Genomic DNA, 72,089 nt, shown 5'->3' with positions numbered 1-72,089 from the left:
TGAGTGTGTGTGTGAGTGTGTGTGAGCCAACACTCTGCCACACCCTGCCAAGACGGAAGGAGACAGAAACCTGCCAGAGAGCCTGAGGCCTGCCAGAGAGCCGAGAGCCTGCCAGAGAGCCGGGAGCCTCCAGAGAGCCGGGAGCCTGCCAGAGAGCCGAGAGCCTGCCAGAGAGCCGGGAGCCTGCCAGAGAGCCGGGAGCCTGCCAGAGAGCCTGAGGCCTGCCAGAGAGCCGAGAGCCTGCCAGAGAGCCGGGAGCCTGCCAGAAAGCCGGGAGCCTGCCAGAGAGCTGAGAGCCTGCCAGCGAGCCTGAGGCCTGCCAGAGAGCCGAGAGCCTGCCAGAAAGCCGGGAGCCTGCCAGAGAGCCGAGAGCCTGCCAGGGAGCCTGCCAGAGAGCCAGGAGCCTGCCAGAGAGCCGGGAGCCTGCCAGCGAGCCGGGAGCCTGCCAGAGAGCCTGAGGCCTACCAGAGAGCCGAGAGCCTGCCAGAGAGCCCGGAGCCTGCCAGAGAGCCAAGAGCCTGCCAGAGAGCCTGAAGCCTGCAGTCATGTCTTCGGGGAGCCCTCCTCCTCCTCCTCATCAACGCACGGAGGTAAATATGAACATAAGTTCTCTTGCTCCATCGTTGTTGAGTGTGTGTGTGTGTGTGTGTGTGTGTGTGTGTGAGTGCGTGAGTGTGTGTGAGTGCGTGAGTGTGTGTGTATCTATAATGTATTTTTTTATCTTTCATCGTAGGAAGCTGATGAAGCTGACTTCCCAGTAGAAGAGGTGCTCCCCGAAGAAGAGGGAAGGGGTGGAGAAACACACGGAGAGGGCTCACAATTGGTATGTATCTGTCATGTATTGCGGAAACACACCCTACACTACACACAAAACATAACACAAGATACTTACAACAAAACACATAGAAACTGATACTTTCAAACCTCACACAAAACATACAAAACTTATTATAGATATCACATGGCAAACAACACATAGAATGGCTACCAACAAGCGCATAATTTTTTTCATTTCTCTTCTAGAGTTCGGAATCTGGTGCCCAAGCAAGAGGTCCTTCCAGTGGCTTCCAGGGTCGTCGGCGTGAATCTCGTGAAAGGCCGTCGCCGTGTAGGTTTTTTGTTTTATTTTCTGGGGGGAGGTTAGCGCAGTTTCAAATTTGGTGTTAATTTTTCTTTTTTTCCCCTCTTTTCAAACAGGTTTCACGGCGTGCTCAAGATTCTGACGGTGAGGAGGTCGGTCTTGATATTGACCTCCTCATCGATCTTGTCCGAGACAGGGAGCCGCTGTGGAACATGGCTGACCACCGCCATGCTGATCTGTCAGTGACCCGTCGACTCTGGGAGCAAATCTGCCGCGAACTGATACCGAGGTGGGAGGACCTTGATGTTCGGGCACAGATTCAAGAACGTAAGTATCCTCAGTTCAGTTTTGGTGATGCATTCTAATATGCTGTTTCTAACCAAGTTGTCTTTCTCTTTTTCTAACAGGTGAGCAGATTGTGAAAAGGTGGCGGTCGATCAGGGATCGCTTTAAGAAGGAGTTCAACAAAGAGATGCGGGCCCCGAGTGGATCTGGAGGACGCAGGAGCACGTACAAATATGCAAGGGCCCTGTCGTTCCTCAGGTCAACGATGGTCACCCGAAGGTAAATATTACCCACCACATGCACAAATGTTTTACATGTCTAAACCTCTTTTGCTCTTTCAGCCAGAGCCATGCAATGACAGTATATTAATTGTTTGTTTTTCTCTTTTTTTCCACAGTACCGTCGGGAGCACTCGGGAGCCTGCAGCACAGTTGAACCCTTCAGGGGCGGTCCCTCAGGAGGCCGCCACCAAGGGACACTTTGACAGTGAGGAACCCTCTGCATCTTCCCACTCTGCACCTTCCCACACATCGGATCCCTCTGTCCCATCCACGAGCGCTGGAGCATCCTGGCCGGTTCCATTGCATGTATCTGCTGGTAAGGATATATCGTTTCCTGTACCCCACCCCTCTGCTGCAGCCACCTCTAGTACACCTGTAGCATCGGGGCGGTTTCGGCAGAGGGGTCAGGTACATAGTTATGCTCCCGAGTTCTTGCACCTGAACGCATCGTTCCAGAACTGTCTGAAAGTTTTGTCCGAGCAAATGGCTGCAGGTTTCAATTTCATAAATAAAAGTATGCTCGAGATGCATACACTTCTGGTAATGATGCGTTCAGAGGCAAGACAGTCACCGAACAACACTTTTTTCAGTCGGTGCTTGAGCAAATGGAGACGCTATCTACTTCTCAGCAGATGCAAGTAATGGAATCCTGCCAGTCTACTCTAGCGCTCATTGCCTCTAGAGCAGATAGTCTTTCCAACCATACTCCAACTGCCCCCCCTTCCTCCACTGTCCATCTCTACAGCCAGTACCATCCTCCTGACCCGTACCGCCAAACTGACCGTGCATCCCACCCACCTAACCATAATCCACATCGTGCCCCGTCCCAACAGACACAACACTTACAGCGTTCCCGTGCCCCTTCCCACCAGCCACACTACCAGCCCCGTGCCCCTTCCCACCATCCACACTACCATCCTCCCGCCCGTGCCCCTTCCCACCCATATGATGATCCCGACCCATACAACTTCCCATCTACTTCATCCTCGCCTCCTCTCCCTGCCCACTTCCAACAGCCTCTATCACCCTCTTCCCAAACATCTTCTCCACACATCACTCCTTCTGCCTCACAAAACATTACCTACACCCCTCCATCCTACCAAATTCCTAACCCAAATCCCACTTTCTTGTCCACCCGCTCAATAGCTTTCTCCACTCCTTCACCTCTAATTATAGAACATTCCTCACCACCACTACATTCCTCTCTCCACACTCCCACTGTCGAAGTGTCCCTATCCGACAGTCCCTCCGACAGTATCTCCACTCTGACGTATGAAAACCTTTAGTTGCCTGTATGTGTTTTTGGTTCTTTAATAATGTTAATAAAATTTTTGTGTTGAAAACTCTCTTGTATTTATTCATTAGGGACAAATAACACTTTTGTTAAACAAGGTTTATTGGTAACAGATAAAGTACTTTGGGTACAACCCAAACAGATGCACATCTTGGTTAAAAATTAAAATCAAACAGGTACCCAACAGTGCTAAAAGGAAAACCCAAACAGGTACACAACATGGGTAAAAGGTAAAAACCAAACAGGTACACAACATGGGTAAAAGGTAAAAACAACAGGTACACAACATGGGTAAAGGTTAGTTATTACTAGGTACATACAAAGTGTTTAAACTCTCTCATCCTGCCAGTGTATTCTTCCTTGGGGTGAAATAAAATATTCTGCAAAGTGATCCCATATTCTGGAAACTGTGGCAGAACTTCTGTATGTTTGGTTGCTATAATCCGTCATGGTGGTTTCGGAAGAGTGGTCCTCAATGGAAAACTGTTCCTTGAATATAACATAATTGTATAGGACAACACACGCTTTCACCGCCTCATCCACAGTGTCTGTCTTCAAGTTAATGGATGTGAGAACTCTCCATTTGGCGGTTAGGATCCCAAATGCACACTCCACCATTCTCCTTGCACGTGTGAGTCTGTAGTTGAAAATTCTTTTAGTATTGGTTAAACCACGGCTGGAGTAAGGTTTCAAAAGATGCTCGGAAAGCTGAAAAGCTTCATCCCCAACACATACAAATGGCATTGGTGGCTCAGAGGTTTGAGGCAGTGGTCTTGGGGGGGGGAAATTGAAAGGTTTGTCCATATAAATGCTGCCCCATAGAAGACAGTTTGAAAACTTGAGAATCATTAGAACGGCCATACGCCCCAATGTCCACCGCTACAAATTTGTTTCCGCATCAGCAATGGCCATCAGCACTATGGAAAAGTACTTCTTGTAGTTGAAATACTGAGATCCAGAACCAGCCAGTTTCACGATACGGATGTGTTTCCCGTCCACCGCACCCAGGCAATTGGGAAACTGGCACACTTGCAGGAATCTGTCAGCTACTTCCAACCATGTCTGCATTGTGGGATGTGGAATGTATTCTTCATGCAGAGAGTCCCACAGTGCACGGCAAGTGAGCCTCACTATTCCAGATATGGTTGAAATGCCCAGTCTGAACTGAAAATGTAGCGAAGACAGGGATTCACCAGTTGCCAGGAATCTGTGGACAAAAGCAAGGCTGAAATTAATGTAAATTCAAAATATCAACGAAAGTGCCCTACAAGAGTTGATTCAAAAAGAATGCTTACCGATGAGTGACCATCAGACGCTCGGCCGGGGTGATGGAGAATCGGCAATAGGTATCACTCCTTCTTATCAGATGTTCAACCCGCTCCACCAATATATCAAAGTTCTCCGCTTTCATCCGAACATAGCTGAAAAACTTGTCAGTGTCACCTCGAAGCTCCATATACAAAGTGGAAAAGACTCCCCAGGTCATTCTCTGTGCCGTGATGGGGTGGATCCACAAACGGCGGCGTCGCAGACGCATGACATGCAGTCTCTCTCGCTCCTTCTCAATAATAATTGCTTTCAATCGATTTGCCTCTGCGATGAAATCCACGTTGTTCTGCAGAATCTTTGCAATAATGCCGTCCATCTTGCTCTGTATCTTGCTCCTCTCCAACCCATCACAGATGTTAGGAACACTGCATATATATAGTTTTAAGCCGGCCAATCACAGTTTTTAGCCTTTTAGGGGGCGTTTTTAAATACCGGATCCGTCTCATCCGGTTGTCGTCCGGTTTTCAGACAAAAAAACGGATCCGGTGGTGCGGCGCGACGCCGGAATCGGCATCCGGCAAAAAACCTGATGTGTGAAAGGAGCCTTAGCCGTATAAGAAAAAAGAAAAAACACAGCGCGCTCCAAGTGTGGGGATTTTTTTTTTTTTTTAAAGCAAAAAACATCATAAAAGTCTATACAAACTGTCATAAAATGCAAAAGGTACAAAGTACGCGGGCAAAAAACGTGACACCAGTTTATTGACTTGTATTAAAAATCACGATGTGCTTTAAATCCTTCAATTCTAACATTCCATGATTCTATGTAAGGCAGGTTTCACACGTCCATTTATTTCTGGTACTGGAGATATCTGTGTCTGTTCGACGTGTGCCAGCTATGTGCCGCATCAATAGAACATGGACAGCCGCCAGGGTAGAAGTGCTACAGTAAGCACTGTTTCTCGGCGGCAGGTGCTGAAGCCGGCTCTCATCATTCTCCCCCACTCTGCCGGTGAGCAGAGGAGAATGATGAGTGTTATAGTAAAGTCTGAACAACAGCAGGAGGGGGCTTTTGGGACTGTTACCCCCATCATCCGACACCTGCTGCCGCTAATAACAGTGACAGTAGGTGCAGATGATCGGGGTATTCCACAGCCGCCGGCTGCGATCTAAGGAAATAAATGAATGAAAAACCGACGTGGGTTCACCCCTATTTTCTTGAACCAACCAGACAAAACTCACAGCTGGGGGCTGCAACCCTCAGCTGTCAGCTTTGGCAAGGTTGGTTATCAAGAATAGAGGGGTCCCCATGCTGTTTAATTATATAATTTAAAAAAACGGCGTGTGGTCCCCCCCATTTTTGACAACCAGCCTTGCTAAAGCTCACAGCTGGGGGCTGATATTCTCAGGCTGATAAGGGACCATTGATAAAGTCATATGTGGATGTCTGTCATTTTTTGTGTGTTTCAACAGTGTTAACACTAAAGACGCATGTGCATTTCTTGCCTTCAGATTTTCCACATGTAATGCAATTGTATGAAGGAAATCAGCACCTAAAACTCAGAAATTCAGACGTTGCGATTTTCAAAAACGCACCGCAGGTCAATTTAAGGCTGCTTTCACACATCAGGTTTTTTGTTTCAGGTGAATTCCGGCTCTTCCGCCAAAAAACGGAACTGAAAACCGGAGAAAACGGATCCGGCTTTCCCCCCGTTGAAGTGTATTGGCGCCGGATGGCCCAGCGTTCCTTCCGGTGTGATCCCGGATCCGGCGTCGACTCGATTCCGGCGTCTGGAAAAAACGTCTACTGTAACGTTTTTTGTCTCCGGCGAAAAGGCCGGATCCGGCCTATCCGGCTTTTTGCAACAATGCATGTCTATGGACGCCGGAAAGCGCCGGATCCGGGAAAAGTCGGATCCGGCGGCCGTTTCTGGCTTTTTACACTGAGCATGCTCGAAAACCTAAGGTCAGCCCCCTGGACTATATATAAAGCAGGGCCATGAGGCCTTCATCCATTTCCAGCCGAAAAGCAGAAGAGCCAACACCCTGCCAAGACGGAAGGAGCCAGAAACCTGCCAGAGAGCCGGGAGCCTGCCAGAGAGCTGGGAGCCTGCTAGAGAGCCGAGAGCCTGCCAGAGAGCCGAGAGCCTGCCAGCGAGCTGGGAGCCTGCCAGAGAGCCTGAGGTCTGCCAGAGAGCCTGCGACCTGCCAGAGAGCCGGGAGCCTGCCAGAGAGCCTGAGGCCTGCCAGAAAGCCGAGAGCCTGCCAGAGAGCCGGGAGCCTGCCAGCGAGCCTGAGGCCTGCCAGAGAGCCGAGAGCCTGCCAGAGAGCCTGAGGCCTGCCAGAGAGCCAAGAGCCTGCCAGAGAGCCTGAAGCCTGCAGTCATGTCTTCGGGGAGCCCTCCTCCTCCTCCTCGTCAACGCACGGAGGTAAATATGAACATAAGTTCTCTTGCTCCATCGTTGTTGAGTGTGTGTGTGTGTGTGTGTGTGTGTGTGTGTGTGTGAGTGCGTGAGTGTGTGTGAGTGTGTGTGTATCTATAATGTTTTTTTTTATCTTTCATCGTAGGAAGCTGATGAAGCTGACTCCCCAGTAGAAGAGGTGCTCCCCGAAGAAGAGGGAAGGGGTGGAGAAACACACGGAGAGGGCTCACAATTGGTATGTATCTGTCATGTATTGCGGAAACACACCCTACACTACACACAAAACATAACACGAGATACTTACAACAAAACACATAGAAACTGATACTTTCAAACCTCACACAAAACATACAAAACTTATTATAGATATCACATGGCAAACAACACATAGAATGGCTACCAACAAGCGCATCATTTTTTTCATTTCTCTTCTAGAGTTCGGAATCTGGTGCCCAAGCAAGAGGTCCTTCCAGTGGCTCCCAGGGTCGTCGGCGTGAATCTCGTGGAAGGCCGTCGCCGTGTAGGTTTTTTGTTTTATTTTTTGGGGGGAGGTTAGCGCAGTTTCAAATTTGGTGTTAATTTTTCTTTTTTTCCCCTCTTTTCAAACAGGTTTCACGGCGTGCTCAAGATTCTGACGGTGAGGAGGTCGGTCTTGATATTGACCTCCTCATCGATCTTGTCCGAGACAGGGAGCTGCAGTGGAACATGGCTGACCGCCGCCATGCTGATCTGTCAGTGACCCGTCGACTCTGGGAGCAAATCTGCCACGATACCGAGGTGGGAGGACCTTGATGTTCGGGCACAGATTCAAGAACGTAAGTATCCTCAGTTCAGTTTTGGTGATGCATTCTAAAATGCTGTTTCTAACCAAGTTGTCTTTCTCCTTTTCTAACAGGTGAGCAGATTGTGAAAAGGTGGCGGTCGATCAGGGATCGCTTTAAGAAGGAGTTCAACAAAGAGATGCGGGCCCCGAGTGGATCTGGAGGACGCAGGAGCACGTACAAATATGCAAGGGCCCTGTCGTTCCTCAGGTCAACGATGGTCACCCGAAGGTAAATATTACCCACCACATGCACAAATGTTTTACATGTCTAAACCTCTTTTGCTCTTTCAGCCAGGGCCATGCAATGACAGTATATTAATTGTTTGTTTTTCTCTTTTTTTCCACAGTACCGTCGGGAGCACTCGGGAGCCTGCAGCACAGTTGAACCCTTCAGGGGCGGTCCCTCAGGAGGCCGCCACCAAGGGACACTTTGACAGTGAGGAACCCTCTGCATCTTCCCACTCTGCACCTTCCCACACATCGGATCCCTCTGTCCCATCCACGAGCGCTGGAGCATCCTGGCCGGTTCCATTGCATGTATCTGCTGGTAAGGATATATCGTTTCCTGTACCCCACCCCTCTGCTGCAGCCACCTCTAGTACACCTGTAGCATCGGGGCGGTTTCGGCAGAGGGGTCAGGTACATAGTTATGCTCCCGAGTTCTTGCACCTGAACACATCGTTCCAGAACTGTCTGAAAGTTTTGTCCGAGCAAATGGCTGCAGGTTTCAATTTCATAAATAAAAGTATGCTCGAGATGCATACACTTCTGGTAACGATGCGTTCAGAGGCAAGACAGTCACCGAACAACACTTTTTTTCAGTCGGTGCTTGAGCAAATGGAGACGCTATCTACTTCTCAGCAGATGCAAGTAATGGAATCCTGCCAGTCTACTCTAGCGCTCATTGCCTCTAGAGCAGATAGTCTTTCCAACCATCCTCCAACTGCCCCCCCTTCCTCCACTGTCCATCTCTACAGCCAGTACCATCCTCCTGACCCGTACCGCCAAACTGACCGTGCCCCATCCCACCCACCTCACCATCATCCACATCGTGCCCCGTCCCAACAGACACACTTACAGCGTTCCCGTGCCCCTTCCCACCAGCCACACTACCATCCTCCCGCCCGTGCCCCTTCCCACCCATATGATGATCCCGACCCATACAACTTTCCATCTACTTCATCCTCGCCTCCTCTCCCTGCCCACTTCCAACAGCCTCTATCACCCTCTTCCCAAACATCTTCTCCACACATCACTCCTTCTGCCTCACAAAACATTACCTACACCCCTCCATCCTACCAAATTCCTAACCCAAATCCCACTTTCTTGTCCACCCGCTCAATAGCTTTCTCCACTCCTTCACCCCTAACTATAGAACATTCCTCACCACCACTACATTCCTCTCTCCACACTCCCACTGTCGAAGTGTCCCTATCCGACAGTCCCTCCGACAGTATCTCCACCCCGACATATGAAAACCTTTAGTTGCCTGTATGTTTTTTTGGTTCTTTAATAATGTTAATAAAATTTTTGGGTTGAAAACTCTCTTGTATTTATTCATTAGGGACAAATAACACTTTTGTTAAACAAGGTTTATTGGTAACAGCTAAAGTACTTTGGGTACAACCCAAACAGATGCACATCTTGGTTAAAAATTAAAATCAAACAGGTACCCAACAGTGCTAAAAGGAAAACCCAAACAGGTACACAACATGGGTAAAAGGTAAAAACCAAACAGGTACACAACATGGGTAAAAGGTAAAAACCTAACTGGTACACAACATGGGTAAAGGTAAAAACAACAGGTACACAACATGGGTAAAGGTTACAGTTATTACTAGGTACATACAACGTGTTTAAACTCTCTCATCCTGCCAGTGTATTCTTCCTTGGGGTGAAATAAAATATTCTGCAAAGTGATCCCATATTCTGGAAACTGTGGCAGAACTTCTGTGTTTGGTTGCTATAATCCGTCAAGGTGGTTTCGGAAGAGTGGTCCTCAATGGAAAGCTGTTCCTTGGATATAACATAATTGTGTAGGACAACACACGCTTTCACCACCTCATCCACAGTGTCTGTCTTCAAGTTAATGGATGTGAGTAGAACTCTCCATTTGGCGGTTAGGATCCCAAATGCACACTCCACCATTCTCCTTGCACGTGTGAGTCTGTAGTTGAAAATTCTTTTAGTATTGGTTAAACCACGGCTGGAGTAAGGTTTCAAAAGATGCTCGGAAAGCTGAAAAGCTTCATCCCCAACACATACAAATGGCATTGGTGGCTCAGAGGTTTGAGGCAGTGGTCTTGGGGGGGAAATTGAAAGGTTTGTCCATATAAATGCCGCCCCATAGAAGACAGTTTGAAAACTTGAGAATCATTAGAGTGGCCATACGCCCCAATGTCCACCGCTACAAATTTGTAATCCGCATCAGCAATGGCCATCAGCACTATGGAAAAGTACTTCTTGTAGTTGAAATACTGAGATCCAGAACCAGCCGGTTTCACGATACGGATGTGTTTCCCGTCCACCGCACCCAAGCAATTGGGAAACTGGCACACTTGCAGGAATCTGTCAGCTACTTCCAACCATGTCTGCATTGTGGGATGTGGAATGTATTCTTCATGCAGAGTCCCACAGTGCACGGCAAGTGAGCCTCACTATTCCAGATATGGTTGAAATGCCCAGTCTGAACTGAAAATGTAGCGAAGACAGGGATTCACCAGTTGCTAGGAATCTGTGGACAAAAGCAAGGCTGAAATTAATGTAAATTCAAAATATCAACGAAAGTGCCCTACAAGAGTTGATTCAAAAAGAATGCTTACCGAAGAGTGACCATCAGACGCTCGGCCGGGGTGATGGAGAATCGGCAATAGGTATCACTCCTTCTTATCAGATGTTCAACCCGCTCCACCAATATATCAAAGTTCTCCGCTTTCATCCGAACATAGCTGAAAAATTTGTCAGGGTCACCTCGAAGCTCCATATACAAAGTGGAAAAGACTCCCCGGGTCATTCTCTGTGCCGTGATGGGGTGGATCCACAAACGGCGGCGTCGCAGACGCATGACATGCAGTCTCTCTTGCTCCTTCTCAATAATAATTGCTTTCAATCGATTCGCCTCTGGGATGAAATCCACGTTGTTCTGCAGAATCTTTGCAATAATGCCGTCCATCTTGCTCTGTATCTTGCTCCTCTCCAACCCGTCACAGATGTTAGGAACACTGCATATATATAGTTTTAAGCCGGCCAATCACAGTTTTTAGCCTTTTAGGGGGCGTTTTTAAATGCCGGATCCGGAAAAAAACGGAAAGAAAACCGGACGAACCGGATCCGGTTTTTCGCCGGATCCGGTGTCCGGATCCGGCGAAATACCGGATCCGTCTCATCCGGTTGTCGTCCGGTTTTCAGACAAAAAAATGGATCCGGTGGTGCGGCGCGACGCCGGAATCGGCATCCGGCAAAAAACCTGATGTGTGAAAGCAGCCTTAGCCGTATAAGAAAAAAGAAAAAACAGCGCACTCCAAGTGTGGGGATTTTTTTTTTTTTTTAAAGCAAAAAACATCATAAAAGTCTATACAAAATGTCATAAAATGCAAAAGGTACAAAGAACGCGGGCAAAAAACGTGACACCAGTTTATTGACTTGTATTAAAAATCACGATGTGCTTTAAATCCTTCAATTCTAACATTCCATGATTCTATGTAAGGCAGGTTTCACACGTCCGTTTATTTCTGGTACTGGAGATATCTGTGTCTGTTCTACGTGTGCCAGCCATGTGCCGCATCAATAGAACATGGACAGCCGCCAGGGTAGAAGCGCTACAGTAAGCACTGTTTCTCGGCGGCAGGTGCTGAAGCCGGCTCTCATCATTCTCCCCTACTCTGCCGGCGAGCAGAGGAGAATGATGAGTGTTATAGTAAAGTCTGAACGACAGCAGGAGGGGGCTTTTGGGACTGTTACCCCCATCATCCGACACCTGCTGCCGCTAATAACAGTGACAGTAGGTGCAGATGATCGGGGTATTCCACAGCCGCCGGCTGCGATCTAAGGAAATAAATGAATGAAAAACCGACGTGGGTTCACCCCTATTTTCTTGAACCAACCAGACAAACCTCACAGCTGGGGGCTGCAACCCTCAGCTGTCAGCTTCGGCAAGGTTGGTTATCAAGAATAGAGGAGTCCCCATGCTGTTTAATTATATAATTTAAAAAAACGGCGTGTGGTCCCCCCCATTTTTGACAACCAGCCTTGCTAAAGCTCACAGCTGGGGGCTGATATTCTCAGGCTGGTAAGGGGCCATTGATATAGGCCCCCCAACCTAAAAACAGTAGCCTGCAGCTGCCCAGAAATGGCACATCTATTAGATGCACCTTTTCTGGCGCTTTGCCTGCCCCTTCCCACTTGCCCTGTAGTGGTGGCAAGTGGGGTAATATTTGTGGGGTTGATGTCAGCTTTCAGGTGACATCAAACCCACGGCTTAGTAATGGAGGGGCGTCTAGAAGACACCCATCTTTTACTAATCCTATAGTTGTATTGGTTGTAAAGACACGGCCAGAATAAAATCCTTTATGTGAAAAAATTACACAGACTCCTTTAATGTTCTAAATTAAACCATACTTACTGACACACCTAATTCCCTGACGCCCTTGATCTCCTGTAATAAAAGTAAAATAATACATCAACAATATACCATACCTGTCCGTCGTTGTGTCCTACGCTGTAATCCATGTCTGGGGGCTTAATAGTTTTCAACCTGGATGGTGCTAAGATGCGACTGTCCCAGCTGAAAACCACTGGTGAATGAGATGCTGTGATGCTGCCATCATTCACGAGCGGTGACATCCTTGAGGCCGGGCTGAACTGAAGTGACCTCAGGACCGTGGGAAAATGCCGGTGATGTCACCCTTGGTGAATGCTGCTGCGCTCTCATTCACCAGTGGTTTTCAGCCGGGACGGTCGCATCTGCCGGCGATTCTGCTGCTTCATGTGACTTCACGTCATTAGAGCAGCAGCTCTTCCTCTTCTGTTGTCGGGATGTGACTGCTGACATAATGCTGATTGACTGCCGGCTCCCCGCTGCCTAACTGCAGGGAGCCAGCTGTCAATCAGAATTATGTTTGCAGTCACACCGCATTGACAGAGCAGAGCGGAAGAAAAGTCGCTGCTCTGTAGACGTGACATCACTGGAAGATACAGAATTCACGGCAGGAGCGATCCGTGACCCCCATGAGCCGCCAGAGATCGGAGCTGGGCCTAGCAGACAGGTAGTTAGTAACTACCTCCTGGCAAGTTCTTAGGCCCATAAGCAAAATATAAACTAGTCACGGATAATTCTTCTAAAAATGAAAACCCAAAACCTCCAGCAAAGCAGTGCATGGGAAATCTTGTGCACGACTATACACATATGATAGCAGATTGATGCCACCTTTAGGCTGATATGCATGGGGGTCTTTAGACCTAGTGTCAATCACCCATTTATGGGGAGGGTGTAGGGGCTTGCGGACTGTAATATCTATAAAAGCAATGTAGCGCTACAACTAATCCATATAAAGGGAACCTGAGGGTATGTGCATACGCTGCGGATTTTGCTGCGGATCCGCAGCGGATCCACAGCAGTTTTCCCAAAGTTTACAGTACCATGTAAACCTATGGGGAAAAAAAACCGCTGTGCACATGCTGCGGAAAAATCCGCGCAGAAACGCAGAGGATTATTTTCCGCAGCAGGTCACTTCTTTCTGCGGATTCTGCAGCGGTTTTCAACCAGCACCAATAGGAAAGTGCAGTTGAAAACCCGCAGAGGAATCCGCAGAAGAAACCGTGAGAAAATCCACAGCAGAATCCGCAACGTGTGCACATAGCCAATATGTATCAGCAGATTTAGGGTATAACTTGGACAGCAATGCCAGCACATGGGCTATGGCAGGAATCAGTAACATCTGTCCCTCCAGCTACTGCGCAACTACATCTCCCAGCATTCCCTGACAAACATAGGCTGCCAGGGCATGCTGGGAGTTGTAGTTCCACAGAAGCTGCAGGCTGCTGATCCCTGACCTAAGGTGCATACAGAGGTCCTGGCTGATTGCAGAGCACAGATCAGACATGTGGGCTTTCATTACGCCCAATCTTTGGTTTCTGTGGCATATAAGGCGACCAGCCATACTCCAATCGGTAAGAAAATCCTTTGTAATGTTACACCTGATGTGCGACCGGATAGAAGCGACAGCAGCAGCCATCAGGTGATACCAGGGGCGGGATGGCAGCGGAGGACGGGACATCATCGTCATCCCTGCAGGACGCCTGCATCTCCGACCGTAGCACCGAGTGTCCGCACTCCGGAAGTGCTCCTTCCCCGGGCACCGGAAGCCACGAGCTGGGGGTGGTCACCATGGTGATGGACGCGCTGCTGGGAGCTTGATCGTGTGTCAGGACCGGGGCTGCCATGGGGGAAAGCGGCGACAATTCCTACTGCATCAGGCCCAGCTTCCAGCATAAGTAAGTGCCCGTGTGTACAGGCCTGGGGGCGCCTGCGGGATGTCTGATCGGCCTGCATGTATCCTGTGTAGCATCCGTCTATAGGTCAGTAGAAGTACAGCCCCGCACTACACATCTGACCCTACAGAACTAACGGTCCAGGTGTCAGCAGTGTCTGGTCAGTGTCACGTATGGAAACCCCACCACACCGGCCATCACCGGGTGCACACGACCACTGCTGCCGCTGTCCGGGATGGGCATGGCCCCATAGACTTGTATTCAGCATTTAGATCCCTGGCTGGGATCCAAGCCGTCCTGTGCACAGCCCCTTAGATTAGAGTGCGGGTCGTGTCCTGACGGATCGTGTGAGTGAGAATCGGATGTCGGAGTCAGGCCCATTACAGGACAATGACGAGGTCTCATCAGCTGACAGAACGCCCATCGGGTGACGGGATTGTTCATGCATTCAAAATCCTCTTTTGCGGCAGATCTTGGCGCTGTGGAATCAGGAGATGTGCTGCCGAATCAGGAGATGTGCTGCCGAGAGCAGTGATACTCTACACACACAGCAGAATCGTTGTAGCAATTGTTCTGTGGACAATGATTGGCTTGTACATAGCAGATCAGTTTTTAATGGCGGCTGTCAGCAAATAGGAATGGGGCTACACGGAAGCATCTTTTACTTCAAAAACGATGCGGTACCCTGGTGTCCAAGAGCTAGTGCACGTACCTCAGTGTGTACGGGGCCTATCTATGGGAAGCATGGACGGCTGAATGAGGCATGTGCACATACCTCAGTGTGTACGGGGCCTATGAGAAGCATGGACGGCTGAATGAGGCATGTGCACGTACCTCAGTGTGTACGGGGCCTATGAGAAGCATGGACGGCTGAATGAGGCAAGTGCACATACCTCAGTGTGTACGGGGCCTATGAGAAGCATGGACGGCTGAATGAGGCATGTGCACGTACCTCAGTGTGTACGGGGCCTATGAGAAGCATGGACAGCTGAATGAGGCAAGTGCACATACCTCAGTGTGTACGGGGCCTATGAGAAGCATGGACGGCTGAATGAGGCATGTGCACGTACCTCAGTGTGTACGGGGCCTATGAGAAGCATGGACGGCTGAATGAGGCATGTGCACGTACCTCAGTGTGTACGGGGCCTATGAGAAGCATGGACGGCTGAATGAGGCATGTGCACATACCTCAGTGTGTACGGGGCCTATCCATGGGAAGCATGGACGGCTGAATGAGGCATGTGCACATACCTCAGTGTGTACGGGGCCTATCTATGGGAAGCATGGAAGGCTGAATGAGGCATGTGCACATACCTCAGTGTGTACGGGGCCTATGAGAAGCATGGACGGCTGAATGAGGCAAGTGCACGTACCTCAGTGTGTACGGGGCCTATGAGAAGCATGGACGGCTGAATGAGGCATGTGCACATACCTCAGTGTGTACGGGGCCTATGAGAAGCATGGATGGCTGAATGAGGCAAGTGCACGTACCTCAGTGTGTACGGGGCCTATGAGAAGCATGGACGGCTGAATGAGGCATGTGCACATACCTCAGTGTGTACGGGGCCTATGAGAAGCATGGACGGCTGAATGAGGCAAGTGCACGTACCTCAGTGTGTACGGGGCCTATGAGAAGCATGGACGGCTGAATGAGGCAAGTGCACATACCTCAGTGTGTACGGGGCCTATGCGAAGCATGGACGGCTGAATGAGGCATGTGCACATACCTCAGTGTGTACGGGGCCTATGAGAAGCATGGACGGCTGAATGAGGCATGTGCACGTACCTCAGTGTGTACGGGGCCTATGAGAAGCATGGACGGCTGAATGAGGCAAGTGCACATACCTCAGTGTGTACGGGGCCTATGAGAAGCATGGACGGCTGAATGAGGCATGTGCACGTACCTCAGTGTGTACGGGGCCTATGAGAAGCATGGACGGCTGAATGAGGCATGTGCACGTACCTCAGTGTGTACGGGGCCTATAAGAAGCATGGACGGCTGAATGAGGCATGTGCACATACCTCAGTGTGTACGGGGCCTATCCATGGGAAGCATGGACGGCTGAATGAGGCATGTGCACATACCTCAGTGTGTACGGGGCCTATCTATGGGAAGCATGGAAGGCTGAATGAGGCATGTGCACATACCTCAGTGTGTACGGGGCCTATGAGAAGCATGGACGGCTGAATGAGGCAAGTGCACGTACCTCAGTGTGTACGGGGCCTATGAGAAGCATGGACGGCTGAATGAGGCATGTGCACATACCTCAGTGTGTACGGGGCCTATGAGAAGCATGGACGGCTGAATGAGGCAAGTGCACGTACCTCAGTGTGTACGGGGCCTATGAGAAGCATGGACGGCTGAATGAGGCATGTGCACATACCTCAGTGTGTACGGGGCCTATGAGAAGCATGGACGGCTGAATGAGGCAAGTGCACGTACCTCAGTGTGTACGGGGCCTATGAGAAGCATGGACGGCTGAATGAGGCAAGTGCACATACCTCAGTGTGTACGGGGCCTATGAGAAGCATGGACGGCTGAATGAGGCATGTGCACGTACCTCAGTGTGTACGGGGCCTATGAGAAGCATGGACGGCTGAATGAGGCATGTGCACATACCTCAGTGTGTACGGGGCCTATGAGAAGCATGGACGGCTGAATGAGGCAAGTGCACGTACCTCAGTGTGTACGGGGCCTATGAGAAGCATGGACGGCTGAATGAGGCATGTGCACATACCTCAGTGTGTACGGGGCCTATGAGAAGCATGGACGGCTGAATGAGGCAAGTGCACATACCTCAGTGTGTACGGGGCCTATGAGAAGCATGGACGGCTGAATGAGGCATGTGCACGTACCTCAGTGTGTACGGGGCCTATGAGAAGCATGGACGGCTGAATGAGGCATGTGCACGTACCTCAGTGTGTACGGGGCCTATGAGAAGCATGGACGGCTGAATGAGGCATGTGCACATACCTCAGTGTGTACGGGGCCTATCCATGGGAAGCATGGACGGCTGAATGAGGCATGTGCACATTCCTCAGTGTACATCATAAAGAAACAAGGAAGTTTTATGCCAATAAAACCAAATATATTTTATTAATCAAAAAAAACAATTACAAGTTGTATGTCAATCAATGGGAATACATATGCAGAATATGCTGTCTGCACCAGAAATACACCACCATATACCTATAAATAATCCAGTCATCAAATAATGCCTATACAAAGAAGTTTAGAGAGACCATAAACTAATACATAGTCACCTTGTAAAAAATATGCACATACAGTATAAAAGGAGTAAGCCAAGTGGACAAATGAATAGTATAAACTCTTAGTAAAAAAGTGCAATATATATATATATATGTATAGGTATGGGTGTATTACCTATAGATACACCACTGATTACACATACCGTACTATATAAAGTAGCCACATGCCCACTGTTTTATAATACTACCCCCCAGGACGAAGCATCACGCGACACGCGCGTCGGGGACTCATACTGCGCTGCATCTATAGGTAATACACCCATGCCTTTGTTTATGCCTTTTATTATGCACTAGAGACACTTTTTTGCCAAATGTTGCACATATGTGGTTCTTTTCCATTGAGCTATGTGCCTTATGTTTTAGCTGTAAGGAACTTGAGATGTCATACTATTTTACTTGGCACACATATACTTAGTTGTTCCTGGTTGCTTTTAATACATTTACGTGTTATATAGGTACACTTCATACCTTGGTTGTCCACTGGGGCATATATATATATATATATATATATATATTGCACTTTTTTACTAAGAGTTTATACTATTCATTTGTCCACTTGGCTTACTCCTTTTATACTGTATGTGCATATTTTTTACAAGGTGACTATGTATTAGTTTATGGTCTCTCTAAACTTCTTTGTATAGGCATTATTTGATCACTGGATTATTTATAGGTATATGGTGGTTTATTTCTGGTGCAGACAGCATATTCTGCATATGTATTCCCATTGATTGACATACAACTTTTAATTGTTTTTTTTTTTATTAATAAAATATATTTGGTTTTATTGGCATAAAGCTTCCTTGTTTCTTTATGATGTAGTGTGTATTTATGGAAGTGCTCTAAATTAGGCCTGGTATAAGTAAGACATTCCTCAGTGTGTACGGGGCCTATCCATGGGAAACGTGGACGGCTGAATGAGGCATGTGCACATATCTCGGTGTGTACTGGGCCTATCCATGGGAAGCATGGACGGCTGAATGAGGCATGTGTACCTACCTCAGTGTGACCGGGGCCATCCATGGGAAGCATGGACGGCTGAATGAGGCATGTGCACATACCTCAGTGTGTACGGGGCCATCCATGGGAAGCATGGACGGCTGAATGAGGCATGTGCACATACCTCAGTGTGTATGGGGCCTATCCATGGGAAGCGTGGACGGCTGAATGAGGCATGTGCACATACCGCAGTGTGTACAGGGCCATCCATGGGAAGCATGGACGGCTGAGTGAGGCATGTGCACATACCTCAGTGTGTACGGGGCCTATCCATGGGAAGCGTGGACGGCTGAATGAGGCATGTGCACATACCTCAGTGTGTACGGGGCCTATCCATGGGAAGCGTGGACGGCTGAATGAGGCATGTGCACATACCGCAGTGTGTACAGGGCCATCCATGGGAAGCATGGACGGCTGAGTGAGGCATGTGCACATACCTCAGTGTGTACGGGGGCATATCCATGGGAAGCATGGACGTCTGAATGAGGCATGTGCACATACCTCAGTGTGTACGGGGGCCTATCCATTGGAAGCATGGACGGCTGAATGAGGCATGTGCACGTACCTCAGTGTGACCGGGGCCATCCATGGGAAGCATGGACGGCTGAATGAGGCATGTGCACGTACCTCAGTGTTTACAGGGCCTTCCATGGGAAGCATGGACGGCTGAATGAGGCATGTGCACGTACCTCAGTGTGACCGGGGCCATCCATGGGAAGCATGGACGGCTGAATGAGGCATGTGCACGTACCTCAGTGTGTACAGGGCCATCCATGGGAAGCATGGACGGCTGAATGAGGCATGTGCACGTACCTCAGTGTGTACGGGGCCTATGGGAAGCATGGACGGCTGAATGAGGCATGTGCACGTACCTCAGTGTGTACGGGGCCATCCATGGGAAGCATGGACGGCTGAATGAGGCATGTGCACGTACCTCAGTGTGTACGGGGCCTATCCATGGGAAGCATGGATGGCTGAATGAGGCCTTAGCTTTATTAGAGATTTTGTCAGAATTCCTACAGGTGTGCCTCGCATCTGTGCCAGGATTCATTCACTAGTGCCAGTTCGCAGCTTTTTGTGCACCATCTGCAATATGAAGATCACAGCAGATTGAGAGCGATGGACAGACCATCAGTATGGGAATAGCTCTTCAAGATTATGTGCACACGGCCTCTGTTATGTACCTGCAAGTCTTTCAAGCAGAAGACGTTTCAGAAAAATCTACGTTTTTGCTTGAGCAGTTCCTTCTTTTTTTTGCTAATATCTATAGATAGATAGATAGATAGATATAGATCAGTAAGGTCACTTCCCAGCTTTGGAAGCCTGCAGTGGCTACCAAAAGTGAGCGAGGACTGTACATATGCACAGAAAGTCATGCTTACATTGCTGTGCATTATGTTCTTTCTGTTTTGATATTTTTAACACTTTTTCAGGTGGGTTTTAGAGGAAATCTGCTAGAACAGGAGTCAATATTTTACATACCCCATGGTCACGTGTTATAATTCCAATATTTTGATGCTTATTTTGCACAGTGTATTTGATGTGTAAAAATATCCAGTGTTTCTACTACAAGTAAGGTGAGTGACATTTCTGAAATGCCATGCACATGTTGCTTTTTTTCCTTGTGTATTTTAAAGGGGTTGTCCAGTCTTAGGCTATGTGCACACATTGTGGATTTGGCCCAGCAGATACGCAGCAGTTTTCCATGCGGTGTACAGTACCGTGTAAACCTATAGAAAACAAAATCCGCAGTGCACATGCTGCGGAAAATACCGCGCTGAAACGCTGCATTGTATTTTCAGCAGCATGTCAATTCTTTGTGCAGATTCCGCAGCGTTTTACACCTGCTCATCAATAGGAATCCGCAGGTGGTAAAACGCAGGTGAAATCCGCACAAAAAACACTGGAAATCCGCGGATTTTTCAGAAACGGTGCGGAAAAAAACGCACACGAATCCGCAACGTGAATCCTCACATTGCGCCCACTGCATGCTGGGAGAATTCTCCAGTGTCATGTAACTGCACCTATGAGGTGAATACTTCGGGCCACATTCCAACTAGACTGTGTGTTGTCTCACGCAATACACTTTCACTGAGGAGGCTGCACCCTTCTAGTCGGAATGTGGCTGGGTGTATGCATATCACAGCACCGGCACTGGAGTATCCAGTGCGCGGGATGTGAGGACTGACAAGTCTGCAGTCATATAGAGTGACTAGTAATGTAATGCCGGACATCCCTTTAACCAATAAAACATTTTTATCAGATCTGCAGCATGTCAATTTCTCTACCATTCAAATTAGTTTAAAAACAAAATACCGTAAGTAAAAACACGTCAAAAACGCTTCTTTTACCCAGTGTTTTTCCTGCCAACACTGTGGTTTATGATACAGAAAAATCCTCTGCAATTATGCCACATGTGAACATACCCCAAGACTCATGAGGAGTAGTTGGTCAGTTTTTGATGTGGCAGATTTTCTGCATCTATGAGCTAAATTAGGCTACTTTTTTAATTGCAGTTTTGACCCTGCGTTTTTTGTTTCTTCTTGGTATGTCATGTTTTAAATAAAGCTGCTTTGTTTGTTATAATTCGTGGTATTTGGCTTTGACAGAACTTTATTAATACAGTTATGTGTAGATTATATGTTTTTCCCACAGCAGAAATGCACTAAAACCATGTGTTTTTGTTTTTATTTTTTTTGTTTTTTTTAACCTGCTAATGCAAGTCTATGGGGAAAATTTGCTCACAAAACTCAGCATACTCACAAGAGAAATTGATATTGTGGGGTTAAAAACACCTCAATTCAGTTTACAGAGCGCACAAAATAGCACAGTGGGCCTGAGATTTCTATAACTCCCATCCACTTTGCTAAAACTTTAACAACAAAAATATGCAGCGTATAAAACTCATTGTGTGAACATGACCCAAGAGTCTAACCAGTGCCGGGATTAGTTTAGTGAGGAGCGATTGGATAAGACTCCCTTGACATGATGTTGAGGGCTAGTAAAGATAATGTTCACATGTTTAGTATTTGGTGCGTTTTTTTTACCTCAGTATTTGTAAGCCAAAACCAGGAGTGGAACAATCCGAGGAAAAGTATAACAGAAACCCGTCACCGCTTCTGTATTCATCACCCACTCCTGGTTTTGGCTTACAGATACTGTGGTAAAATACTGACCAAATACGCAACGTGTTAATGTGGCCTAAAGAAATTACCACAGGTAACAATGCTCTTCCACTGGTATTAGCTGGTAATGTGTCAGGGTACTTTCTAACGATCAGGAATAGCAGCGTTTTGGTTATAGCTCACCTGCACCGTGTTCTAGGTTACAAGCACAGTGGATGAGATTTATAGATAGCCCACGCCCACTGTGCTTCTACTTAACGCTGCGTAACCTCACCCGCGGTGCGGGTTTATGAGCGGCAGCATGTCAGTTTCTGTTGCGGAGATGCTAGTGCCACAATAGAATGATAGTCCCCCCCCGCAAGTCAAAAAAGAATACAGGGGGGGTCTCATGGCTGCACAGATCTTTAGAGATTTGGATTATTATTATGGCCCTATTGGTTTTAAGGGTTAATTTTATGGCCATGTCAGTTGGCCTAGGTATGCTATTTTTAGAAGAACCAGTTCCAGCTGGTGTCTTTGGCGCCTTTTTAACGGCTTTCCATTGGAGAATTTGGTTGTTGGGCAGATTATTTATACTATATAAAGACCCAGTTTTTATGGACAGCTGTCAGTCCGCCGTTGCGGTGAAGAAGAGAAGATCCTCTGCGATGGAAGCCCTGGTGCAGCAGCTGATCGCCAGAGCCAGCTCGGAGGGCGGGGTAGATTGGCTGAAGAGCTGCCTGGCTATAGAACCTGAACCGGTAGCTACTGATGCCGTCTCCCCCCCTCCTTTACCGGCGTCTGATGAAGAGTCTTCATTGCAAGTCGCTCCTGCTTCACCGACCTTCAGCGGAGTTCCGGGTCCTGCAGCGCCATCGTCTTCAGCGTCGCGGTCCTCAGTACAGCCACGCCGGCGTGCTCAAGCTCCGGCCAGGAGATCTTCCCGCTCGAGGAAGACGAGATCGCGCAGTCCAGCGCGAGATCTTCAGCCGCGTCAGAGACCAGCGACAGCCGCGTCATCCAGGAGCGCCGGCATATCAGGGGCGAGGTGCAGCCGTAAAAGCGCTGCTGAAACCCCTCTGTCAGGCGCTCCGCCAGGGATGGCCTCACCTTCTATCAAGATTCCTGCTCCTGCGCCTGATCTTCTATCAACACAAGCAGATGTCTGCTGCCAGCCTTCTCCAGCCGGAATGCAGCGGCGCTCGCCCAGCATGGAGGGCTGGAGCGCTGGCTGCCAACCAGATCGCAGCGTTCAAGACAGCGGTAGCGGTGAGAACATTTGTGTGCCCCTGTCTGTTTCACACCTTCAGATTAAGGACATGATTAGGGATGTGATGTCAGAAACGCTGGGTGAGGTTTTTAAATCCTCTTCTCATTCAGCTGTCAATCTTAGCAATTCAAATATCACGTTTCCCTCTTCATGTCCTCAAAATTATTTCAAAGAAGCTCTCACTTGTGAGCTTTCTCCTTTAGGGTTTCATTTAAGCCCTGCAGTTAAAGAAATCATTTGGAGCAATCAATATATTGATTTATTCTCGCTCCTTCCTCGCAGGGAACAGCCTAGCAAATCTGAAAGGCGTGATGATAAATCTGATGTTGATGACCCTAAACGTGGTCATATTAAATCTTTTAATAATTGGTTGCAAGCCTTTTCCATCTACTCGGCTGTTCTCGGCGAAAAGTCCCCTGGGTTATGTAGTAAATTGTTTCAACATATCGACATAGTTTTAGAGGCATACCGCAACTTTGGCGGTTTTGCCTGGCTAAACTATGATGAATCCTTTAGACAAAAGTTGGCTGTTCATCCTGGCCTCTCCTGGGGTATAAAAGATGTCGGATTATGGATAAATTTAATGCTGCCTCAGAGACAGGCATCTTTGAAACAAGCTCCATCAGTCGTCCCTAAGAAAGGTGTCTGCTTTGCTTTCAATGATTCCGGCTGTAAGTGGAACAATAATTGTCGTTTTCGGCATGAGTGTTCGTTTTGTGGAAACGCACACTCTATGTCGAGATGTTTTAAAAAACAGTCCGCGCAGCAGACACTTTCCAGGGACTCTGTTTCAAAGGGCTCAGACACCAGTGAAGCTGGAAAGTCTGGTTTATTGGCTAAACAAATACCCAGACTTTCTGAGCAGTAGATTGATTTTTGACGGGTTTTTGAACGGTTTTTTTGTCCCGTCGTTTCAAGGGATCGGATGTCATATTGTAAGAAACCTTCCTTCCCTGGCGGATAATCCGGATGTAGCCAGGGATAAAATTTTTAGCGAATTAAAACTGGGAAGGGTTGCAGGTCCGTTTACCTCCCCTCCTTTTAAAAATTTTCGAATTTCCCCATTAGGCTTAGTTCCCAAAAAAGATTCTGGGTCCTTCCGTTTAATTCATCATTTATCTTATCCCCCTGGCTCATCTTTAAATGATGAAGTGAATAAAGATGTTTGCTCTGTTAGCTATGCGTCATTTGATTCTGCCATTGAAATGCTTAGGTCTGTCGGCGCTAATGCACTCATGTCTAAATCAGACATTAAGTCAGCGTTTCGCCTGCTTCCTATAGATCCCAAGGGTTTCAATTCTTTGGGGTTTTGTTTTCAGAATTTTTTCTTTTTTGACAAGTGCCTTCCCATGGGTTTTTCTTTATCTTGTTTTTATTTTGAGACTTTTTCGTCATTTTTACATTGGGTTCTGGAATTTAATTCCCCCAATGTCAAAATTTTGCATTATTTGGACGATTTTCTTTTTATAGGTCCCCCTGATTCCACGCTTGCCTTGGACACGCTTAATAGATTTTTAAGAATGTGTGATTATTTTGGGGTCCCTATTGCCAACGAAAAAACTGTTTTTCCTTGTACTTCCATTGAATTTCTTGGAATAACTTTGGACTCCGTTAAGATGGAATCCAGACTCCCGATTGATAAAATTACCAAACTAGCTGATGCTCTTAATAATTGTCTGTGTAGAAAAAAGCTGACTTTAAAAGAACTCCAGTCTTTATTGGGTCTACTTAATTTTGCTCTCCGCATAATTCCTTTTGGGAGAGTTTTTTCTAGGCGGTTATATGATGCGACTACAGGTGTAACATCTCCTTCTTTTCATATTAGAATTTCTTCAGAAATGAAGGAGGATGTTAAAGTTTGGCTTAGATTCCTTTCTGAATTTAATGGACATTCGTCTTGGCAATCCGCTTTTGTCTCTGCTGATTCTATCCCATTTTCCTTTGCAGCTGACTCCACCTTTGGCGGTGGTGTTTTTTTGTCATCCCACTGGTGCTCCGTTCGGTGGCCGCCCCAGTGGATGGAAGGTCATATTACAAACATTGAGATGGTTTTTGAACTTTTTGTAATTTTTTTAGGGCTTTATCTATGGGGCCCTTTAGTTAAAAATTCTAGAATTGTCGTTTTGTCCTTAAACCCAGGGGTGATTTTCTCTATTAATACCCTATCTTCAAAGAATAAATGGGCTTCGGCTATCATTAGGCAGTTAGTTTTCATTTGCTTGAAATGCAATATTTGGATTAAGGCTAACCGGGGTTTAAGCAAATGGTCAGTTTCTGCAGGTTTCCTGGCTAGGCATGAGCAGTCAATTTTTCGTTCGCAGGTACCCGTCGCAGACTTGGAACCGACTCCCTACCCTCAGTCGATTTGGGATTTAATCTTGATCTGATTCCTCACTATATTAAGAACTCGCTTTCTGGCAGATCATGGGCTGATTATTCGGCCGCATGGCATAAATGGGTGAATTTTTGTATATTGAACAACCTAGATTATAGCTCATCTAGCGCTTTTTCGGGCCTCAGGTTTGCTGAATCTCTGGCCAAGCTAGGCCTTTCCTATGCAGCAATAGCCAAGTCCCTTGCGGGGGTGTCATTTTTTCTTAAATTAAGGGGTAGCCCCCCTTTAACCGGTTTCTTTCCTTTAAAACAATTTTTAAAGGGTCTGAAGAGATCTAATTTTAAGGCAGACTCTAGACGCCCGATCACTTTTTCGTTTTTGCAGGATTTATGTTTAGTTCTTTCAAAGGTTTGTAGTTCTCTTGAGGAAAGCTCGCTGTTTCATGCAATTTTTACATTGACATATTTTGGAGCATTAAGGGTTGGTGAAGTGGTGTCAGCTAGGAAAACAGAGCCTTCTGGCTTGCTATTCGCTGACGTCAGTATTGAGGGTTCGTTTTTGATCTTATTTATTAGAAAATCAAAGACTGACCAATTAGGCAGGGGGTCTAGGCTGAGAGTTAACTCTTTTTATGTACCTGCAATCTGCCCAGTTTCTAGCTTAAAGCGCTGGCTCCTGATAAGGCCTGGGAGCGGAGGCTCTTTATTTATTCATATGGACGGATCTCCGGTCACAATATTTCAATTTAATGCCGTTTTAAAGAAATGCTTATGTTTTTTGAATTGTCAACATTTACGGATTACTTCCCACTCATTTCGTATAGGTGCTGCTACTGAGGCATCCCGAGCGGGTTTGGATGATGTATTAATTCAGAAATTGGGTAGATGGGATTCTAGAAGATTCAAATTGTATGTTCGCCACGAGCTCTATGACTACTAATTCTTCATTTACCTTTCAGGTCCTATCATAGTCTGGATTATGGGACACTCATTCATTTTTTGGGCAGAGAAGAGAGCCAGGCAGAGAGTGTATTCTGAGAATCTTTCTTTTAATACTACTGACGTTCAAATTTATTGGCATAGTGTTCGGGGCATGTGTTGGTCCAATTTTTGTTATCAGTTTAAGAAAAATATTAAACTTTTCCCTTTTCCAGACATAGTCATTTTTCATCTCGCAGGTAATGACCTTGGTAGGATTAAAACTCTTGATTTGTTAGCTCTCATGAGATCGGACATTTGCAACCTTAAACAGTTATTCCCTTCGGTTGGTTTTATTTTTTCGGAGATAATACCTAGATTTTTGTGGTCTGACAGTAAGCTGTCATTTTTGGATAAAATTCGCAAAAGAGTTAATAGGAATATGTGTAAATTTTTACCTTTAATTGGTGGTTTTTCCTTCAGACACGAGGAGCTGGAGGGTTTTTTGCCTGGACTATTTAGGAATGATTTGGTCCATTTATCGGACATCGGGTTAGACATTTTTAATTTGAATTTACAGACAATGGTAGAAAAGTGGCTGTGTGGTTTGGGGGGGGCCTCGCCTCTTTGAGGCTTGGCCTTTTGGGAAAATCGCCCATTTGTTTGGGCGGATTGGATTTGGTTTATTGGAATCTGGATATTTATATGAGTTTATTTAATTAAAGTTATGTGTTTTATTGGATAACCCTAAATAAACATCACGGCCATTTTTCTTCCACTAATTCTTTGTGTCATGTTTTTATTCTTTTATAAGTAATAGATCTTGTGTTGCCATAATAGTCCCCCCCCGCAAGTCAAAAAAGAATATAGGGGGGGTCTCATGGCTGCACAGATCTTTAGAGATTTGGATTATTATTATGGCCCTATTGGTTTTAAGGGTTAATTTTATGGCCATGTCAGTTGGCCTAGGTATGCTATTTTTAGAAGAACCAGTTCCAGCTGGTGTCTTTGGCGCCTTTTTAACGGCTTTCCATTGGAGAATTTGGTTGTTGGGCAGATTATTTATACTATATAAAGACCCAGTTTTTATGGACAGCTGTCAGTCCGCCGTTGCGGTGAAGAAGAGAAGATCCCACCCACCCCCCCTTTTTTTTTATGTCCTTGTCGTGGTGTTTTATTGGCGGGAAAATCGCCCATTTGTTTGGGCGGATTGGATTTGGTTTATTGGAATCTGGATATTTATATGAGTTTATTTAATTAAAGTTATGTGTTTTATTGGATAACCCTAAATAAACATCACGGCCATTTTTCTTCCACTAATTCTTTGTGTCATGTTTTTATTCTTTTATAAGTAATAGATCTTGTGTTGCCATGTATTGGATGCAGTAAATCCTCACGAGTCACTGAACACACGCAGACCTGTGTGATTAGAGCGCAATGTTTTGGACGCAGCGAGCATATGTTGTCTGAAGCGCTGCTACTTCCTGGTCGTGGTCACATAGCCTCACATGTAATAAACAGGTAAAGCACAATACAGAAGAGAGCAGGAAACCATTACTTTGTGTTTGTCGTACACCAAACGCATTTACATCCACATCTCAGGAGGACAAGGTGCAATAACACATTACATTTACTCTATGCATCTTATAACCCACAATATAAACATGTTAGAACCCACACAGATGGAAACAAGCCGGAGAATTTTGTTTTCTGACCACTGTTTGTGAAAATGCTAAGCCTTCATGACGTGTAAAAATTAGTTATATAAAGCATTTGCAAAAAGAACAGAAACCAAATGTTCTAGACCCAAAAAGCAATTCAATAAATAGTTATCAAAATGCAGTTTGCACAAACTTTTCTAGTCCAACGGCCACATTTTAAAGGGGTTGTTCAGCCTTAGGTTACAACTCTCCAGTCACTCTATGTGACTGCAAACTTGGGACTCCTCACATTGCGCATGCTGTGAGGATTCTACGGTGCCGGGAGCGGATAGTCATGTGACCACAAGTATGTGATTTGCATATTTCTGGCCACATTCCAACTAGGCTTGTTCGGCCTCAATCAATACTACATGTATGCAAATAACATTTTTGTAGTCACGCTCCTAGCACCAAAAGCGGGAAATACTCAAAACACATGTTGTTCAATGTGAGGATTCACAAAGCCGGACAACCCCTTTAAAGGGGTTGTCCTTTCTAAAATAGTAAGTCTGCAGTCACTTTGTGTGACTACAGACTTATGAATCTCCCCAGCGCATGCACTGTGCACTGCGAAGATTCTTCGGTTACTGAGCTGGGACCAGCGGGTACACATGCGTTAGACATACTCCCGCCCATGGCCCCATACACCTGTATTGAGCCAGACTGCACCGCATCTAGTGACGTGGCTGTTTAGTGAGCACGGATTCACTCAACACAATTCTATGGAGCAAGGCCACACCTTCTAGATGGCTTCTGCCCAGGAGTATGTACACTGCTCAAATAAATAAAGGGAAAACTAAAATCCTACATCCTAGATATCACTGAATAAAATATTCCAGTTGTAAATCTTTATTCATTACATAGTGGAATGTGTTGAACAGTAAAACCTAAAAATGATCAACCTAAATCACAACTAATATCCCACAGAGGTCTGGAGTTGGAATGATGCTCAAAATCAAAGTGAAAAATGAAGTTACAGGCTAATCCAACTTCAGTGGAAATACCTCAAGATAAGGAAATGATGCTCAGTAGTGTGTGTGGCCTCCACGTGCCTGTATGATCTCCCTACAATGCCTGGGCATGCTCCTGATGAGGCGTTGGATGGTCTCCTGAGGGATCTCCTCCCAGACCTGGACTAAAACATCCGCCAACTATTGGACAGTCTGTGGTGCAACGTGACATTGGTGGATGGTGAGAAACATGATGTCCCAGATGTGTTCAATCGGATTCAGGCTGGGGAATGGGTGGGCCAGTCCATAGCTTCAATGCCTTCATTTTGTAGGAACTGCTGACACACTCCAGCCACATGAGGTCTGGCATTGTCCTGCATTAGGAGGAACCCAGGGCCAACTGCACCAGCATATGGTCTCACGAGGGGGTCTGAGGATCTCATCTCGGTACCTAATGGCAGTCAGGCTACCTCTGGCGAGCACATGGAGAGCTGTGCCGCCCTCAGAAAAAATGCCACTCCACACCATTACTGACCCACTGCCAATCCGGTCATGCTGAAGGATGTTGCAGGCAGCAGATCGTTCTCCATGGTGTCTCCAGACTCTGTCACGTCTGTCACATGTGCTCAGTGTGAACCTGCTTTCATCTGTGAAGAGCACAGGGTGCCAGTGGCGAATTTGCCAATCCTGGTGTTCTGTGGCAACTGCCAAGTGTCCTGCACGGTGATGGGCTGTGAGCACAATCACCATCTGTGGACGTTGGGCACTCAGACCATCCTCATGGAATCGGTTTCTAACTGTTTGTGCCGACACATGCACATTTGTGGCCTGCTGGAGGTCATTTTGCAGGGCTCTGGCAGTGCTCCTCCTCTTCCTCCTTGCACAAAGGCTGGGGGTAGCGTCCCTGCTGCTGGGCTGTTGCCCCCCTACGGCCCCCTTTACGTCTCCTGGTGTACTAGACTGTATCCTGGTAGCGCCTCTAGACACTACGCTGACAAGACACAGCAAACCTTCTTGCCACATCTCGAGTTGATGTGCCATCCTGCAGGAACTGTACTACCTGAGCCACTTGTGTGGGTTGTAGAGTCCGTCTCATGCTACCACGAAAGCATTGGTTCTGAGATGTGGTCTGTGGTCCCCACCTGCAGAACCACTTCTTTATTGAGTGTGTCTTGATAATTGCCAATAATAATCGTCTAAGGGTCACTTCCGTCTGTTTGTCTGTCATGGAAATGCCGCGTCACTGTGCTATATACTTTGTGGCCTGTGTTATATACTACGTCTCTGTGCTATATCCTATGTAGGGTGGGCTGTGCTATATACTGCGTGGGCTGTGTTTTATACTGCGTGGGCTGTGTTTTATACTGCGTGGGCTGTGTTTTATACTGCGTGGGCTGTGTTTTATACTGCGTGGGCTGTGTTTTATACTGCGTGGGCTGTGTTTTATACTGCGTGGGCTGTGTTTTATACTGCGTGGGCTGTGATACTGCGTGGGCTGTGTTTCATACTGCGTGGACTGTGTTTTATACTGCGTGGGCTGTGTTTTATACTGCGTGGGCTGTGTTTTATACTGCGTGGGCTGTGTTTTATACTGCGTGGGCTGTGCTATATACTACTATACATATTCTAGAATACCCGATGCGTTAGAATCGGGCCACCCTCTAGTTGCCAATAATTTCCATCTGTTGTCTATTCCATTTGCAGAACAGCATGTGAAATTGATGTCAAACAGTGTTGCTTCCTAAGTGGCCAGTTTGTTTTCACAGAAGTTTGATTTAGCCTATGTGCACATGCTATGGATTTTGCTGCGGATCCGCAGCGGATTTCCATGAGGTGTACAGTACCATGTAAACCTATGGAAAACAAACTCCGCAGTGCACATGCTGCAGAAAAAAAACGCGCAGAAACGCAGCGGTTTATCTTACTAGCAGCATGGTGGCTCAGTGGTTAGCACTGCAGCCTTAGGCCACGTGCTCATGTTGAGTATCTGTACAGTTTTTTTTACCTCAGTACTTGTAAAAAAAAAAACAGGAGTGGGTGATTAACACAGAAGTGGTGACGTGTTTCTATTATACTTTTCCTCTGATTGTTCCTCTCGTCATTTTGGCTTACAAATACTGAGGTAAAATAGTGACCAAATACTCAACTTGTGCACGTGGCCTCACAGTGCTGGGGTCCTGGGCTCAAATCCCACCAAGGACAACATCTGCGAGAAGTCTGTATGTTCTCCTCATGTTTTCGTGGGTTTCCTCCCACACTTCAAACATACTGATAGAGAATTAATGGTACTATATAAGTAAATAAATACTGTACGCAGAATATTGGGGACCACAGAAAATGGCATCGGGACTGCCTGTGTTGTGCACCCCCGCACTGTAGTGTATGTGGAGGTGCCAATAGATACAGAACCTTGGTCCCAGAGGGGCTCCAAAGCCAAACGCATGAGAAATAATCAGTATCATAATGGCACAGGGAAAGCAGAGGGCCCTATTATCTTTGTAGGGTAGGAGCATTGTTATAAAATAGCCTAACATTCCACTGTTCTGTAGGAAGTAAGCCTCTAGGATCCTAAGGCTATGTGCACACGTTGCGGATTTTGCTGCGGGTCCGCAGCAGTTTTCCATGAGTTTACAGTATCATGTAAACCTATGGAAAACAGAAACCACTGTGCCCATGCTGCGGGAAAAAACGCGCGGAAACGCAGCGGTTTACATTCCGCAGCATGTCAATTCTTTGTGCGGATTCCGCAGCGGTTTACACCTGCTCCATAATAGGAATACGCAGGTGTAAAACCGCAGGTGGAATCCGCAGTAAATCCACAGGAAAAAAACGCAGTGCCTTTTACCTGTGGATTTCTCAAATCCGCTGTGGAAAAATTCGCAGACCTCAAAAATACGTGTGCACATAGCCTAATATCGACATGAAACTGGTGGGGTATACAGGTCATATCAGAAGGTGGTAATACACCACAGTGATGGATGGTGTTATCAGTGACCAGAACATTTCTCTATAGTGTTTTTTACAGAAGTAAAGTTGTAGATTATGGTTCCGTGCTCATTACTTGTACGTTCTCCCCAGGTTTAGGACGGCCGCAGTACGGGACTGTATACGATCTGTGCTGAAAGAAGAACTTAAAAGCAAACAATATATTCCTGAAGAGATTCCACAACTGACTCGCTCCTTGTCAGAGACAATAAAAGAAAAGCTCAAAGGTGAGTGAATCAGCGCCATTAAACAATAAAGATGGTAAAATTAGGCACCGTGGCTCAGTTTATAGCACTGCAGCCTTCCAGCACTGGAGTCCTGGGTTCAAATCCCACCAAGGACAACATCTGCAAGGAGTTTGTATGTTCTCCCCGTGTTTGCGGTTCTCCGGTTTCCTCCCACATTCCAAAGACATACTGATAGGGAATTTAGATTGTGAGCCCCATCGGGGGACAGTGATGATAATGTGTGCAAACTGTAAAGCGCTGTGGAATATGTTAGCGCTATTTAAAAATAAAGATTATTTATGTATTATTAGTAAATGAGAGGTTTCTGCTGCTGATTTGCAGATTGATCTGCGGCAGGTCTGCATGTAGATTAGCCGCATTCAAGGAAGCTAATCTGTGTGCTGAGTCTGCCGACATCAATAAATAAGAAAACACATCACTTATCAGGCTATGTTCACATGCAGCTTTTCGCTGCGTTTTTTTTTTTATGGCAGTGCTAATAGTATATATTAATTCGATAATGGCCTTGCGCTGTAAATGTACTGTGCTTGGTCCTGGGCTTTAACTCCATGCCATTGTCAATTTACATTGCAATCTAGCAGAAGCAGGTCTGATCTCTGGCTGTCAGACATAAACGGGGATCCTAGGGAGAAGAGAGAAATGGTTTATTATCATTTATGCCTTAACTTTAGATGCCTACATTGTAAATGCTATGCAGTGAGCAGAAGCACTCGATGTGCCGTGCAGACCCAGATGAGCAATACCACTTGCTTCTGTCACTGTGGTGAGCTGTTTACTCCTGTAACTAAGGTTCCTATGGGTACTACAGTTAGAGTGAAAAATTAGCAAATTACAAAAGTGCTTTGGGTGTAAAGATAGATATTTTTAAAGGTCATTTTAGGTGTCTGACAACCCTGTTACATCCCCTTTAGGCCTGATCACTAAGAAATTTTACAAAAATGGATTTAGTTGTTACATTTTAACCCTCATTGTGTTGTTTTCTGTTTTTTTTCTTTTATAGACATGGGTTTTGACAGATATAAAATGGTGGTCCAAGTTGTTATTGGTGAGCAGAGAGGAGAAGGAGTGAAGTAAGTGCAGTGACTTGTAATTATCTGCCATATTGGATAAAATTGCGTTTTCTTTATTTCAATCAGTTCATTAAAATAACAAAATAGGTAAACCATCCAGAGAGCTTTGTGAGAATGTTTTTTTTCCAGTACGCAAGCTTAGATAGCACATAAATGTCCAATAGATGCGGGTCCCACTTCTAGGAGACTGTAAAATCAGTCCCGCGATCTATTATTCTGACTAATAATATTGCCACTTTGACTGGAGAGGTGGTCACAACTCTCTTCATTCACGGTTGCACATGGGAGTTCTACACACAGCCAAGCACACTTGTTTTTTTTGCTTTCAGAACTACATAGGAGCCATGGCAGTAATCAGAATAGATGCAGGTGCCAGAGGTGGGAGCCACGTCTACTAGACATATTTATGGCATGTGTGGATATCAAATGTCTATGATGAGTCAACCCCTTTAAGTACGTACAGTAAATGGCATTTACCATATCCTGCCTCCATGTCATTCTGTATGTAAGTAATGCAGTTCAGGAGCCCCAGTCAGCTGTAGGGGGATTTTATAGTTGCATAGGCTGATAAAAGACCTAGGTCCATCAAGTTCCACCTTCTTCCACCAATAGTACATTTTTTGGCACTAAATTATCTATAACCCACAATGTTATGTGTATCGAGGAAATCATCCAGCCCTTTATAAAAGCTGTTATAGGGTCTGCGATTACTACCTCTTGTGGTAGGGCATTCCACAGTCTGACTGCTCTAACTGTAAAGAACACTTTCCTATTTAGCTGCTAGAATCGCCTTTCTTCCACCCGTAATGAATGCCCCCTGGTCCTTAGTATGGTATTTGGAAGGAATAAGTCATGTGCCATTGTTTTGTACTGACCACACATGTATTTATACATGTAAATGAGAACTCCTCTGAGATGTCTTTTTTCTAAGCTAACAAGGCCCAACTTTTCCAACCTCTCATCATATGAGAGGCCTTCCATCCCCTGAAATAATCTATAATAATCTATTGTCCTGTAAGATATTGAAGCAATATACGCGTAATGGTATGCAAGGGCTTCTCACTAAATTAAAAAAATATCAAAAAGTTAATTTCCAGGTCACCACCTGACAGCACACTGGAGGACGTCCTTCTTATCCATCATGGGACAGGAAACACAAGAGGTTAAAAGGACCCTCCCCCCTACCACCCTTCAGTGTTTTTCCTGTCCCATTATGGATAGGAACAGCCGAGAGGTCTGACCGTTCTGTGCGGGAGGTGTGGATCGGGGGGGGCTTTGCCTCACCCTTCCCTCCATGAGGCACCCGCTGGCCGACACCCGCCCGAGGGTCCCTCTGCCTACCAGTGTAGCGCTGCTCCTGGTATGAGGATCGCTTCTCCCTGCCGGGGGCTCTCGATCCTTCCGTCACGCTCCCTGGTGCATGCGATCCCGGCGGCAGCCTCTGATGTCGGTGTTTCCATGCGGCCGCCGGGGAAGCCAATCCACCCTGCACCATGCTCACTTTCCGGCCGCGCGTCACTTCCGGTTTGCGGCCGAGGGGGGCGGGCGGCATCGCTGCAGGAAGGAGCGGTCAGGTGGCGCGAAAGCGCTGAAAACGACAGAAGACACCAAGAACAGAATAAAAGGTATGTGCGGGGGCATTAGGCGATCTCCAGAGAAACTTGGAGGACGCAGCTAGGTCAGAGGGGCAGGAGACCATGGCACCAGTAAGTGGGGCAGGAGCCCTGTATTATATTGATTCCCTAAAAAACACTATAGGCACTATACTAGCGATTGCTATGTGTTTCTTATGGGCGGCCTCCTTGCCTGAAAAATCGTTAAGGAAGCCCAGCAGGAATAAAAAGTGTCCTATCTGTGCGGCTAAGATGAAGGATACCTGGCAGAAACCCCTGTGTGAAGCGTGCACCTGCAGGATCATAGGAGAGGAGCAGGCTTCTCTTATGACAAATATGAGAGCCATGATAAGAGAGGAGGTTCAGGCGTCCGTATCAGGCCTGGTACTTCCTCAGGCCTCACTTCCAGAGAAATCTAGGAAAAGGCCGAGGGACGATTACTTATCAGGCGACTCATCATCTTCCGTGTCAGATCTAGAGGAGGAAGAAGAAAGAGAACCTCCGGAGAAAGGGAGAAGATATTTATTCTCCGCTACAGACATGGGAGAACTGTTAGAGGCTGTACGGCATACTATGCAGATTGAGGAGCCTCTGCCATCCTGTTCTGTTCAGGATGAGATGTTTGGGGGCTTACGCTCTCAGACCTCTAAGGTTTTTCCGGTAAATTCCCATATCCGATCCATGATTCTGGAGGAATGGGAGGAAGCGGAGAAAAGACTAACTATTCCTAAAGACTTCAGACTCCACTTGCCGTTTAATCCAGATGAAGTTAAAGAATGGGTAGACATTCCTAAAATTGACAAACCATTGGCTAAAGTGTCCAAAAGGACTGCAATTCCTTTTGAGGACTCTTCCAACCTAAAGGAGCCCATGGATAGAAAGGCAGACGGCCTTTTAAAAAGGGCCCGGGAGAGTTCATCAGCAGTTATTGGAGCAAATATAGCAGCGACATCGGTTGCTCGCTCCATGCACCTGTGGTTAGATGATCTTCAGGATCAATTAACAGCCAAGACTCCTAGAGAAACTATTCTGAAATCCCTGCCTCTGTTAAAATTGGCAACCACCTTTTTGGCAGATGCGTCTGCGGAATCTGTTAGGTTCGCGGCTAGAGATCAATCCCTATCTAATGCAGCCCGAAGAGCTATCTGGCTCAAAAGCTGGTCGGGAGATATGCATTCTAAGAATAAGTTGTGTTCGATAGCCTTTTCCGGGGGCAGGGTCTTCGGACCGGTCCTCGATGATATCTTAGAGAAAGCCTCAGACATAAAAAAAGGGTTCCCTGAAGAAAAGCCTAAATTCCAGCCCTTTTGTAGACCCCGCTATAATCAAAAACCAGATTATAGGGGTAAGGGGAAACAGGGTAGATGGAGTTACCAGAAAGGAGGGGATAGCAGACTTAAAACCAAAGACTCGAACTACTCGGGTTCGGAGTCTAGCTACCGGAGAAAATGACGCCATCAGAGTAGGGGGTCGTCTAGCTGGATTCCTAGAGGGATGGCGGAAAATAACGAGTCCTTGGGCCTTACAGGTTGTGTCCCAGGGATACAAAATAGAGTTTACATCTCTCCCTCCCGAAAGGTTCCTAGTTTCCAGCTCCCATCTAAAATCGTCATCCCCCATGTGGTCAGATATACAGGACCTCCTAAAAATGGCGGCAATTGTTCCGGTACCCCCTCAGGAAGAGTACAGGGGCCACTACTCGAATCTCTTCTCCATAATAATAAAACCTTCGGGAGAGTCGAGAACAAAAATAAATCTAAAACACCTAAACAATTGGGTGTTATACAAAAGATTCAAAATGGAGTCAATTCGGTCGACCATCCCTCTGTTAGGAAGGGGTATGGTGATGTGCACTCTAGATTTAAAGAGTGCATATTACTATGTACCCATTCATCTAAATCACCAGAAGTTTCTGCGGATTGCCGTAAATATGGAAGGAAAAATCTACCATTTTCAATTTCGCTGTCTCCCCTTCGGCCTGGCATCTGCTCCCAGAGTTTTTACAAAACTTATGGTAGAAGTGGTCGCCTATCTGAGAAATCAGGATATAGTGGTAATTCCCTATTTAGACGACTTTTTAATAGCAGCAGACTCCATAGGCCAGCTCAGGATCAACTGTCAATCCCTCATTTCCACACTAGAGACTCTAGGGTGGATCATAATTTGGGAAAAATCAGACCTAATGCCAAAGTCAAGAATAAAATTCTTAGGAGTCATGCTGGATTCGGAGACAAGAATGTCCTACCTACCAGAAGACAGGCTAAGGAACATAATAGGAAAAGTCTGTCACTTTTCCCGAAGCCGGAATTCTATCAGAGACGGGATGAAAATCTTGGGATTAATGACGGCCTGCATCTCTTGCATGCGCTGGAGCCAATTTCATTCTCGGCAGCTTCAGCAGGGAGTTCTGGTGAGCTGGAACAGGAAACAGAACTCACTAAATCGAAGACTGAAACTCTCTTTACAGATCCAAAGATCTCTGAAAGGGTGGACTCTCTCCAGGAACCTTCGGCTGGGGGTACCATGGCTTCAAACCCCGAGTGTGTCAGTCACGACAGATGCAAGTCAGCAAGGTTGTGGAGGTCATGTTCAAGGAAGATATTTCCAAGGCCATTGGGAAAGGAAGGACAGCAAGAAGTCATCGAACTATAGGGAACTACATGCAGTTTCGAAGGTTTTAACGGCTGCGCAGCACCTTCTGAGAGGCAAACATGTGAAAGTCTTTTCAGACAATACGACAACTGTAGCCTTCCTTCAGCATCAGGGGGGTCCAAGACATATGGCATTGCAAGGTCTGGCGGAACAGATCTTCATATGGGCAGAAAAGTCGGTACGGTCAGTCTCGGCGGTGCATTTGGAAGGGTCCAAGAACCAGCTGGCAGACTTCCTCAGCAGGAAAAGAGTATCTCCTACAGAGTGGGAACTGAACGACGAGGTCTTCAGAGGTCTTTGTCACCGTTGGGGGAAGCCAGCTATTTGCTGCCAAGCAAAATGCAAAGGTCAAAACCTTTTACTCCCTAAATCCCTGGGAAAACCCAGCTGCGATCGATGCCTTCTCACAACCCTGGAACAACGGTCTTCTGTATGCGTTTCCTCCTCTGGCCATGATTCCAAGAACACTCAGGAAGATCTGCGAGGACAAGGCCAGTGTCATTCTCATAGCTCCTCACTGGCCAAGACGGAGTTGGTTTCCGTTGTTACGAAGGCTATCAGTAGAAAAGCCCCTACTGTTACCAGAAAGAGAGGATCTTCTTCTACAGGGTCCAGTCCTACACCAGAATCCAGGAGCTCTTCAATTGGCAGCCTGGATCCTGAGCAGAAGGTCTTGAAGGCAAAAGGTCTTTCAGATGACGTCATCTCTACCCTTCAAGCCAGCAGGAAGCCTGTAACATCAGCTATCCACACAAAAATATGGAAACGATTTTGTGGGTTTTGCGGGGAGATGACAGTTGATACTGACCATCCAAATATCCCAAAGATCCTTGACTTCCTGCAGTCAGGATTCCAAAAAGGTCTTAGGCCAAGTACATTGAGGGTCCAAATAGCGGCCCTGAGTGTGTTTTTCGATTTTTCCTCTATCTAACCACCCCTGGATTAGTCGATTTTCTAAAGCAGTCCAGAGGCTAAAACCGTTAATTAGGAAATCGGTCCCGCCGTGGGATCTTAATTTGGTCCTGAATTTTCTATGTGAACAGCCGTGGGATATAACAGGGGACATAGATATTAACAAACTCTCCCTTAAAACTGCGTTTTTAGTAGCAATCACGTCGGCAAAAAGGTTGGGGGAACTGGGGGAACTACAGGCTCTATCTGTGCAGAACCCGTATTCACAAATCTTTGAGGATAAACTAGTGCTAAGACTCGATCCGGCTTTTCTCCCTAAAGTCGTCTCAGATACTAATATGAATCAGGAGATTGTCTTACCGTCATTTTGCCAGTTCCCTAAAAACCAAAAAGGAAAATTTTTATCATAATCTGGATGTCAGAGAGACGGTACTCAAGTACCTTGATTTATCTAGGCCCTGGAGACAAGATGATAACTTGTTCATTCAGTTCAGGGGTCCAAATAAAGGGAAAAAAGCGTCTAAAGCGACTATTGCACGGTGGATAAAATCCGCAATCAGTTTAGCTTATAAAGCTAAAGGGCAGAGTTCCCCGGTTAACATTAAAGCCCATTCTTCTAGGGCCATGGCCACGTCATGGGCAGAGAAAGGGGGGGCTATGGCAGATCAGATTTGCAGGGCTGCATCATGGTCTAATCTTAGTACCTTTTCTAAACATTATAAGTTAGATGTGGTATCGCCTCAGTTGGCTTTTGGTAGAAAGGTACTTCAAGCAGTGGTCCCACCCTAAATACCATTCTCCTTTGGTATTTCTCCAATGGTGCTGTCAGGTGGTGACCTGGAAAATGGTAATTAGTCTTACCGGTGATTGTGTTTCCAGGAATCCATCCTGACAGCACTATTAGTTCCCTCCCTATTGTGTGATCTTTATACTTATGTGATGTAACATTTGTATTATTGATTATTTTTGTTGGAATAAACCTTGTTTTTGCATCCATCCAGATGTGTTACTTTGAAAAGCACTGAAGGGTGGTAGGGGAAGGGTCCTTTTAACCTCTCGTGTTTCCTGTCCCATGATGGATAAGAAGGACGTCCTCCAGTGTGCTGTCAGGATGGATTCCTGGAAATACAATTACTGGTAAGACAAATTACCGTTTTATTTCTGTTCTTCAATACAAAAAGTGAAACTCATATGTTATATAGTCATTATAATGAGAGTGATTTATTTCAAGTGGTTATTTCTGTTAATGTTGATTATTATGGCTTAAAGCCAATGAAAATCAAAGTCATTATCTCAGTAAATCAGAATGATTTACAAAAAAACATCTGCAAGGGCTTCCTAAGCATTTAAAAAGGTCCTTTAGTCTGTTTCAGTAGACTCCACAATCATGGGGAAGACTGCTGACTTGACAGATGTCTAGAAGGCAGTCATTGACGCACTCGAGAAGGAGGGTAAGCCACAAAAGGTCATTGCTAAAGAAGCTAGCTGCTCACAGTGGTATATTAATGGAAAGTTGAGTGGAAGGAGAAAGTGTGGTAGAAAAAGGTGCACAAGCAACTGTGATAATCGCAGCCTTGTAAGGATTCATTCACAATTTTCAAAATTTTAATTGTTATGCCCCTAAATCAGTGCGTTATGTCTCACAAAATAGTTAATAAATAACCTCACATTTGAAGAGACTTTGGGGGCCTATATGACAGAAAATACCCAAAAGTGACACCTTTCTAAAAGTTGCACCCCTCAAGGTGTTCAAAAGCACATTCAAGAAGTTTATTAACCCTTCAGATGCTTCACAAGAACTGAAGCAATGTCGAAGGAAAAAATGAACATTTAACTTTTTTTTTCACAAAAATTTTACTTCGGACACAATTTTTTCAATTTTCTCAAGTGTAGCCGCAGAAAATGAACCATAATATTTGTTGTGTGATTTCTCCTGAGTACGCCGATACCCCATGTGTGGAGGAAGACCACTGTTTAGGTGCACGGCAGGACCCGGAAGGGAAGGAACAAGGTTTGACTTTTTGACCACAAAATTGGCTGGAATCAGGAGCAGAAGCCATGTCACTTTTGAAGGGCGACTGATGTGCCTAAACAGTGGAACCCACAAACAAGTGATACCATTTTGGAAACTAGACCCCTCATGGAACTTATGATGTGTGGTGAGCAACTTGACCCACCAGGTGCTTTACAGAAGTTTATAACAGAGCTAAGTACATTAAAAAAAATCACATTTTTCCCGCAAAAGTTTGCTTTTAGCCCCACATTTTTTATTTTCTCAAGGGTAAAAGGAGAAAATGGAACCCAATATATGTTGTTGCAATTACTCCTGAGTGTGCCAATACCCCATGTGCAGGTGAAAACTACTTTTGAGACACAGTGCAGAGCTCAAAAGGGAAGGAGTGCCATATTATAGTGCAGATTTTACTATTATGATTTGAGTGTGTCATGACCCACTGGGAGAGCCCCTGAGGTGCCAGAACAGAAGGACTCCTAATAAGTGACCCCATTTTATAAAATACACCTCTTGATGAATTAATCTAGGGGTGCAGTGATCATTTTGACACCATTTTTGGGTCACAGAAATTTATACTATTGGGCAGTGAAGAAAAAATAATTACATTGTTACCACAAAAATGTTGTTTTAGCCCCAGATTTAACACTTTCACACAAGAAGTGGGTAAAATTGGCACCAGAATTTGTCCCACAATTTCTGCTGAATATAGAAACACCCCATATGTAGCTGTACAGGACTGCGTAGTCATATGGAGAGTCTCGGTGGGGATGGAGCGCTATTTGCCTCCCGGAGCGCAGATTTTCCTAGAATAGTTTACGGAGCCCCTAAGTGCTAGAGAGCAGAATCCCTCCCCCCTCCCCCAAGTGACTCCATTTTGGAAATTATACCCCTGCTAAAGGTGGTTTATGTACACTGGGGCTCAGAAGGGAGGCATTTGGATATGGGAGTGCAGAATTCGCTGAATTTCTTTTTGGGGGCAATGAGCCATTTTCCTTTTCCAGAGCCTTTGTGCTACCAGTAACGTGGAAGCCCACTAAATTTCCGTTAATAGATGACAGACCTGAGTGGGGACTTGCTTTTTCTTGAGGATTGAGTTGAAGCTTTTATTGGGAACATTTTTCAAAACGTATGGGATCACATTCATCCGGTGCTCTATGCTGACCACTTACTTTGGGGTTTCCATCTAAATCTCCGACAGACATGACAGATGAAACCGCCAAGGGATCCAATCAATATAATGAGGCAGCAGAGTTACTCTGGACTCCGTCTGGCCTCTGTTCAGCATTGTCCTTCCTTTCCGAGGTGCACAAAACTATGGGGGACCGCGTTTTTATACACGCCTAAAAAGACTGATACTGCTGGATCACAGGCCCTATGGTGTTCACAGTGCCTCCATCTGCCTCATTTATAGGGAATCTTCCACCAGCGGTTCTGCCTGAATCTCGTATTTAAGAGACTTACACGGAAACCCCGGTGCAAGCGCTCAGTGCAGGATAAATGTGCGACAAGCTTTACTGCGATCTTTGGGAGGCAGAATAAACAAATAAACAGCAGGTGAAGAATTGGTTTTATTTATTTTTTACGCCTTCCTCGTGCGGTATAAGTGATTAGGCGACTTTTATTCTTCGGGTCGGTGCGATTACAGTGATACCAGATTTATATCGGGTTTTTTATGTTTGGCTACTGTCACACACTAAAAGACGCTTTTTTTTTGCAAGAAGAGGTTTTTGCATCACCATATTTTGAGAGCTATAATTTTTCCATATTTCCGCCCACAGAGTCATGTGCTGGCTTGTTTTTTGCAGGACAAGTTGTCCTTTTTATTGGTACTATTTTCGAGCACATAACATTTTTTGATCGCTTTCTATTACGATTTTTGTGGAGGCAGAATGAACAAAAACCAGCAATTCAGGAATTTTTCTTTTCTCCGTTCTGCGTGTGGCAAAAATTGATAAGGCAGCCTTATTCTTCGGGTCAGTACGATTACAGCGATACCCCATTTATATATTTTTTTTTTTAATGTTTTGGCGCTTTTACATAAAAACCATTATAGAAAAAAAAATTTTGCATTGCTTTATTCTGAGAGCTATAACTTTTTTATTTTTCTGCTGATTAAGTTGCATAGCGGCTTGTTTTTTGCGGAACATGATGGCATTTTCAGTGATACTATTTGTATTTACATCCATCTTTCTGATCGCATTTTATTCCACTTTTTCCAAGCGGTATGATGATAAAGCATAGTTAGCTACCGTATATACTCGAGTATAAGCCGACCCGAGTATAAGCCGACCCCCCTAATTTTGCCACAAAAAACTGGGAAAACTTATTGACTCGAGTATAAGCCTAGGGTGGAAAATGCAGCAGCTACCGGTGAATTTCAAAAATAAAAATAGATGCTCCATACCATTCATTATGTTCCCATAGATGCGCCATATAAAGCTGTGCCACATATAATGCTCTGCACCGTTCATTATGGCCCCATAGATGCTCCACATAAAGCTGTGCCATATATAATGCTCTGCACCGTTCATTATGGTCCCATAGATGCTCCACATAAAGCTGTGCCATATACAGTTAGGTCCATATATATTTGGACAGAGACAACATTTTTCTAATTTTGGTTATAGACATTACCACAATGAATTTTAAACAAAACAATTCAGATGCAGTTGTAGTTCAGACTTTCAGCTTTCATTTGAGGGTATCCACATTAAAATTGGATGAAGGGTTTAGGAGTTTCAGCTCCTTAACATGTGCCACCCTGTTTTTAAAAGGACCAAAAATAATTGGACAGATTCAATAATTTTAAATAAAATGTTCATTTCTAGTACTTGGTTGAAAATCCTTTGTTGGCAATGACTGCCTGAAGTCTTGAACTCATGAACATCACCAGACGCTGTGTTTCCACCTTTTTGATGCTTTGCCAGGGCTTCACTGCGGTGGTTTTCAGTTGCTGTTTGCTTGTGGGCCTTTCTGTCTGAAGTTTACTCTTTAACAAGTGAAATGCATGCTCAATTGGGTTGAGATCAGGTGACTGACTTGGCCATTCAAGAATATTCCACTTCTTTGCTTTAATAAACTCCTGGGTTGCTTTGGCTTTATGTTTTGGGTCATAGTCCATCTGTACTATGAAACGACGACCAATCAGTTTGGCTGCATTTGGCTGGATCTGAGCACACAGTATGTCTCTGAATACCTCAGAATTCATTCGGCTGCTTCTGTCCTGTGTCACATCATCAATAAACACTAGTGACCCAGTGCCACTGGCAGCCATGCATGCCCAAGCCATCACACTGCCTCGGCCGTGTTTTACAGATGATGTGGTATGCTTTGGATCATGAGCTGTACCACGCCTTCGCCATACTTTTCTCTTTCCATCATTCTGGTAGAGGTTGATCTTGGTTTCATTTGTCCAAAGAATGTTCTTCCAGAACTGTGCTGGCTTTTTTAGATGTTTTTTAGCAAAGTCCAGTCTAGCCTTTTTATTCCTGATGCTTATGAGTGGCTTGCACCGTGCAGTGAACCCTCTGTATTTACTTTCATGCAGTCTTCTCTTTATGGTAGATTTGGATATTGATACGCCGACCTCCTGGAGAGTGTTGTTCACTTGGTTGGCTGTTGTGAAGTGGTTTCTCTTCACCATGGAGATTATTCTGCGATCATCCTCCACTGTTGTCTTCTGGGGGCGCCCAGGTCTTTTTGCATTGATGAGTTCACCAGTGCTTTCTTTCTTTCTCAGGATGTACCAAACTGTAGATTTTGCCACTCCTAATATTGTAGCAATTTCTCGGATGGGTTTTTTCTGTTTTCGTAGCTTAAGTCTGGCTTGTTTCACCTGCATGGAGAGCTCCTTTGACCGCATGTTTACTTCACAGCAAAACCTTCCAAATGCAAGCACCTCACCTCAAATCAACTCCAGGCCTTTTATCTGCTTAATTGAGAATGACATAATGAAGGGATTGCCCACACATGTTCATGAAATAGCTTTGGAGTCAATTGTCCAATTACTTTTGGTCCCTCTAAAAACAGGGTGGCACATGTTAAGGAGCTGAAACTCCTAAACCCTTCATCCAATTTTAATGTGGATACCCTCAAATGAAAGCTGAAAGTCTGAACTTCAACTGCATCTGAATTGTTTTGTTTAAAATTCATTGTGGTAATGTCTATAACCAAAATTAGAAAAATGTTGTCTCTGTCCAAATATATATGGACCTAACTGTATAATGCTCTGCCCCATTCATTATGGCCCCATAGATGCTCCATAGAAAGCTGTGCCATATATAATGCTCTGCACCGGTCAATATGGTCCCATAGATGCTCCACATAAAGCTGTGCCATATATAATGCTCTGCACCGTTCATTATGGCCCCATAGATGCTCCACATAAAGCTGTGCCATATACACTGTGTTCCAAATTATTATGCAAATAATATTTCCTCATATTTTCTCTAAATTACCTATCTTGAATTGCAGTCATTGTTATTTTCCAGTCATCTACTATTCTAGTATAATTGCAATGTTTTGGAACAAACTGCCTATGAAAACAGTATCTTTTAAAAAAAAAAATAAACACTCAAAATGCATGTTCCAAATTATTATGCACAGCAAAGTTTTCAACCTTTTTTTTTATTTTGAACAAAACAATGGTCAATGGTGAAGTTATAAGCATTATCAGCTTATTACAAAATGAAATCAAACAGTTTTCAAGTGAAAACTTTATTCTAGGTGATGTTACATTTGCACATAGGACCCCTTGTTGGAAAGAAGCTTCTGAACTCTCTCGTCCATTGAATTTGTCAGTTTTTGGATGGTTTCTGCTTCAATTGTTTTGCATGTGGACAGAATACCCTCCCAGAGCTGTTGCTTAGATGTGAACTGCCTCCCGCCATCATAGACACTCCTTTTGATGATGCTCCAGAGGTTCTCAATGGGGTTGAGGTCAGGGGAAGATGGTGGCCACACCATAAGTTTGTCCTCTTTTATGCCCATAGCAGCCAGAGATGCAGATGTGTTTTTTGCAGCATGAGACGGTGCATTATTATGCATGAAAATGATCTTGCTGCGGAAAGCATGGTTCTTCCTCTGGAACCATGGCAGGAAGTGTTGTTTTAGAAACTCCACATAGATTATGGAGTTCATCTTTACCCCTTCAGGGATCATAAAGGGGCCGACAATCTCTCTCCCCATGATTCCAGCCCAAAACATTACTCCACCTCCTCCTTGTTGGCGCCTTAGCCATGTTTTCATGGGGTGTCCATCAACCAGCCATCCTCCACTCCATCCATCTGGACCATCGAGCATTGCACGGCACTCATCGGTGAACAAAACAGTTTGGAAGTCAATCTTCATGTATCGTTTGGCCCACTGGAGCCGTTTCTGCTGTGTGCAGTGGATAGAGGTGGTCGACAGGATGGCTTACGCACAGCTGCAAACCTCTGAAGGACCCTGCATCTTGTTGTTCTGGGGATGTTGGAGGCACCAGCAGCTTCAAAAACTTGTCTGCTGCTATGACAAGGCATTTTTGCAGCTGCTCTTTTAACCTCACGCAATTGCCTGTTGGAAAGAGTCCTCAATTTTTCCTTATCAGCACGCACACGTGTGTGCTGGGAATCAGCTACATACTTCTTGATTGTGCGATGATCACAATGAAGTGTCTTGGCAATGTTGATTGTAGTCATGCCTTGACCTAAATACTCCACAATTTGTTGCTTCTCAGCAGCCGACACATCCTTTTTCTTTCCCATTTTGGCAAAAAATGTAGGCTGCTTAATAATGTGGAACAGCCTTCTTAAGTAGTCTTGCCTTTATTTGGACACACCTGCCAAACTAATTTGGACAGGTATCTGCAATTTCTTTCAGTGATATAAAGAGCCCTGACACACATCACCATCAATGAGTTTAAATGACAAACAAAAAAATTCTAATCTTATCACTCCTAAACTCTTTGTGCATAATAATTTGGAACACAGTGTATAATGCTCTGCACCGGTCATTATCGTCCCATAGATGCTCCACATAAAGCTGTGCCATATATAATGTTCTGCACCGTTCATTATTGCCCCATAGATGCTCCATATAAATCTGTGCAATATATAATGCTGCTGCAATAAAAAAAAAAATGACATACTCACCTCTCTTGCTGCCCGCAGCTCCTCAGCGTCCCGTCTCGGCGTCTCTCCGCACTGACTGTTCAGGCAGAGGGTGGCGCGCATACTAGTACGTCATTGCGCCCTCTGACCTGAACAGTCAGAGCAAGAGGACGGGAAGACGGAGCGGCGCCCGGCGTGTGGAACGTGGACAGGTAAATATGTAATACTCACCTGCTCCCGGCGTCCCTGGCTCCTTATCCCGGACGGCTGGTCTCCGGGTGCCGCAGCCTCTTCCTCTGTCAGCGGTCACCGTTACCGTCATTAGAGGAATGAATATGCGGCTCCACCCCTATGGGAGTGGAGTCCATATTCATAACTTTAATGAGCGGTCTCACGTGACCGCTGAACAGGGGAAGAGCTGCGGCACCGAAGACCGTGGGACGGGCAGGGGGAGCGCCAGGAGCGCCGGGACTAGGTGAGTATATGACAGACCTCTCTCCCCCTCACCCGCCGACCCCACCGCCGATCATGACTCGAGTATAAGCCGAGAGGGGCAATTTCAGCCCAAAAATTTGGGCTGAAACTCTCGGCTTATACTCGAGTATATACGGTACTTTTCTTTGTGTGTTTTTTTTTTTTTTTTTACTGCGTTCACTGAAGGGCTTAACTAGCATGACACTTTATAGATTGGATTGTTCCGGACGTGGCAATACCAAATGTGTACTTATTTGGTTTATTTATTTATTTTTTTTAACTAAAAATGTGTATTTATTGGTGGATTTTTTTTTATCATTATTATTTTGTCTTTTTTTTTTTTTACCTTGTCCCTTTATGGGACTTTCACAATTTTTTTTTTTTTTTTTTTTTACTTTGAAGGTATAATGCATTGCAATGCACTAACATTGCACTGCATTATACCTGTACTGAAAGCTTCTGATACCATGCTGTGAGCATGGTCTCAGGAACTTTCTGTAGCTTGGTGAACCGAGGGCTGTCATGATGACCCCGGGTCACCATGGCAACGATCGGGCCAGCGCCATGACATCGCATGGACACCGATCTGAAGGCAGAGGGAGCTCCCGTGCCTCTGCCTCCTCCTGAATGTTGCGATTGCTTTTGTTTCCCAGCAATTAGGGGTTAACAGCCAGGGACAGCGCTGGCACCATTCCTGGCTATTAGTGCAGAAGCTCAACCACTGGCAAAGCCGAGCTGTTGCATTGATCGGGCAGTAAGTGCTGATATTTCAGCATCTTTTGTGTGATCACAGCGATCTGGGTTCTGGGACTGACCGCATGGGTCCCCGCACCTCTCCCGTGCCTCTGGCACTGAACTGTCACTGCGTGCTTACAAGCAGTGACAGTTTAAATGCATGATGGGCATAGCCCGTCCTGGTGCAGGGTCTGACACCTGGCCATGACACAGGCTATGCCCTTCATTGGACGTTAAGAGGCTCAAAACAGTATCATCACTGTGCTTGATTGGCCAGCAAACTCGCCTGAACTTAACCCCATAAAGAATCAAGAGGAAGATGAGACACCAGACCCAACAATGCATACACGAGCTGAAGACTGCTATGAAAGCAACTTGGGCTTCCATAACACCTCAGCAGTGCCACAGGCTGATCGCCTCCATACCACGCCGCATTGATGCAGTAATTGATGCAAAAGGAGTCCCGACCAAGTATTGAGTGCATTTACTGAACATACATTTCAGTACGCCAACATTTTGGATTTTAAAATCATTTTTTCAAGCTGGTGTTATAAAGTATTCTAATTTACTGAGATAATGACTTTTGGGTTTTCATTCATAATCATCAACATTAACAGATCACTGTTTGTAATGATTCTATATAATATGAGATTCACTTTTTGTATTGAAGAACTGAAATAAATTAACTTTTTGATGATATTCTAATTTAGAGAGAAGCACCTGTATATAAAGTATGATACTTTACTAAACAGACAATGGATACAAATAAAAAGCACAATTAAAAACTGGGAGAAATATAAGGAGTTCACACAGCACAAAGGTAATAAAATAATTATAGTCACATATTTCATAATATATAGTGGCAGACAGATTACACAACCAATATACAATAGGGGGAACTCACAAAGTGCTACGTGCATAAGGACGAACATACAGTCTTATAGGAACTCACTCAGGTATAGATAATACTATGGGTAACAGTAGTGCATTCTAAATCAGATAGTGAGAAAGTTCCTAGAACATAGCAGCATGACGGTCATAGTAAACAATATGGAGTCCAGAGCCCAATGCACTCTGTCATGGCCGCTCTGACAAATGTAGGGTCCCAAGAGGGGAACAGAGTACTAAGACAATTGATAGGATTTACCTGATTGGTTGTGTAAACTGTCTGCCACTATATATTATGAAATATGTGGCTATAATTAATTGATTACCTTGGTGCTGTGTGTACTCTTTATACTTCTCCCAATTTTTAAATGTTTTTTATTTGTATCTATTGTCTGTTTCTTAAAGGATCATTCTTTATATATACCTTTACGCGTATATTGCTTCCCTATCTTCTAGGACGATTTAGTATTGGAAGTGCGTAGCATATGTCGTTAGTGATGGGGACGCACTCATATGTCGTTAGCGATGGTGACATGTAACTTTTTATAATTATAATAGGAGTAGGGCGACTTGTTGTGCAGTTTAACCTGACTTTTACTCCTATGTTAATCCTGTGTATTTTGTTTTTCAGAATGGCCGCTAGATGCTTCTGGGATGCTGATACTGATAACTATGCAGAAGAGGTCTTCATGAATGTAAGATTTATTTCTTAGGGAATTTAAATTCTCACTTAAAGGAGTTTTCCCATGAACAAAAGTTCGTTTTATTCACTAAATTTTGGAATAACAGTAAGTTCCGCAATTGGATGTGATTAAAACAAATGTTCCTGTGCTGATGAAGCAATAGAGTATACAGACCGGGCAGCAGGGGATCACAACTGATATGGTGAGGTATAACATTGTTTAAAAACAGGCAGTGAAATGTTTTGATTCACTAAAGAATCAGCTGTGGTCCCATGCTGTCCTGTCAGTATACTCTTTTGCTTCCTCCTCTGCCCAGGAGCTGAGGTACGATCAGACCATGTTCCTGTATGGTCAGACACAGCCATTACACAGTACACAGCAGGGGCACATTTATAAGATTATCTCAGCACAGGAACATTTTATTTAAATCACTTCCTATTGTGGAACTTATTTTCATTTCAAGATCTAGTGACTAAAATAAACATTTTTTTGTGAGACTACCCCTTTAACAGAAATTGAACACTTGCAATTGGCTCGTGTGCACTAGCACATAGGCTAACATTGGTCCGAGTGTTGGCCATGCAAGGTAATTTTTTTCACAAAGACCACACTCAGAATGAAAATACATTTGTGTGAACTTCCCCTAATAGTGATGCAGTAGAAGTTTGAATAAACCCAGTCAGACTCCAGGAGTCCGGTCTGGGGTCTGATTAATTTAGTGCTCTGAGGTTTTAATTAAATTAGGAATCTGATCCGGGTGTGAAGTAATTTGTGTGCCTGGTCTGGTTTTGGATTCTGGGATTTGCTCTGGAGCCTGAACTAATTCAGCGGATCTTATCTGAAGACTTTTCAAGAATTAAAATGGTGGCGCAAATTGTCACCGTTATTCCCCGTGCCTGCTGCACTACCAACAAACCTCCACCTAGGTTTGTAAAAATGAGAACAGATATGATTATATATACACAAAGATGTGTATGGGTATGCGCTGGTACAGATAACGGGACTGCTGGTAAAGTCTTAAATGGTGTTGTAAAGAAATTAAAAGAACCTTTTTCTAAAATCACTAAAAATACCACATATCCCTGAAATAGGTCTCACATTCAAATAGGTCCTAATGGAGGCACGATGTATACGCTTCAATAAGCAAAATGGACGTTATTTAAAAAGTACCTTATTACCTCCGTTGCTGGATGTCAGTTTTCAAAATTAGTTCCGCCAGAAGTTTTTCGGCAAGCAGGATCTAGAATAGGTGGGTGGCTGCCCCGGCCGGCGGCAAGCCACCATCAAAAAGTTTTCCAGGTGGGAACGGGATCCTGTGGAGTCGCCGCTGTGAGCCGCCGCGGCGGTGTGTTAGAGCGGTGCGCAGGACCTGAGTGACGTAATCGTCACGTGACCGTAACCCCCGGCAAGTGAGTACGGAGTGCAGCTAAGACCAAACAACCAACGCGTTTCGGAGACGCCTGTCTCCTTCCTCAGGGTTGGTTTCTGCCTCGTACTCATCAACCTTATATAGCTGCTTGATTAGAATCCAAAAAGTTCCACGTTCACATTCAATCCTCTTGGTGCCAGAGTATCCAGGATAAAGATCCACTTAGTCTCTGCCCGGGACATTGCTTTTATAAAGTCACCACCCCTCCAGTCACGATGTACCACCGCAATGCCTGTTATTTCCATCCCCTGCACTATCCCACCATGATGTAGCACAAAATGTTGGGAAAGTGGATGACCCATAAATTTCTTTTCAATATTCCGGATATGTTCATTCATCCTTACTTTTAAGGGTCTTTTTGTTCTTCCCTCGTAAAGTTTACCAAATGGGCATTCGATAGTGTAGATGACTCCTGTTGTGCCACATGTGATACAGTCCCTAATTTGGATAGTATCATCACCTTTTTTAATACTTGTGCATTTTTTTGTTGTTGTAAGTTTACATGCATTACATTTACGACATGGAAAAAAACCTTTTAGTTTAGTAAATGTAAGCGAAGGCTGAATCAGAGAGATTTTTTTATTATTATTTTGGACTGTGGGAGCAATCATATTTCCCAAACTTTGGCCCTTCTTATATACAAAAATTGGCCGATTATTAATATTTTCTCCCAATATTTTATCCTTTTTTAAAAGATGCCAGTGTCTACTGACTATTTTACGGAGAAAATATGAATTTGAGTTGTATTTCGTAATAATAGGGATAGATTCCAGAGCTGTTTTTTACTTTTGGGGCTGCATCAATAAGTTCCTGTCTGGGTTTATTCAGGGCTATTGTTTTTGATTTTTCTAATATTGTTGCAGTATACCCTCTCTCAAGAAATTTTTTAGTTAGTATCTGTGATTCTGCTTCAAAATCCTGATGTCTAGAGCAATTTCGGTGGATCCTGGTAAACTGGCTGCCTGGAATATTGAGCAACCAGCCAGGGAGATGACAGCTGTCCAGAGGGATATAACTGTTAGTGTCCGTTGGTTTGGTGAATGTGCTAGTGTGAATTTTCAAATTTTCAATAAAAATTTTTAAATCTAAAAAATTAATTTCCGTGGTGGTGGAAGTTAAATTTAAAAAATACTGATTTTTACTAATATCTATTAAAAATTGATTTAGTGTATCCCATCCACCAGACCAGATAAAAACCACATCATCAATAAAACGCCGCCAGAGGACCAGGTTCGCGAGTAGGCCTCCCTCCGGGTAAATAAAATGTTCCTCCCAGCTGCCCACATAAAGATTTGCATAGCTGGGCGCGAACCTGGTCCCCATAGCGGTACCACATCGCTGGGAGTAGTAGTCCTCCTGGTACGAGAAGTAGTTATGAGTTAAAATAAAATTCATAAGTTCACCCAAATATTCAATTTGTTTGGGAGGAATTTTGGATAACTTATTTAAAAAATACATGGCAGCTTCACAACCTTTTTTATGGTCGATGACCGTATATAATGAGGTTATGTCTAGTGTACCAATTATGTATCCCTCCCGCCATTCTATTCTTTGGAGGAGAGATAAAATGTGTGTGCTGTCTTTCAAGTGTGATTGAAGCAGCGGGACAATAGGCTGTAAATGAGAATCTACCAATTTAGACATATTGGCCGTAAGGCATTGAATCCCGGATACAATAGGTCTACCGGGTGGATTGGTGGTGTTCTTATGAATTTTTGGCAGATAATAGAACACCGCCAAACGGGGAGGGCCAGAATTAATAAATTCAAATTCCTTTCTATTTATAAAACCTAAGTTTAGGCCCCTTCTTGTTAGAGTTTTCATTTCTTTAGTATATTCTTTAGTAGGATCTCCATTGAGTTTTTTATATGTTTGAAGATCGCTTAATAAGCGAAGTGCTTCCTTATGGTAGGATTCATGGTCCAGTATAACTATCCCACCCCCCTTATCAGCGGGACGAATAACCAGTGCTTTATTTTGTTGTAGAGAAATAATGGCTTTTCTTTCTTTGCTGGTTAAATTAAATTTAAATTTATTGCATTTTTTCTCACTGATTTTTCTAATGTCGTCTATTACCATGGTCTGAAATGTGTTCATTTGCTCGGAGTATTCATTCAATGGATTGAATTTAGATTTATTCCTGAGATTCGTATGAATAAATGGGTCCTCCTGAGCAGGTTCTACTTTTGTGCTAGGGGGGGTTTTTATATAGTACCTTTGAATAGCTAGTTTACGCATACATTTTTTTATGCCAATGTAAGCTTCAAATTTATTAAAACCGTTGGCTGGAGCATACTTAAGGCCTTTTTGTAATAGGGCCAATTCATCCTGCCCGAGGCATGTTCTACTGATTAAAGATGGTAGGTGTATTCCTTTTAAAGCTATCTATTTTGTTTTTCTTTTTGGAGAATTTCCCTCCTCTACAACCCCTTTTCCTGATTTTTTTGCTACACAGAAAAAAGGATGTTTAGTACCGTTTTTAGTATCATTTTTTGCAAAATTTCTAGTAGTTTTATTGCCATTTAGATGGACTTGGCCTGTGTTTTTTGCAGGTCTCCCTTTTTTAGATGTCCTTGCTGTGTGCAGAGGGGAATTCTGTATATGAACAACTGGTGATTGGGGAGTATCCGCCAGAGTTCGGAAACGATTCTGAGTAGCTGTAGACGTAGAGGCGGAGGTGCTCGGAAGTTGATATGAATCTGGCGGGTTTTCAGTAGGGAAATTTAAGGGACTATTAGAACCATAGTCCGCATTGAAAGCAGCCGTACCCTTTGGGGAGGGAGTAGTAGGATGTATGGAAAAATTTTCCGAAATAGAGCAGTCTTCAATGGTACTTCCCTCTACCTGATCAATAGTCTCAAAAGCTGATTCATTAGATAAAGTATCTCTAAATATACATACGGGAACTGCGTCCCTTCCAAATTTCTTCTTTTTCCTTTCTATGATTTCCTGTTCCTTATTTTTAATTCTCACTTTGAATGTTTGAAATCCTATCCTAAGCAAAATTTTGCTTATTGAAGCGTACACATCGTGCCTCCATTAGGACCTATTTGAATGTGAGACCTATTTCAGGGATATGTGGTATTTTTAGTGATTTTAGAAAAAGGTTCTTTTAATTTCTTTACAACACCATTTAAGACTTTACCAGCAGTCCCGTTATCTGTACCAGCGCATACCCATACACATCTTTGTGTATATATAATCATATCTTATCTGAAGACTGATTGATTTACTGTTCTAATCAAAATTATAAGGTTCTGATTTTAGGATCAGAGTGGATTTTGTTATCATTGTTGCCTTGTAAAGGTCTATACTGTTTTATTGTCTTTTTTTATTTAGATTGCAAAAAAAGGAGTTTGATTGAGGAGTCTGGTCTGGGACCTGACTATTTAGGGGTTTGGGCCTGTTTAGTTAGTTAGCTTTTATTAACGGCTTTGGGGGAAGAGGCTAGGTGAAAAAAGACCTATTGACTCTACCCTTTGCCAGTAATCCTGATTGCCCATTATATCTAGATTACAATTATCATGCTCACCTATAACCCTCTTTACTGTTCCTTATCTTCTCCGTCATCCCAGTCTACCACCCTGTCCTTGCACTCCACTAACATCCATATTCCAAACCTACCACACCCTTCTCCAAGACTTTTCACAAGCTGCACCAATCAGGCTGATTTCCAGTGGGCAGTTGTAAATGTACCCTTATCAGTTCAGGCTATTACATTGTACAATTCTTCTCTCGTTCATCCCTTGTACATTATTCCTTCATCTTTCTTGCACTTCTATACATACATAGATAATAGCTGTTAAGTGGCTCTTCTAGGTTTATGCGCACTACCTGCTACGTGTATATAATGGCTGGACCATTGCTCAGAACAAGCACGTTTTAGTTTGTCACTCCTGTTTCGTCGAGAGATTTTCCAACTCCCGAACTGAACTTTGGACTAAAGTTTGGGTTCAGTAACTTCCAAGGGTTTGCTCATCCTTAATTATAATCTCTCGGGAGCTGGGCTCTCGCTCCTCTTGTTTGAGTTGTTGAGCTTTGCATAACTCGGTAATGTCTGATATTGTCTGTACAAGTCCCCTCTGAATTGTAAACTGAAATGTTGACGATATATAAACTTTATTATAATTATCTATTTTGTGTTTTTTAGGAATACTTATTTTGTGTTGCGGCTGCGTTTGGATGTTTCTACTACTAAGAAGACGTACTGTATAATTTACATATATTCCAAGAAGTGGAGAGCAGTTTTCCATTGTAAATATTTTTATATATTTGTTATAATACATAATAAACATTTTGTGAATGCATTCATGTATTTGTTATGATCAATTATAGAATGCCAGCAATGTCAGTGAGTAACATTTGAAATCCATGTAATCACTCATTAGAATTACCCATTACACGAACTTTGCTCCATCTGCCATGGTCTTTCTGAATTTACTCTGCATTCTGCAGGGGAAATCTTCCCTCTAAAAAGTTCTGTCTTGCACTTCTAGTTTTGTCTGTTTTTGCCTAGTTTGTGCCTGCACGGTCAGACACAGACTTTACACAATACACAGCAGGGGCACAGTTATAAGATTATCTCAGCACAGAACATTTTATTTACACACGTCCAATTGTGGAAGTTATTATTCCAAGATCTATTGATTAAAATTAACTTTTGTTCCTGGGAAAATCTCTTTAACGTTTATCAGGAGACAATTACTGATTTCCAGATTACATAAATGTGCTCTTTTCGCACCCACCCTCAGAGACCTTAGGGCTAGATAGGAAGTCAAATACATAATGGAGAGCTCCTATGACCGCTTTCTGCAAATAGTACATAGTAAATTTTAAGAATATGGAATGGAAATAAGCTTGGGAGAATGTTGGCGTGGACCGTTAGAGCTAAAATAGTACAAAAGCATATCCCTTCCATTAAAGATGTCCATGGCTCTCAGGTCCACACCTCATCTGAAATCGCCAGTGTGTTTCCATCCTATTATTCTAAGCTTTACAACATTGATGAACCAAACCCGAACCTTATCCCAAAAGATATTTCCTCTTTCCCCCTTCAAAAAATTGTCTTAAGAACATAGAATACCCTGTTACCTCTCAGGAACTTTCATGTATAATAAAAAGAACTTCCATGGAATAAAAGCCCAGGCCCTGATAGTCTTACCACTAAATTGTATAAAACATTCCCATCTCAACTAGTTCCTTTAATGCTTCAAGCTTTCAATCATAGTTCAGATTCCTCCCTCTTTCCGTCACAAGATACTTCTGCACCCATCACAATTATTCCCAAAATGGGAAAGGACTGTATTTTCTGTGCCAGTTATCATCCAATTTCACTATTAAATGTAGATCTAAAAATGTAAGCCAAACTAATAGTAAATAGATTAAATCCACTTCTTCCAGAGTTTATCCACCCAGATCAGATTGGCTTTGTTCCTGGAAGAGACGCTCAGGATAACACCCTCAAAACCCTAGATATTATTAATTTTGCTATTTCTCATAAATCCCCACTCGTGATCCTAACTCTTGCAGCCGAAAAGGTCTTTGACAGGTTTCGTGGCACTCCATTGAACAAACACTGAACTTCTTGGGATTGGGCCCAGTCCTAAAATCTAAAATATTAGCTTTATATCAATACCAGACTTAAAATGAATGGTTCTCTTTCTGACCAGTTCTCAATCCATAACAGCACGTGTCAGGGCTGCCATCTGTCACCTCTACTGTATGTTTTGGTTATGTAGTGTCTAATGAGTGCTATTCGTAGCAACTGTGACATCCGAGGGGTTGTTATTAAAGACAGTGAATATAAATGCTCTGCATTTGCAGACCACCTTTTGATATATCTCCCTTCCTTGGTGGCAGAGCTGGGCAGGTTTGGGAAGTGGTCAAATTTAAAAATAAATGCAGACAAATCCCAAAGCCCTCAACATATCGTTGCCCTCTGAGACAACTCAATCCTTGAAACAAAACTTCCCCTTCAGATGGCCTACTGACAACTCAATCACTTATTTGGGAGTTCGTATTTCTTTAGATCTTACCAAACTATTCACTCTGAATTTACAATTATTTTTGTGAAGACTTGAGAGAAAACTGTCCTCATGGAACTGTCCTGCATTCTCATGGTTTAGTAGGATCAAAAAGGTAGAATTTTCCAGCTTCTGGTTAAAATTAGTAAAAAACTCTTTCATCCAAAATTCGATAAAACTATATCTCGCAAGATCGACAGCACAGAAAGCAAGTGACGTGTTTTGCACGAGACCGTTCTTTGTCAAAGGTTTGACAAAGAAAGGTCTTGTTCGAAACGCGTCGCTTGCCTTCTGTGCTGTCTGTCTTGGGAGATATACTTTTATCGAATTTTGGATAAAATAACATTTTTCTACTAATTTTAACCAAGAGCTGGAAATTCTACCTTTTTCCTCCATCATTGCATCAGAGCAGTTGGATTGTGGTTTTCCGTGTACAATATGGTGATCTGGCAATTTCCCATTTTTTTCATTTTGGTAGGATCAACATCTTAAAAATGACAATCCTCCCAAGGTTGCTATATCTTCTCCAGACTATTCCAATTTATATTCCCTCTCCTTTATGGAAAAAATCCAACGTGTTTTAAATCGCTTCGTGTGGTCCTCGTGCCATCCTAGAATCCTATTCAGTACTCTAACCAGAACTAAGGACGCAGGTGGCATGGGTTTACCTGATTGCTGTAGATAGCAACTCATTCCCAAATTCTGGAACTGGTTTGTGGATTTCCTTCTAAGTGCTGGCTTACCATTGTTAGGACACCGGTCCCCTCTCCGTTCCCGCTCTTCCATGGATCTGGTCCCATTATCTTTTAGTGCGAGTCATACTCGCAAAATTCTATATTTGTCTCACCCACAGAGTCCTTTCATTGACCCTTTTGGCCCCCTATCCCTATTACAGATAATCCTGGACTCCCACCAGGTACCTTATCTAGTAAATTTTTAAATACCGGTAGCTCAAAAACAAAACTCTTATGCCTCTACCAGATTGCTCCTCAAGGTCTTCTTCTACCCTTCTCAGCCATTCTACGAGGAGGACTTCCCACACTGCGTCATAATTTCAAATACATCCAATTACAGCACTTCTATCAAGCTATAGTGAATCAGTCGGACTCCTATCAACATTTGAAAAACTATGTATCTCCTCAACAAACATGAAACATGCAATTTCAATCCTATATAAATTTCTGTCAATAACTGACCTAGAATCTCTCCCTCACTTTTGTAGAACCTAGGATTCGGAACTTCAACTAAAATTTTCAAACAATCAGTGGAATTGATGCTTCCATCTTCCCCATAAATTGTTTATTGCAACCAAAGCCCAAGAGACAAAATTATAAGATTCTCTCCAGATGGTATCGGGTACCCTCAAGTTCTACACAAGTGGTTCCCACACACCTCTAACATATGTTGGCATGTGAGGGAACTTTAGTTCATATTTGGTGATCTTGCAGTGCCTTGGCTTCATTTTAGGAGGATGTTCTCAAGATGAATTGGGAAGTTATTGGTATAACTAGTCCTAACAAACCATAAGCTATTCTTTTATTCATGTTTTTTATTTTGGGAACAAGCGTAAAAAAAAATAAAAATCACTCCCGAGCAGGCTGGATAAAAATCTTGATTTTTTAAAAAAAATCAGATTTTTTTGATTTAAATCAGATTTTTTTTATTTAAATCATTTGATTTAAATCAGATTTTTTAATCAAGTTGTACACAAGCAAAACTTTGTCTTTTTGCAAATCTAATTGTTTTACACAAATAAAAATATTAAAACAGTTGATTATGAAACCTAATAATTTTTATTTGCACTATTAAACACTCAGAATTGAACTACAGAGAGTAAGTACTTTTTAACAATAGCCTATCTCTAACGTTTGAAGTAAGCAAACATCTTCAGTGAATACATCAGTCCTTTAAGCCTACTGTTTATTTAGGACTTTTAATAGGAAAACCAGTTGTCCTGCTTTAGCAGTTCCTAAGCGGTTTCGGACTGTTGTGTGCACAAAAGCAAATGAAGAAAACAATCTCTCTACTCCTGCGGATGAAGCCGATGCAGTCAGTAGCTGAGTAGCTAGATTTATTATCTTTGCTGGAAGAACAAGTGATTGCGACTTCCACCAGTCCAGTGGTTTTAGTTCATTAACGACGTTATCTGCAAACATGTATTTTTGAAATGGTGCAGATTCACACTTCAATTTCAGCACAGTTGCCACAATGTCATGGTTAGTATTGGCGAGCCACTCCATTGCAGAGTTGATTTCCGCCTCAGATAATTTTTTCCCTCTGTAGATGGGATGCAAGATATTGGCTAAATAGTGTTCTTCTTTTAATGCTTGGTCCTTGCGGTGCTGTATTGCAACCTTTACATTGTTTGAGAGGTTCAAGCGATCTAGAGAACCTTCTAAATCTTTCCAAACTTCTGTGGCATCAGCTATGGTTGCAGTATCTTTCTGCATTTTATCCAACGCAATCGATATTGGCTTTAACCTTTCCAAAAGGTCCTCGGCATTTCTCTTCACACCAAGATTTAATACTTTGCTTCGTATATTAGCATCAATTTTATCCCGATGTGTTTCGCAAATGGACAGTAATTTTGACCAGTTGTTAATAAACAGTTCCAAGCAGTCAGCCAAGGTATTCCATCTAACATCTTGTGGTAGAACCAACTTCAGTCCTCCCATTTCCTTGTAGGTTGCATGTGCAAAATGATTATTGCGGAAATATTTAACAATTTCTACAACATGTTCCTTGACACCCGAAATATGCAGGTCTTTTGCCAAAAGATGCAACAAATGGGCAGAACAACCGTATGTAATGACATTTGTGTCATCCTCATGTGCCAGTTCCGCTCGCATTTTTGCCACATTGCTTGCGTTATCAGTAACTAAGCTCCTTACTTTACATCCAAACTGTTCTTGGCATTGGTGAATTGAGTTCTTAGCAATTTCAAGTAAATATTCAGCAGTATGTGAATTTCCAGATGTGTCGATTGTGTCTGTAAGGTAAGTTTCACCATCTTCTGTTGTGACACAAGTGCAAATTATGGGGTCGTTGTGGATGTTGCTCCAACCATCCAAGCTCATGTTAACAACCTTGTCTTTCAAATATTTTGTACAAGCCGCTCTTTCTATGTCGTATACAGCCTGAAGATGTTTTCCTGAGATATCAAATCTACTTGGTGGTTTGTAGCCTGGTCTAATTCCTTCGATCATTTGTACAAACAATGGGTGCTCAACTAGTCGGAAAGAAGAATTGGTTGCAAATATGAATTTAGCAATTAATTCATCAAAATGTTCTTTCTGGCTCGTCGTAGTCTTTAAGATGAATTTTTCTACACTTTGCACGCAAAGTTTTTTTTTGGGCTGCTTTGTTGAAGTTGTACCCAGATATTGATTGTCACGTGCAGCACAAGCCATATTTGACCCTGAAAGCACAGAAATTAAAAATATAAATCGACTGCGTATTTGAAGAAATATAACGAAAATATTTTGAAACAAACTTTTTGAACAATGTAATGGTCCTCGTCCTATAAGGGCTGTCTCAAAAGTTATGCTACTCAAGTTTTCCGGTGAAGTTGCTGTAATACTGGTAACTAATATCAGAGCAACTGAAAAAAATTATGTCACAAAAGTTTTAAAAATGTTTTTTTTAAAATGGTCAATTTGGCAGACTTCAAAAGTGAATTGCAGCCTACAATAAAAAAAAAAATAAGCGTATACACACTTTATTTTTACTTAAAGGACATGTGCACCTTTATTTTTTAAGGTGCAGTGTGCACATGTCCTCCCCCCGCAGCTCTCTTACCTCCGATGTCAGCGCTGCGGGGATCCGTGGCTTCGTTCTGCCCGTCCGCGAGCGCGCCTCCATTCATTTCAATGGAGCGTGCGGCCCGCTGACGTCACGCCGCTGGATCACTGCGAGTAGGCCGCAACCGGAGGACGGGAGGCGGACGGTCAAAACGAAGCCACGGATCTCAGCGCTGCGGGGATCGGAGGTAAGAGCGCTGCGGGGGGGGGAGGACATGTGCACCTTAAAAAAATAAAGGTGCACATGTCCTTTAGCGTTAATTTTCTGTGAAATATTGCCTTAACATAAATTTAAATTCTATACTCCAGAACTACTAGTGCTAGAAATTTCTCTTTTCATAGACTTTAACCATCCCAGTAAAATGTCTGTTAAAAAAATAGGTTGTAATTGCCAGACTTACTAGTACTAGGCTCCTGGTGCATAAGAAGCTGTGGGGGTTCATTGACATTAGTTGTATCACTATCAACATCTTCATTTCCCTTCTGGTTGCAGTTTTCATAATGTGATTTCAAACGGCAAACAAGTCCTTGGATATCCTTTTGGCAGTATTTGCACTTTGCTCTTGCACCTTTCTTTCCAAGATCTGCTGCTGGCATGTCAACAAACTGAACCCAAATAGGGTCTCTCTTACGACCTGCCATGGCTCACACAGATCACTTATGAAGTTTGATTGTTACTACAGCCAAGTACTGCTGACTATCCAACAAGTTTGGGCATGTCAACTGAATGGAAAAAGAAACTAAACCAAAAGTGAAACCAAGCTAGAAGTGTGGAATTAAAGGGGCAGTATGAACAAAATGTGGAGGCTATTAATAGTTTATACAATTAAGACATGCTGCTTTTAAACACCTACCTATTGCCATATAGTAAAACAAAAAAGATTTTTACTTACTTTGGGGTCCCCCCCTCACCCTGGCGTTAGATCGTTGCCCCTAGTTTCGTCCGTGTAACTATGGGCGCACATGCGCACTTCTCTCACTTCTCATTTTAATCGTGATTTATATTAAAAAAAACCTTTTGATTTAAATCAGTGATTTAAATCATGATTAAAATCATGATTTAAATCGATCCGATTTAAATAGAAAAAAATCTTTTGATTTAAATCGTGATTTAAATCGGCGTGATTTAAATCAATCCACCCTGCTCCCGAGACATCTGCTCCAAGCAGCCAAAACAATCATTCCCCGTCAATGCAAAACCACTAAAGTTCCATCCCTAGAGGAATGGTTCACAGAAATTGCAAGAACTCAACACATGGAATTACTGATCACAAATTCTTAGGAAGAAAGGAATAAAATAGCCAACAAGTGGTTCCATTGGGACACCTTTCTAGCTTCTCCTCTGTACAGATCCATTGGAAGCATCTGTTCTAAATATCTTTCTACTAAAATGATGCTTCTCTCCTATATATTAATTTCTACAAAGTTTGATTTCCGCTTATGACCACCTTTCATTTTTGTTCTGGGACTGTCTGCAATCCTATCCCTCTTTTCAGGTCTGTTTATGAATACCTGGCATGAGCGGTGTTGCACTTTGTTCTTCTTCTCAGTCCTATTATGTTCCTAGGACCTTATTTCCTTAAATTCTGTAGGAATAAACAAAGAAAAAGAGAAAAGCAGAAAAAGCATAAAGAAAAGAGAGAGGTGGGGGGGAGGGAGGAAAAGAGATGGAGAAGGGTGTTCAAAGGTGGAGCCCAAAGATTCAGCTCAAGCAGTTTAATCTTGTTCAGACAAACATCTTTGTTCAGCTTCAGCATAACTCGACACTGCTGAGCCAACCCAGCTGCTGTTATTAGGCCTTTAAGCCCTGGGTTTGATTATGGAAATTACATTTTTCATCCAGACAATTGCGATTGCTCCTAAATCCTGGACCTAAAATCCAGTTAAATTAACCCTTTTAGTCACTTAGTATTACTGGTACAGATTTTATGTTACCAAGGCCAACCACCTCAGTGACATATCTGCCATCAAGGACCATATTTCCTCCTGCTTTTTTACATAAAGAGGGATATTCATCACATCTCATATAACATTTATAGAACTCAGGCAGTGGGGGGTCTGCAGTGTATAAATCATATAGGAGACACTGAGATTGGTTAATATACACCATATAGGATACACTTAGGCTAGGGTCACATTGCGTTAGGGCAATCTGTTAAGCGCATAGCGCTAGCGGGTTGCGCTAACGCAATGCTTCCCTAGGGTCCGCGTTCGGCGTCCCCGCTAGCGCAGATCCCCGATCTGCACTAGCGAGGAACGGACCTCGGGCGCGCCGCGGACGCTGCAAGCAGCGTCCGAGGTCCGTCACTCAAATGACGCGACATCGCTAGCGCCCGCCCAATGTGGGCGGGCGCTAGCGACGCGCTCACTATTACAGGCTATGGCGGCGTTAATGGACTACGTTAACACCGCGTTATGCCGCGGTGTAACGTAGTCCGTTAAACGCGGTCACATAACGCAATGTGACCCTAGCCTAAGACAGTTGCTGAATATATATCACTTACGATACACTGAGACTCTGCTGTATCTACGTCACAAAGGAGACACTGGGAATGCAGCCTTAATTGTTAGGGATGGGAGTGCAGAGCGTTCTAACTCTGCCCACAAAGAATGTCCTGGCTCTGGCCTAGTTTATCAGGAGATAAACCTGCATTGTATGCACCACAGCTTTCAATAGTGAATTCTGCTGCTCGCTTGCAGTCTTAGACTTCGCTCCCACGATGAGCTTTTGGTTCATTTTTGACGCTGCATAAAAAAAACAGCCCCATACAGTTCCAGCCAAGTGGATGGATTATAGACCTCTCAAGGCCACTGCTCTTTTATTGTTCGCAGGATAAACTGACCTGTGGTGCGCGTTTCTAATCCGGAGCATGTCAATTTTTCTTGTGAGTAGGTTAAATTTTCTGTGCAGGTTTTTCCCATAAGCTTGCATTAGATGCGTAAAACCCGCAGGTATAAAGATCGCCCAGGCGTTTTTAGTTTCCACGGTGAAAACGCATGTACTCCGCATCTAAGTGTATCAATAAAGTTTTGTGAAAGACAAATACCAGGAAGTGTCAAACACAAAGCAGCTTTTTATAAAGCATGACACACCAACAAGAGACAAAATGCAGCCTTAAAAACTCAGTGAAACACATGTAAAAAAAAAAAAACCTCACAGAAGAATACAATGAAAAAAGGCAAGTAGCCTAATTTAAATAATAGGTCAAAAACTCACCCAAAGCTCATCGTGGGAACGTAGCTTGAGGAAAAAAAGAGCTGGTGGCACAAGCACTGTGGTCCCCGGGAGTCTGTTTGGGGGCCAGAAGAAATGACAAGAGTCCCCACCTATGTAAATGGCGATGTCACTGCTGATCCTGATTTCCATTCAGAAGACGCGGTGAACTTTACAATATAAGAGGATGGGAAGGCTCAATAGACCAACGTGCCTTTTTTTAAGCGTTTTTGCTTAAAAAAAAAAATGCCAGTATAAAAGACACCTAAAAAACGATGGAAAAATGCTCAAAAAAACATTTGTCAAAAAGGGGCTCAGTAAATTGACAAAATGCTAAAAAGCTGCTTCAGGATTACATAGCACCAGAGAAAAGGAGAGTCCATGAAATGTCTACTGTTTGAAAACTGGATGTTTTTGGCCACTTAAGAAAATCGAATTGTTTAAACATAATCTGTAGGAGCAATCCAGATGGGTCAGAAATGTTGCAGATTTGCACAGGTAAAATCCACAAAATCATAGAGACTAGTGATGAGCGAGTGTACTCGTTGCCCGGGTTTTCCCAAGCACGCTCGGGTGACCTCGGAGTATTTATGACGGCTCGGAGATTTAGTTTTCATCGCGGCAGCTGAATGATTTACATCTACTAGCCAGGCTGAGTACATGTGGGGGTTGCCTGGTTGCTAGGGAATCCCCACATGTAATCAAGCAGGCTAGTACCTGTAAATCATTCTGCTGTCACGATGAAAACTAAATCTCCGAGCAGTCATAAATACTCGGAGGTCACCCGAGCGTTCTCAGGAAAACCTGAGCAACGAGTACACTCGCTCATCACTAATAGAGACATGTCTGGTTTTGATCCGAATCATGGATCAAACCCGCCAACGCAAGTCTCTGGGTTCATGAAAAAATCAGAGTGCACTAGGATGCCAAATGCTCTTCATCCAATTTTCGTGTTTCTGTGATAGATGCTTGAGAAATAAGTTTTCTTATTGTGAGGACCTGACCATGGACTAAAGATTATTGGAGCCATGAACGTAGATGGCTCTAAGGCTATGTGCACACTTTGCAGATTTGACTGTGGAATTTTCTGTGCAGATTCTGCATTTCTTGGCAGAAAACGCAGGTCAGAATCTGCGCCTTTTTTTGGTATGTGCACATGTTGCAGATTTTTGTGCAGATTTCTTCCTTTTTTTTACCCCTGCAGATTTCTATTATGGAATGGGTGCGGAAACACAGAAGATAGGCACAAAGAATTGATATGGTCCTTTTTTGAATCTGCTGCATTTTCCGTGCAGATTTTTCCGCACAGCATTTCTTTTTGCCATTGATTTACATTGTACTGTAAATCACTTGCAGATCTGCAGCGTTTCTGCGCGGAAAAAAAAGCTGCAGATCTGCAGGAAATCCGCAAAGTGTGCACATACCCTAAGAGATCCAGACTTTTTTCAGCAAGGAGCACAGGCTACATCGATCTTATTTTTGTGTTTTATTAAAGATTTGCTTGCTCATCAGTTTAAGGTGCACAAATCTCTCCTGGACAGTGTTCAGCCTCAGGAATCGATGTTTCCAATCAGTCACAGTAAGCAAAGGAAGCTGTGAAGGCTGAATCTTATGTACAGTTGAAACCAGAAGTTTACATACACTATATAAAAAGACACATCTGCATGTTTTTCTTAATATCTGACATGAAATCAGAATAAACCTTTCCCGTTTTAGGTCAATTAGGATTACCATCATTGCCAGAATGAGAGAGAGAATGTTTTAAGGCATTTTTATTCCTTACTGCAAAGTCAAAAGTTTACATACATTTCATTAGTATTTGGTACCGTTGCCCTTAAACTGAATGACTTGGGTCAAACGTTTGGGATATCCTGCCAGAAGCCTCTCACAATAGTTGGTCGGAATTTGGGCCCATTACTCCTGACAAAACTGAAGTAATTAATCCAGGTTTGTAGGTCGCCTTGTTGGCAGCTGACTTTTCAGCTTTGACCATACATTTTCAATTGGCTTTAGATCAAGGCTTTGTGATGGCCACTCCAAAACATTGACTTTGTTATCCTTAAGCCACTTTGTTACCATGAAAACCAATAGAGATATTAAAGATCCTCCAAGAACGAAATAAGAATTATTTTAATTACAAATGCACATTAAGAAATAATGACGACATAGATCCAAGGAGATGGCAACACATGCTGTACAGAAAACGAAAAACACTGGGCAAGGGCATAGATCATCAATACATGTGGAAGTTGTTGAGTATAAAGTGCATAGAGAAATAGGTAAACACCTGTTGCAAGCAATATTTCATGTAGCATCAGTTATTAAGATGAGTTGGCATATGTCATGCCGGACCTCTCAGGGGGTAACATAATGTATAGGATACAAAACAATATTTCAAAAAGTGAAAAGTGCTTGAGATGCAGAAATAATGCTAGGCGATGCTGGAAGATACCCCAAACCCGTGTTGTGTATCAGAAGGGATGGATGTCGGAGGTAACGCTAGTGGCATTAATCCATGCCTTAAGTCCACAGACAGGTCAGGGAAAATAATGCTCACAAGAATGACATTTTTGTTCCCGCAATGTTTGAATCAGGGTTACCAGGTAAGTACAGTTAAGTCCATATATATTTGGACAGAGATAACATTTTTCTAATTTTGGTTATAGACATTACCACAATGAATTTTAAACAAAACAATTCAGATGCAGTTGAAGTTCAGACTTTCAGCTTTCATTTGAGGGTATCCACATTAAAATTGGATGAAGGGCTCCTTAACATGTGCCACCCTGTTTTTAAAGGGACCAAAAGTAATTGAACAATTGACTCCAAGGCTATTTCATGGACAGGAGTGGACAATCCCTTTGTTATGTCATTCTCAATTAAGCAGATAAAAGGCCTGGAGTTGATTTGAGGTGTGGTGCTTGCATTTGGAAGATTTTGCTGTGAAGTAAACATGCAGTCAAAGGAGCTCTCCATACATACGATCTGCTCCAAAGCCTATTACTGAACCCACGAAGAGGTTTAAAGAACCCAGGTTGGGACAGTCATGTCACCTGGCAATATACCTCACTTTGCTCGATCAGCCTCCTAAGCTTTCCACTACCTCCTCTCTGTGGGTGTCCACCAAAACCAGGTTGCCACTAGTTGGGGTAATTGACCCTTCATGCCCCAAAGTTACAGAAGTTCCAATCCTTTCGGAGCCAGCGGAAGGATGACACTGACATTTGCACCATCTTGTGTTTTTGCTGGAACTGTACTATAGGTTGTTGTTGGCTGGAGTTCGATATCCGTGCCACGTTCGTATCATCTCCAAGCTCCTCTCCTCTTCTCGTCCAACTACATGCACCACCGACCCCATTCCTTCACACCTCCTCCAGTCTCTCTCTCCAGTCGTCACAACTCACCTAACTACAATCTTTAATCTCTCCCTCTCCTCTGGCATTTTCCCCTCCTCCTTCAAACACTCTATCATTACTCCATTACTAAAAAAAAACCCCACCCTTGACCCATCATGCGCAAACAACTACAGACCGGCCTAGTCTACTCCCGCCTTACCCGTTACCTCTCCACTCATTCCCTCCTAGACCCTTCACAGTCCGGGTTCCGCCCCCTACATTCGACAGAAACTGCACTCATCAAGGTGACCAATGACCTTCTGACAACAAAATGTAACGGTGATCACTCTCTGCTCATTCTCCTTGATCTTTCTGCAGCTTTCGACACGGTTGACCACCCTCTCCTACTCTCTAGGCTCCAGTCACTAGGCATTAAGGACACTGCTCTCTCCTGGTTCTCTTCCTATCTTTCTGAACGCTCCTTCAGTGTTCTGTTCTCCGGCTCCACTTCATCTCCTCTTCCTCTCACTGTCGGGGTACCTCAGGGCTCAGTCCTTGGCCCCCTTCTCCCTCCAATTGGACAGACCATCAGCAGATTTGGCTTTCAGTACCATCTTTATGCTGATGACACACAACTATACACGTCAGACCCTGACCTTACCCCCGCTGTACTACAGAACGCCACTGACTGTCTGTCTGCAGTCTCTAACATCATGTCCGCTCTCTATCTGAAACTCAACCTCTCCAAAACTGAACTTCTTCTGCTCCCGCCTTCTACTAGCCTCCCTAAATCTGACATTTCCCTCTCCGTGGGTGGCACCATAATAACGCCTAGGCAGCAGGCACGCTGTCTGGGTGTTATGTTTGACTCCGATCTCTCCTTCACCTCCCACATACAATCTCTTGCCTGCTCATGCCGCTTACACCTAAAGAACATCTCTAGAATACGCCCTTTTCTCACCATGGAGACCACAAAAACTCTCACTGTCGCCCTAATCCACTCCCGTCTGGACTACTGCAACTCTCTATTAATTGGCCTCCCCCTCACGCGACTTTCCCCTCTCCAGTCTATCCTTAATGCAGCAGCCAGGGTCGTCCATCTGGCTAATCGTTACTCGGACGTGTCCGCTCTTCGCCAGTCGTTACACTGGCTGCCCATTCATTACAGGATACAATTCAAAGTACTTGTTCTCACCCACAAAGCTCTCCACAGTGCGGCACCCCCTTACATCTCCTCCCTCATTTCTGTCTATCGGCCTAGCCGACCGCTGCGCTCTGCAAACGACTTTCGACTAACCTCTGCACTAATCCGTACCTCCCACTCCCGACTCCAAGACTTCTCCCGTGCTGCGCCAATCCTCTGGAATGCTCTACCCCAAGATATTAGGACCATCCACAACTTGCATAGTTTTAGGCGCTCGCTCAAAACTCATTTGTTCAGAGCGGCCTATCACGTTCCCTAATCAGTCATTTTATGTTTGTGTGTGTGTAGCCCATTCACTATCTCCATCTACCCCCCACCCCCTGAAGATGGCTGGACCATCATTGTAAATACATCATTGTAAATACACACCTGTACTTTGTATCTCCCCACCTCATTGTAGATTGTAAGCTCTCACGAGCAGGGTCGTCTTATTTTGTCTTATTTTGCTTTATTACTGTATTGTTAACATTGTTACCTATGACTGTTGTGTTTGAAACTGTTAAACTGTAAAGCGCTGCGGAATATGTTGGCGCTATATAAATAAAGATTATTATTATCAGTGATCTGGATTTGAGGAATTATCCTAAGTACTGTGCAAGGTACAGACTAGGGCCATACTTGAAGGCGCTAGACAACAGACGAGACTACGAGTTACATTCAAGAGATATCCATCTGAATTCAGTATAAACTTCCACTTTGAGTAGTACATATCAATTGTCAGACTAGCCCCACCTGAAGAAGCTAATTAATGGAGGGCAGTCTTCAATGTGCTGTATTAACACCTGTGTCCTCCTTTGGATGAAGTAGTTAAGCTGCAAGCAACAGTGAAGCACTAGTTATGGTTATTCAACCAAAAAATGAGACAAGCATGCCTGGCATAAGACAAACTCTGAAGACTAATAACGAGGCCCTGTGCAGCCATGATATGCGACTACCTGAAGTCAAATCATGAGCTGTATCCCAGACATGCAGCCTAATCTTAGCCTAGAGGTCAGAGGCCTAGCTGCTAGTGATGAGCGAGCATGCTTGGGTGATCTCCGAGCATTTGTTAGTGCTCGGAGATTTAATTTTTGTCAGCGTAGCTGCATAATTTATGGCAGCTAGACAGCTTGAATACATGTGGGGATTCCCTAGCAACCAGACAACCTCCACATGTACTCAGGCTGGCTAGCAGCCGTAAATCATGCAGCTGCATCGACAAAAACTAAATCTCCGAGCAGTCACAAATACTCAGAGACCACCCGAGTGTGCTCGGAAAAACTTGAGCAACGAGTATAGGCCTAGGAGGGAGAGAGACAGAGAGAGAGACACACCTTTTTTCCAGATTTGAAAATCCTTCAGAGCATGCTCAGAGGGGGAAAAAAAAAAAGAGAGATCTTTTTTCCGGATTTGAAAGTCCTTCCAGGCATGCTCAGAGGGGAAAACCGGGATCCGTCGCTGGATTCCAGTGTGTGACGGTCAGCGACGGATCCTGCGTCCATAGGCTTCCATTATAGCAGACGACGGGCAGCGCAGGATGCGTCGCTGACCGATTTTCCGACGTGCAGAAAAAACGTTCCTATGAACGTTTTCTCTGCATGACGGACCTCTATTTTCCGACGGATCCAGTGCACGACGGATGAAACGGATGGCCGTCACAATCCGTCGCTAATACAAGTCTATGGGAAAATGCAGGATCCTGCTAATTATTTTGCAGGATCCTGCATTCTCAAAAATCAACGGATTGTGACAGAAGCTGAAAAACGCAAGTGTGAAAGTAGCCTTAAAAGCAACATTACACCGTGCACTTGTGCTGGCTCCACACCCATTAGGGGGAGCTGTTAATGCCAAGAGCCTAAAATGGAGGTAATCAGTGTCACAACAAAAATGCGTCACATCAGAACTGCTGCATTATTGCAGATGATGCACAGGCTGGCTTTTGGCTGAGGGACCTCTCACAAAGAGGTGTTGGCCACGGATTGGTTGATGTGGAGAGGAAGGCCGAGACAAAGCCTCCCTCCCCCACCACAAACCCCCTGAGCCTGGGTTGGTACAGAGACTGATGGCTGAGGGACCTCTACCCAGAGAGGTGTCAGCACTGGACTGCTTGATCCTTCTGAATCTGTACAACTGAGCTCCACAGGAGACCTTCACTCTAGGAGCAACCTCTCATGCTAATGTCCGCTATAGGAGGGGCCTTTTAACTCTCTGTGATCCTGTCCCACTAAAGGTCAGGAAATTACCTCCTGTGGTACCATCCGGAGGGATGTACTGGAAAGTAGCATCTGCATAAAAATTGAAGAGAAATGGTGACAGAATGCAGCCATGTCTGATGCCTCTCTCTACTTTGAACCAAGCTGTGTCACCATGTTCAGTTCAGATTGTTGCTTCTTGGTCGATGTGAAGCAAGCCTGCACAACCTGTATGCGACCAGCCGAAGTATGTTGTGCAGCCAGCTCAGCTCCCTCCATCCTAAATCCATCCTGTATTCGCTACTGAAAGGTGCAAATGCATTTGAAAAATCGCTGCTCTAGGACTGAGGCAGAGCAACACTTGTCTGTCCTGGCCCAGACGTGTGATGAGGTCAGCACGCCACTGACATCACCACACTGCTGCTGGAGCACGGCTGCTGAGGCTGAGCGGGCACCGGTAAGCACTCCAGGAGACAAAGATGAAATGTTTGTTTTGTGCTGGTGTTACTTTCCAGGGACCATTTTGGAACAATGGGGAAAATTATGAGGCTATGGGGGACATTATGGAACAATGGGAAGCATTGGGGGACATTATGGGGCAGTAGGAACACTATGGAGACCATTATGGGGGACAATAAGGGACATTATCGACCATTGAGGGACATTATGAGGCAAGGATGAAGATTATGGGGCAATGAGGGTCACTATGAAGGCAATGGAGGGCACAAATGGGGCCATTATGGGACAATTAGGTTTTTTTTATACCTCTGGGGGAACCAATACTAACTAAAATCCCAACTGCTCCGGAGGAAGTCTTGACGAAACGTGCGTTGGGGCGGCAGGGACGGTCTCCCACTGACACATCACCTGTATATTCCATTGGTAAGACATGTCCTATATACTTTTTCATATATTGGGATTTTAGTTAGTATTGGTTCCCCCAGAGGTATATTATATGCAATTGCACTTTATTTAATTATTTTCTAACTAACCCTTAGGGCCCCTTCACACTGGTCGATTCTGCTACGATTACGACGCATTTGCGTCATATTCGACATCGCAGTACGAGCTCGTAGCCAGCGGTCACACTCTACGATGTTAACGCTTTTTCTGACGTAGTTGCGATGTGAACGTCACGCGTCGCAATCGTACGCTACCCTTCACACCGCCATAGTCCTACGACTCCGAGCGTGACGTATTACCAGCATGGGCGTGCTAAAACGTCACGCCCAATCAGGAGACAGGTATGCGGAAGCCCAACCCACGTAGTCGCATTACGAGCTCGTATGACCGCCGTCACATACTACGATTTCGACCGCCACAGCGAGACATTTACGACGAAAGAAAGTTCTGCTCTTTCTTTCACATCGTACGATGCTGGGCTGCGTCGCAAATCGTAACGCCATGTCACACTTTGCAACCTCGGAACGAGGACGGATAAACGTCACAAATCGAACGCTCGTTCAGACTTTGATTGCACAGTGTGAAGGGGCCCTTAGGTGGTTCCATTGACTCTTGAACTAATATGATCTTATTTAAGTAGAATTGTACATGTACACTTATGTGTGGCATGGGTTAATTATCCTTACCTATATGTCAAGGTGCTCATTATGTCAGTGGTAACGTGTCCTTGTTAATATAATGTCCAGTAGTTTCTTGTTCTTAATTTATTGGATTAATAAAAGTACTATTTTAAAGGATTATACTCGCAGTGTTGGTCTATATGCACCACGTGGTAGTTGATTTATATATGGGGCTGACCTGACATTACAATTGATCGCTGTACTAAGCTTGGTGCTGTGTATATATTTACTGTTGGTGGTTCTGATGCTGCATTCAAGTACTGATGGTAGTTCTTGCTCTCCATTCATGTACTGATGGTGGTTCTGGCACCGCATACATGTGCTGACAATGGTTCTGATCTTGCACATGTAGCTATCCAAATTTTACTTCATGGCTATGTTAAAATTTAAAAATCCTCAAAACATAGAGATTTGAGATTATGAGCAGGATTCAATGAGTTTCTGTTGTAAAAACTCAATTTAAGTATATATTGAAACAGA

At 44.2% G+C, this 72,089-nt stretch overlaps 2 protein-coding genes across 2 annotated transcripts; one reads left to right on the top strand and one right to left on the bottom strand.

Annotated features, from left to right (window-relative positions):
- Nucleotides 1-13,772: 13,772 nt before the first annotated feature.
- Nucleotides 13,773-54,584, top strand: DYNLT2B (dynein light chain Tctex-type 2B). The gene is made up of 5 exons (XM_077290251.1): nt 13,773-13,945; nt 31,566-31,699; nt 32,721-32,790; nt 48,799-48,862; nt 54,430-54,584. Exons 1-5 carry the CDS (start codon nt 13,893-13,895, stop codon nt 54,475-54,477), a joined length of 369 nt encoding a protein of 122 aa, XP_077146366.1. The 5' UTR covers nt 13,773-13,892; the 3' UTR covers nt 54,478-54,584.
- Nucleotides 54,585-58,074: 3,490 nt separating this feature from the next.
- On the bottom strand, nt 58,075-60,699 carry LOC143808986 (uncharacterized). The gene is made up of 2 exons (XM_077292165.1): nt 60,504-60,699; nt 58,075-59,720 (listed from the first exon to the last, which is right to left on the bottom strand). The coding sequence occupies exons 1-2, from the start codon at nt 60,697-60,699 to the stop codon at nt 58,216-58,218; spliced, it is 1,701 nt and encodes a 566-aa protein (XP_077148280.1). The 3' UTR covers nt 58,075-58,215.
- Nucleotides 60,700-72,089: the final 11,390 nt, after the last annotated feature.

The sequence above is a fragment of the Ranitomeya variabilis genome, chromosome 2 (assembly GCF_051348905.1).
Source record: "Ranitomeya variabilis isolate aRanVar5 chromosome 2, aRanVar5.hap1, whole genome shotgun sequence".
Classification (NCBI taxonomy): Eukaryota; Metazoa; Chordata; class Amphibia; order Anura; family Dendrobatidae; genus Ranitomeya; species Ranitomeya variabilis.
The sequence above is the reverse complement of the archived record's forward strand: the minus strand, read 5'-3'. Positions and strand labels throughout refer to the sequence as shown.

Bases quoted from the DNA above. Each gene is read 5' to 3' on its own strand.
- LOC143808986 (XM_077292165.1), bottom strand. From the start codon at position 60,699: ATGCCAGCAGCAGATCTTGGAAAGAAAGGTGCAAGAGCAAAGTGCAAA. The intron at 59,721-60,503 runs GTAAGTCTGGCA...CTGTGCTTTCAG, and splicing joins GCACCAGGAGCCTAGTACTA to GGTCAAATATGGCTTGTGCT.
- DYNLT2B (XM_077290251.1), top strand. From the start codon at position 13,893: ATGGGGGAAAGCGGCGACAATTCCTACTGCATCAGGCCCAGCTTCCAG. The intron at 31,700-32,720 runs GTGAGTGAATCA...TTTCTTTTATAG, and splicing joins AATAAAAGAAAAGCTCAAAG to ACATGGGTTTTGACAGATAT. The intron at 48,863-54,429 runs GTAAGATTTATT...TGTGTTTTTTAG, and splicing joins CAGAAGAGGTCTTCATGAAT to GAATACTTATTTTGTGTTGC.